The 72,089-nt window shown below is 41.7% G+C and overlaps 1 protein-coding gene across 1 annotated transcript; it reads left to right on the forward strand.

The window, feature by feature from the left end:
* The first annotated feature begins 10,108 nt into the window (after nt 1-10,108).
* On the forward strand, nt 10,109-42,837 carry ajap1 (adherens junctions associated protein 1). The gene is made up of 6 exons (XM_078288038.1): nt 10,109-10,139; nt 10,945-10,975; nt 24,135-24,904; nt 39,917-40,004; nt 40,154-40,396; nt 42,765-42,837. Exons 1-6 carry the CDS (start codon nt 10,109-10,111, stop codon nt 42,835-42,837), a joined length of 1,236 nt encoding a protein of 411 aa, XP_078144164.1.
* The last annotated feature ends 29,252 nt before the right edge of the window (nt 42,838-72,089 follow it).

Genomic DNA, 72,089 nt, shown 5'->3' on the forward strand with positions numbered 1-72,089 from the left:
GGCGATTATTCATACGTGCGTCTAGCTTTTTCATGCCCAGGTGTAATAAACGAGCAGAGCTGCCATACACCGAGCGATGGGAGTGTTGATTTTAATGAACATGTTGATTATACAGTAAGAAAGGTGGCTTAGGTGGATCTCAAGCTTTAAGAGCTCGGCAATTATCTCCTCATATATAGACATGGCAGGTGGTCATGCGTTTAGTATTCTGTGTGTTCTCCCTGAATTTGAATAATATTCTAATTCTGATTAATATCGCAGGCTTAATGAACCAGGGCTCCTGATGTATTATACACAGAGGTATTTTCTTCAGGGAGAAACAAATGCTCTTGCAGAACGTCATAAGTCTATGGCTAGTCGTCGTCCCCTCAACTAGCTTTACCACCGACTCCAGTGCTAAACAAGGCATTACTGTGTTAGGGGCCATCAGATATTCAGATATTCCTGTGATTTAGGTGCCATCTTAATAGCCTCTACGAGGGTTATTAACTGGGCCTCTCTGGAGCGTGATTAACCTAATTTGCAGCGAAATAGGCTGTGTTGCTTCTCTGAGATCCCATCCTCTGGAGATGTGTGAGTGAGTGTGACTGTGTGTGTGCGTGCGTGTGTGTGTGTGTATGTGTAAGCGTGCTGTAAACACCCTGCACTCAGAAGCCTGCTAAATCCAGGAGGAGCGGGGCAGGTTGTCCCTGTGAAACAGCGCAACAGACAATACAGACACGGACGCTGCCTCATCTGACCATTCTATTAGCACCACCGAGGAAGAAATCTCATCTGGCTGACTTGTACATTAAATTTGACCATTTTCATGCCAAAAAATTCCAAACTATGACAAGGATTCAGTATTTCCCCAAGAATTGTATTCTTGTCAGGGTGGAAAAGCATCTGAAACAGCATTTAGACCATCATGGGACACTACAACTCTCCATTGAAAACCAGACTAATGAAATTAGGTGGGTTAGCAACTCCTTAAGGCAGGGTGAGGCAGGTTTCACTGCAGGTTTTACAGACTGACATCTGATTGGTGAGATTGATATCTGATATTTAATAAAAGGCCAATATTGGCAAACCGATACATTGGTCTGACCCTAGTGAGGATAGTTTGAGAATAGAGACCATGGCAAAGACAACAAGATGAATAGTAGATTTACCGACTGAATGGGACATGTCATTATGTCATTCTCCTAGTTCATAGCTTACACAGTTCATCATAGCCTCTGTTTAAAAGCAAGATGAATCAGATGCAAATGCAAGGATTCATTGAATTGATTGATTGAATTGATTTCATACACTTAAAAAAGCTAGTAGCAAGCCTGCAGCATTGTAAACTGTTTTGCATCCAGGTGGCAAAAGATGCTTACTGATGCTCGGCAGCAAATATTACAACAGTATACACAGATGTGAAACAAAATGCATTATCTGCCATAATATAGGGTGAAAAAAACACTTGTTCAACTGCCACAATGTTCCTGCTGCATTTTGCACGGTGTCTTTTCTCTTCAAAACTTCAAATCCCTCCATCGCGGTGTAATGAAATTCATCGTACCCTCAGCCTGATTGGGTTTAATGACCAGCTCGTCCAGTACGGGCTCACACGAGAGAGAGTGTGCGTTCCTATTCCACCGAAGCGCAGCCATCCCACGGAGCGAAAGCAACCGGCAGCACCGAGCTCATACTTGATTCATGTAGTGAGCTTTGGCTGGATCAATACTGCCTCTACAAAGGATCAGATTTATCCGTCACGGCCCTTCCCACTAACTGGCCTGCTCCAGGCACGGAGGGCGCCTCTCAGCGGGCCACTTTTCACCAAAATACTTCATAAATGAACAACAGGATTTTCTTGGAATTGCCAACCCCTCCCCACCCTCCTCACCTCCTCCCCAGCCCCGCCACCTCCTCTCTCGCACGTTTGTTTTGTTCCCAGACGCTCAATGGTAATCGAGGTGGATCGGCCATAGGCCTCAATCAAAACTTTGACAGTGAGGGCCGACCTGATTGGAGCGTCGTCCTGTTGGTCCGATCCAGAGGCTTCCCTTGTTTTTTTTTTTTTTTTTTCATGCTCCTTAGAGCCCCGCTTATCTCTCCGAGCATGTGGGTCATGTACACTGTAGTGGAGGACATTGTGCAGTGGGAGTAATTAATAGGATGATGCAACACCCTTGGCTGTTGCAGTAACCCCCCCCCCCCTTACACACACACACACTCCACCCACCCCACCCTTTTTTCCCTTTTTTGTTTTTCTATGAAATATCTTCCTACAGCAGCGATGCAACCCTGCTGCTTACAGTACAGCCGTAGTAGCAGCAGCTGCTGCCACTTGGCCTTGCAGGCATGGATGGAGTGTGTGTGTGTGTGTGTGTGTGTGTGTGTGTGTGCGCGTCACACGCTACCAAAACACTTGGAAGATTTCATAGAATATTTACCTCCCAGGGGCCTGCTGTGCTGAGGCAATCCATAAATCTCTGGAACCCTTAGGAGAGCCAACAGTGGTATTTATCTCCCTAATACTGGATATCTACTGAGGAGAGCGTAACTCCTACACCTCAGAGTCTGTTGATTTATTTTTTTTCAAAGGCACTCAACCACATGTAGCTGATATTAAGAAAAAAAACACAACATCAGCTTAGAGATAATTCCAAATAGTGCATTTTGATTTATGATGAAATGATGTCGAGATACAATTTATCGTGGAAATCCAGTAGGTACTTCATGACACGCTGGTGTTTCTCCTCCAAAAGGAAAAGGTCAGAACAGAAGATACCGTATCTAAAAAGATGATGGGGATTCTCAGCATCCTGTCTCCACTGGTTTTGACCTCTGGAAAAGTCACTATGAGTTTGTTTACACGCGCCAAGTCTTCTGGACAATAGCTCATATCCCGGTTAAGGTCATATATATGCTAGGATATGCTTGTAAATATGTAGCTTCATATCCTCATCACTCATATCCCTGTATGCATGGAGAAACAGGATTTTTAGTGTGTTGCCATGGAAACTGAGCTTAAAAGTACAACAACAAAAAAAACAGGTGCCTTAGCATCTTGGGTGATACTAGCAAATCCTTAATATTTCATTTTTTCTTTCTCATAATCGGAATGAGAGCTTATCTGGCTATTGTAAATGGGATATTATGAGCCAACTCAGAAACAGAATACCTGAGTGTTATGGCATTTTATGTGCGTTTTGATTGTGCTGTGCTGGTCAGTGGGAAAGAGAGATGTTTGGATAAACCGGTCTTCATCATGAGCATGTGTATCTGGGATTTGTCAACACCTGCCCGGTCTCAATGCTCATCATGATCAGCTGAAATTAGCGGCATGTTGCTTAGCTGGCGCAGGATCCGGCAGGATTTAGCCACCGTAACCAACAAATTAGAAACACGACATAGCGGGAATATGCGATTTGGTTCCTGTGTATCTTGGCAATCGCGCCAAGCAATTTGTGTGTGTGTGTGTGTGTGTGTGTGTGTGTGCGTGTGTGTGTGCGTCCATGCTGGGTTATATTTGCCCTATCGCTTAGTCTAAGAGCTTGAGCACACAGCCCTCTTCAGTTCCAACAAAGGCCTGATTGCATATTCAACAGGCTGCAAATGGAGACTCGGAGGTTGCACAGCCCTTCCTTCTGCTGGACGTGGGATAAACTGTCTGAGCTATAGCCGATACCCCATGAAAAGCAAATACTTCCACCGCTCCATTTCCACACCAAACATATCTGACACATATAGGGGCAGATTCTCGTTCACCTGAGCACCTGTTGCATGCACTTAACCGGCTATGGCGAGAAAAGTATGTAGCACTTTGTGATTATTGAACACTATACGGTCGCTATAAGCCATCATAAGAACGTAATAATGACATAATCATATCAGAAAATGTCATGATGCCTCATAAAGCATTTTGTTTCTAGCAATGAGGTTGTTTAGTCATATATTTACTCCTAAAGACCCTGTTTATATGTGTCACGCCACATCAAATGTGTTATGAAGAAATAATTCTAAGTAATTCAAGAGCTCAATTATTTATTCAAGTCATAACCTCATAACTGTCATGCCAGATGCATAATGTATTATGATGTATTATGGCATTTGCTGATGTGATTATGATTTAATTATTATGGCTGTGATTGTGATTATGATGGCTTATACCTCTTGACCAAAATAAATACATATCCCCATGATAATCATAATGCATTGTTGTTTTATTTTCTGATGTGATCATGAAGTGATTATAAAATGAGGCACCTTTGTGTAAGATACACAATGGCAATACATGGCTGGTCTGTTTTTCTCTAATTCCTAGGTAAAGGAAAAGCTAATTATTGGTTGAACAGTTCAAAGTTTATGATTTTCTAATGAAAGGAAAAATAGACACATAAGATCTGTATCTCTTGCCAGCCATAGAATGTTAACCCACACAATCTCCCATCGCCCTGATATTACTTCAGAAATAAAGGAAGGCTTGGAGCTTTAGTCCATTAAAATTGCTGTGCACAATGGGAGATAATCGAGTGAAAAAAGTGCGAAGACAAGAAAAAAATGAGCACAACTGGATTAAAATAACAATAGAGCCTTTTGCTAATGGCCCATTTTGACTCGCTGCCACAATATGATACTCTGTAGGAATTATGGGAGATAAGAAAGGCGCCAAGTCCTAATGTTTTGCATGCGGCAGGACGTGTTAATGGTAGTATTTGATAGCTTCTTATAATGGAGCGAGGCTGTCTATATCTTGTCTCTCCTCATGTCAGTCTGTCTCCCGCGGCTACAGGGAACACATTAACTCATTGTCTATGCGGCCAATTGTGATGAATAAAGCATTCCTCGCCTTTTGCAAAGAACTGACTTTAAGGAGTTTGAGAGAATGTCGAAAACTATTTTAACGCCGTGTTAAAATGTGCTTCAATGTCATAACAGATTTTATTGTTACCAAACTGTCCGGGACCGTGGGCCAGGTGCCAGATAAAATGAGTTTTAAATGGAATAATGGAAGGAGCCATGTACCCTCATAATTCATAAATATCCATTGCAGCAGCATTCATCAGGCTTGCACAGAATTCCTCTGCGTTTTTTGTATACCTTGTGACATTTTCAATTTGCTTTATCATTAACAGTTTATTGAGTTTATTGGACTGGAAAGGCTGCGCTGCCATATTTTTCATATGAATAACACGTTTCTCCGAGAAGTTCAGCCTTTGTAAGTGGCTGTATATTCTACCCCCCCCCCCCCCCCCCCCCCCAGTAAATGACAGTTGGGTGTTTCTTTCAAATGGCATGCATGATTAGCTCCCTTGTGTGGATTTCATTTCCTTGTGAAAGTGGAAATGATTCCAGTCAATTTAGGTATTATATCTCGAGAGACACTCGGATTACACTCGACTGTGGCTCCTATCGCACTGTCAGCTTTCAGTGATCAATCCATTAGTTTGGGGAAGGGTGACGGGGTGAGAATCAGCGTGACATCCGATGATAGATAGCATCAATAACTATTCTTGACCGCTGTGAAGAATAACAGTTATTTGTGGAAATGTACCATGGATCTTTATAGAAGTGCTAGCGACCCTGATCCTCGCACCTTCTCCAGTGTGAAGCAGATAATTTGCATGTCCCCCCCCCCTTATAATTATTCCACAGATTGGAGTTTTAGTTCTACAAACATTACTCGGAGGCAGAGCTGCTCAGAGATAATCTGATTGGTTGAGTTAAACCTCACTGTGCGGAACCAAAGAAAAACGTGCTGTTTGCTCCTTAATGTTTTACTTGCTAAGCTTTAATAAAATAAAGAAAAATTAGTCTACAGTAGCGTGCGATAAAACTATTTATATATGGACACTTCTCATTCCTGCAATCACCAGGCGCCTCATTTATTAATGTTGCACACATGCAAAACGAATGTGCAAACGTTGTGATTTTCTAAAAAACAAACTCGACGTAAGAATGTGCATACCTCGGTGGAAACTTTGCGTACGCACATTCTGCACGCAGTGAGAAATGGCGACTCCAATTGCAAAGTAGTGGAATAAAATAAAATGTTCTAATGACACTTTCAATCAATTCTTTATGCTCCATATTAAAGTACACAGACTTCTAATAGGCTAAAATCCCAGAGGAACAACCAAGCCTTAATCATCTATTTGTTGCTTTAGTTTAACAGCCCAAAAGCATTTGGGCTGTTAAAAATGTGTTTTTTGATGCATTTGACGGGTAGGTTAGGGTTCAAATTCATAATGATTTTTTTTTACATTTGACTGCAATTCGGATACTGAAATTCGTTCCGACAGCCATAGACTGTATTTCCCACAGAACCCGAATGGATAGAACGGTCTTTCCACTGTTTGCCATGGTAATTTGGCTAGTACAGCATAAAATGGTTATGGAATTTTAAGTGTTAGTTATGGCGACAACACAAGTCTGGACATAAAAGTAAAGTGTGTCACACTTGCTTGAGAACTGTGCAGATGAGTCTGTTAGCAAACTGTCAAAACCCAACTGAAAGCTAACGTTAGCGATGAGGCTAACGTAGCTTTATCAAAGACTGTACTTCTCTCTCTAGCTCTTCTAGTCAACATTAGCATGTTAGCAATCCATGGCAGCAAGGAGACATAGAAGCTGCTTTGGTTCTTGCTGTAAAACCTCTCAGCTCAGTGACTTGCTGCAAGTCAAAATGTCCGCCGCTCCGACCATCCAGGAACGTTGATTTGAATGGGAATGACCATTCTATTCATTTAAGTTCTGTGGTATTTCCATGTTGGCTTTAAGGCTATGAAACCTTTTAAGGTTAAACAAGTAATGAAAAGTGTTGAAAATGAAAACCCTTCCCTACATTAGACCTTTACCATTACTGGTATTTGATCAAGAATTCACTAGGGAAGGGTTGAGGAGAGAGAAATCTGTAGTGCACAGAGCAACTTGTTTACTTCACTGTATATTAGGGATCAATGGGTTTTTGAAGGCCGATACTGATATTTTAGACTGAAATTTGACCTTATTCACGCCGCAAAATTACAAGTGGTCAGTGTTTCCCCTAGAATTTTACTCTTATCAGGGTGGAAAAGCCTCTGAAACAGCACTGAGTATTTTGAAGGTGTGCTGTAAATGTCCTCGTTGTCCCCCTGTATGTTTTTAAAGAGAGCAGTAGTTAAGTTCAATTGTTTGGCGCTCAACTACTTGAGGCTATCTCAGCTTTACAGTACATCTCCGCTGACCTCCTCTTGAAAACAGTGATTATTCTGGGTCAGGCTGTCTTAAAGCTACACGCGCGTATTAATGGAACTGGGAAGGGCAGAGAAGGACTGTTATCATGCCCTCATTTTCTCAATACCCCTCAGTTACGGCGAAGCATTCACCGGATGTGTTTTTTCCCCTCACTTATCTCATCAGAGTCAAAGTCATTTCCATAAGATGTAAGCAAGGCAGAGTGCAATTATCAATACATTAAAAGCATTGCCAGCGAATGATGGCGACGCACTTATTGTGTCTGTCTTCGGCTAATTAACGCCTCATTGATGCGGCGCTTGTGTGTATTTTTAGAGGTCAGTTTGGTCTTTGGGGAGAATCAGTGGTATTTTCAACTCCCTAGGGCAGCGTACACTTATGAACTTACTGTGACGCTAATATGGCACGAACCATCCACTATTACGAACAGCACACTGTTGGAGAACACTCGGCTCTATTATCATGGCATGACGGTGTGTGATGTCATCTGTGTACTGTATGCTCATCAGTGTCAGTTGACCAAGCAGTGATCTCTGGAGCAGAAGATTGATGCTTTTTCCTGGACAGGCTCGTGTGAAGAGCCTGCACTTACACATGGATGTTTTTTTTCCCAGGCTCAGCAATAACATCATGTCAGGTTGTAATACTACCTCATTGAGCCCTCGCTGCAGCAAAACAATAGCAGAAGCCTGCACGGAGCTATGAATAGACTAGTTCTCGCTCTCTCTCTCTCTCTCTCTCTCTCTCTCTCTCTCTCTCTCTCTCTCTCTCTCTCTCTCTCTCTCTCTCTCTCTCTCTCTCTCTCTCTTTCGGTTTCTTCTTAACTACACTCGCGGGGCCATTGTTGTAATTTGATGAAGCAGTCAAATGTAGCCGGCGTTGCCAGTGGGTCCAATCTGCACTCCTGTCTTGCGCTGCCCCCATGGTGAGTCATCTGAAAGGGGAAGTGTCCTTGTTGTATGGCCTGGATGTTATCACAGAGTTTTTACCCCCCCCCCCCCCCCCGCCCCCCCCGAGGGGTAAGACTGCCACGCGGCCGCTTCCCCCCCGTTTCCTCCTCTCTTTCTCCATCTCTGTCGCTCTCTTAAGGTAATGCAAATGCGTCGTCCCTACCAACCCCCATCTATTTTAAGTATCTTCTCCCCAGTGTGAGTGGGCTGTGCTCGGGGCTGGCAGATTCAGGGAAGGAGAGGAGAGGAGAGGAGAGGTGGAATGAATGGAGACACATTGTGCGAGCTCTCACCAGCATACCACCCTCTTTAGTGTATTCTCAATCCATAATCTTTTAGTGGCAGTGATGTAGCTAGCTTCTTAATAGCATGCCTATATGCCTGTATGGTTTTAAAGTAAGAAGTAGTCAAGCCATACTTCCCCTGGAGGCTTTTGGGGAAAGGCATGACAATGCTGTCTTTGTAGGGGAAATAAGGGGAAAGCTTTCAGACAACTCGCCTATAAATAACAGACTTATGCCATAATCCACGCGGGCACAGGATGACAGAGGTCAGAGTCTTCCCAGCCCTCCCTAGCCGACTGGAAACACATCTGATTGCACAAAGATGATCAAAAAAAGATGAACATCATATTCTCACAGAAGAACATCTCCCATAGCATATTTATCCTGCGGTCAGTGAAAAGCTGCTTATAAAATATGAACTACTGACTCATTTAGCTCATCATCATCATTAGACAAGATGTACTGCTTGAGAGTAGATTAGACAACACACTACAATTATACTTTCAAAGTCAGTGTGGCAGCATTGGTATATTCAGAGATGTGCAAATTACAACTAGGTTGATGGATTCTGCTATCAGTGGCTAGAGATATTAATTCTTAACCCGTACTCCAGTAACCTGGTTTTGGCTGAACGCATGTAAGCGTCATAACTGGGTTAGAATAACCTGGTTCAGCTCAGACTCTGATTATGAGAAACCTGGTTCAGATGCCTGGCTTACTCCCATATTAAACAGGTTACTGTGGCATGGAAACATCTGACTGCTTTCAATTTTGGTTTTCACCATCTGCACAAACTCAGACTCGCACAGCATTATGGGAACATTTTGAAGTCAATAAAAAGCATGTTGTCGAGCGGTACTCAACCTCTTCAACCCTGCCGGTCCCACCAGTGGGACCAGCATTACAAATGCATGTTGTGCAGCCAAGCTTTGTTCAAACCCACAGAACTTTATTTTAAATTCTAGTGAAGATCCCAAGGTTTCCAAAGATACCAAACATGTCATGCTGAATTACATGGAAATGTCTATAAAATGATGCAAAGACATATAGATTTTTCCATTGCAGCAAAAATGACATCTTGGGTTTGAATATTTCACTCAATGTAAGTGTGATGCAGCTTCAATGAAGCGTTGGAACAAGCAGATACACAATATGTATGTGACATTGTCAGTATGTAAAAAATGTTTTTTTTGTTCTAACTTTGAAGCTACTTAAGGGGGAATTTAAAAATCAGAGTTCCAGGGGTTAATATTGGGATCATCATTTGTTTTCCCTGTATAAGCAGTAACTATCGCTCAGTCAATGATGGACTGAGAATATTCTATTAATTGCTATTTATGGTAGCAGGGAGACTCCATCACAGGGTATCAAAGGTTCATGTACATAGATTAACCTGAATAAGACCTGAACCAGAGAATGGATAATAGCTTTGTTACTTCTTCTGCTTCACTTACTGAGTATGATGCATGAGTTCAACACAAGAGCGTGAACCACAGGTGGAGAAATCCATTTCCAGTTTGTCCTAGTTCAGGTTGTCTTGAAAAGTCAGTCATGACATCATCACCCCCCTCCCCCTCCGCCTCCTTCACAGACCATGTTCAACACGACCGACGCCAAACTTCCAGACGTGTGCAAATTGAATACCATGTTTCTTTGTATTCGACAATGCATATCCAGATCGACAGCTGCTACCAAAGTACTTCTACTGCAGCACAAACGGAATACCGAATGCTTTGTTTTGCCAAATCATATCTGGATCCACAGCTGTACAGATGTCAATGTAATTTGCTGCTGCAGATGATGCTGGTTTTGGATTTTCACTGAATCATCTTTCTCCATCAGGTTGCCCCAGAAAGCATCTTGATATGTTATTAATATGTTAAGCTATTAATATGTTAATTATGTGGCTCAATCTCAACCTGCAACATTGAAAAATAGATAGTGTTACTAACACCTGTGATAACAGACTTTTCGGACGGATTTGGCAAGTCTTATTGCCTTGTTGAGCTGGTTCTTTGCTGTTGTGTATTCATTTCCATTAGCTTTTATTTTGTTTTTATTGTGAGAAATTTCTCAACTTGGATGTTAAGCGGTGTGGCTGGATTTGAAACAAACTAACAACTCTGAAATACAGTCTAAAGAGTTTAAGAGTTTTAGAGGTTAGGCAGTGAAATTTACAATTTTCCAATATTGCTTGTTTAGTCTTTATTAAAAGGATCCCCATTAGCTGATGCCATTGCAATCAGCTAGTCTTCCTGCGGTCCAAATATAACATCACATTACATAAATGAAAGAAATATAATATTAGTTGTATAATATTAAGTTGAACTGAAAAAGAAAAAAAAAACATGATTTGGTGTTTCCTTGTGTTCTGCTTGTGACCTGCTGTTGTAGAAGCTGGTGAAAAGAAGTTTGTTGTTGAGAAACAAAGTGTAAAGAAATAGACTCCTCCCATACATGCTCAAAAAGTCTCAATTTAACCTCTTGCTGTGTCTGTTTAGGCCCACCAGAGAAAACCACCCACTGCAGAAGGCGAGTTCAGGATCTGTAGCAGGCGAACCTTTTCCCCAGTGAATTTTTTGTTTCTTTCCAAGGTGCCATTTTTAGAAATGTGTGGGAGAGACATGGATACCACGGATCAGTCTGTAAACGCTCTTGTCAATTGCTAGTGCTACCCCGAATATAAAAAAAAAAAAAACATTGGTTATTCTTCATACTCTGAAATTGTTAACATAAGCCCGAACAGCAGCACCTTTCCCGGGGCAGGAAAAACCCCCACCGAGAGAAAAAAATGAGAAACACCGATTCAGTCTAAATCCTGCCTGGCAGATAGCGGCTGCCGAGGCGGAGTCACCTTCAACCGGGTGCCTTTCAATGGCTGTGTCGGGAAGAAAATGATGTGTACTCAGTGGCGGGGACTGTTGAGGCCACACTGATAAAATTTCTATTGATGGCAGCCCAGGGCCGGAGGGCCGGGGGTGAACTAGATTGAATAAGGCTTGCCTTTTTCACCTCCCTCAGGTGGAAAAGCCCTTCTGCCGAGGCGCTCGCTTCTGCAAAAACTCCCAGGAAGTTCTAATTAGTTTGCACAAGTGATCACAGTGTGACGACACAGTGACCGGGCCGGAGATGCGGGAGACAATAATTAGGCGGAATATCTGATTAGCAGATAATGGTTTTGTTTTACTGGGTCTAATGTGGCGCAAAGGCTGAGTTCAAAGAGTCAGATAATCCTTCATTAGTCCCTTGTAATCTCAAGACAATAATTTACATAATATACGGAAGGAAGGAACTTTATTCAAAGTTTAGATTTCTTTAATAGTCCCTACATGTAGCGCCGCTTTCATGTATTCTTAACTGTTTTGCCACTTTTTGTTAAGCTCGACTTCTTATGATTACTAAAACATCTAGGGTTTTACAAACCCTTCACACATAAAGGAGCCTTTATACTTGGCCTCATTCACTGAGACTATATCCTGCCCTTTGTTTCTTTTGCTATCTCTGCCCCACTGGTACTGGTTTTGTAGAATTGCTGCACATAATAGCCGGCGCAGCACTCAACTACTTTGATCTTTTCTGCGGGGAAGAGCGGCGTCAGCAGGCATTTGGTGTTGCTCGCCTGTTTCAAGATGTTTCCTCTAAACCTCTAGGTGCTTGGCATGCTGCGTGTTTTAAGTATGTGTTGAGCGTCCTCTTCTTCAGGATAAAATGGCGACTCTAATTAGCCAAAAGAATATCATCACATATGGCAGGAAAATTGGGGTTGTTCTGTATTTATTGCTATTGGTACTCAAATCTCTCGGTTGACCAGAGAGTGACAAGAAAACTGAAACCAGAAAGCAGCAGAAAATTATACTGACCTCTCACAATTTTTTAACTAAATGAGTTAAAGGCATACTGAGCAAGATTTGAAAAAGCATAAACTCATCCAAAAATTATCCTACTCAATCATTACTTATGGTCTATTGGTAGTGTGTGACAGTGTGTGTCTGCAGATAGCCTGCCTTCCACCTGGATTTTCTTATTTCTGAATGTTCGGGACATTTCTGGGCTAGGGATGTGCGCGATTAGTCGACTAGTCGATTAAACGTTTCTACCCTCGCTACTCGGCACCAGAAATACTAGTTGGTTAAACTAATTATTAATAATGTACAACGCCGGTTAACTTCTAAGATGTTACGCAGCCACCCGCCACTAGCTGGGGCTGCAGCCCCGGCATGCGGTTATACCCGGATGTAAACCAGCGAGGTGGAAAGTGGGACCGGACAGAGATGACATCTCGTAAAACCAGCGCAGTTTGGCAGTATTTTGATCTAGAAAAGGAAAATAAGGTTGTATGTAGGCTGTGTCAGAATAAACTGGCATATAACCACTCGACCGGAGCAATGCGTAACCACATTCAGCACAGGCATGTGGACGTTAACCTGCAAGGAGAGCAGGCTGCTGGTGCTAGCACTGCTAACCAAAACGGCAGAAAACTTGCTTAATGTCATTATTTGGGGATGGCTATGGAGAGTCCGCGGATCAAGATAAGCTGGAGTGCTACTGGATGGAAACCTGTATCCCACCTAACGAAGATTCACTTATGTGGTGGTGCGGGAAGATGCGACGCTTTCCAAAACTATGCTGGCTTGCAAGTCGCTATCTCTGTGTGCCTGCAACATCTGTGCCAGCTGACAGAGTTTTTTCAGCTGCTGGACTTATTGTTAATAGACTGAGGTCTCGCCTTTCACCCGAACATTTGATATGTTGATTTCGCTGAACAAAAATGTTTCGTCAGTCGAGTAAGTAGGCCTACCACGTTGTGTGTGTGTGTGTGTGTGTGTGTGTGTGTGTGTGTGTACCTGCTGTTTGAAGCTGATTGTCAACAGCACGCCGTTATTGAATAGCCTAATAATCTAATGTCACGTCGATCAGTAGGCCTAATTGTTTTTTTTTTGTAGGCCTATTATTGGTAGTTTTTCTGATGACTGATTATTATTTTTTAATATTTTTTATTATTATTTTAAATGTTATTTGTTAACTTTTATTTAGTGAGTTGTCATGTTTTGTAATGTGCAATGTTCATAATAAACGGCGCCAAGTGCCACAGTTATTGAAGAATGTGATTAGCGGTTTCAAATGGCTCTTAAATACACGCAATATTTTTTTGGACGTTTTAACCTTATAGATTAAATTGTGCTCAATTTTGACTGTTTTCTGAGTGTTTTCTTGCTTTTAGACTAGTCGACTAGTCTAAATTTAAATTTTCGTTTAATCGACAGGGAAATTAGTCGTTAGGAACATCCCTATTCTGGGCGTCAACCTTTTGACAGCAGGTGTGTCCAGCTGCAACCAAAACCACTGCTGAATCCTTTTATATCTAAAAGCCTCCCTGGCTGTGGTAGCGGTCCTGAACTCTAATACAGAGTAACTGGAGTTCAGAGCTAGTGTGTGTCGTGAGCTGGCAGCTAGCTACCATTGTTAGCGTAGCTTCGTTGTAGTAGAAAAGCTGATAGCTAAGCTAACCGGCACATACCTGTCCAACAGAAAACAGGCCGACTGCGTTGCGCTTCAGCCCCATCCTCTCCTGCAATACTCGCCAACGGGTGAAAGCCAACCCCAGATTCACTCGTTTTGGAATGAGCGGCGTTGTCTGCTCTGTTTTTTTTTTTTACCGTTCTGGCAACCAGGTTCAGGGGGGCGTGCGCTTCACGTCTTGTTGAGCTAGGGAGGAGGGGTCAACTTTGTGTTTTAAAGCCACAACCGGCAAACTCCTATTCAGTATGCCTTTAAGTACTAATCAAAAAAGCTGGAAAAAAAATATGCACAATCGAAAAACCAATAACTTCTGTTCAATACCCCTGAAATCATGTCGGAAATCAAAATAAAAAAGATGTCTGAAAACATTATGTACATACTGTAGAAAGCACATTAAAACTAAGCAACTAAATTTGCGGCAACAATTCAAAACACAAGTTAGCAAACACATTGATATCTATATTATGGCTAAGCACACCAGCAATATGAAAAGCGAAGGCCAAGACTTCAAATCCAGAGGAAATAGACAGAGACGGTATAGGTCATATATTTACACAAACACATTCACAGTCCAAAACATTCGGACTGACAATGTAGGTACAAATACATTGTCAATATTTTAACAGATATTTTTGACGTATGTGAGCATATTGCAAGTATATTCCTGCAAGCAAAATACTGACTCAGTATTGTCCCGGGACATATTGACAATACCTCTCATGTGCTCAAATATGACCCGGATTCTTCCTAGAATTGAAAAAAAAAGTACCCATCAGTCATATTTCTGGATTCTTGGGATTTTCACCCAGTGATTTTATGCAATTTAAGTGGAGCTGTCAGCTCAGAAATGAAGAGGCAATAAAAGCACAGGGGAGTTTCAGCTACAGACTCAGTAGACCAGGTTTAATCAGTAAACAAAGTCGCGGGTACAGGCAATGCACAAATCTGAGCTCTAGATTGGACAGTTTAAATACTATCCAGTAATAACATCCAAGTATGGTCCATCAAGTAAATGGAGGGTAAAGTGCGTATAGAAGAAAGGAGATAATTTAAACTAAGATGAGACTAATATATGGGGTCGATATTGGGGTTCTATTAAAAATCAGATATCTGGTTCAGTCAGTATTGTCCTCTGATATGATGGATATGATGCAGTTTGCAGTTTGACTGATTACATATTTATTGTAGAATTGATCAATACTACACTGGTTGTCTATGGGAAGACCTTAGCTGAATTGATTCTAATGAGACATTTTTAACCAGATTCCACCCACGAATAAGTTTTTATATATAGTTTTCATGTCCTATGGTCTAAATGCTATTGCAGTGGCTTTTCCACCCAAATTCTAAGGGAAACACTGAATGGATTTTTTTACCAGGAAAATCAGGTATAAAGATACTGAATATCGGCACAAAATATCAGCTATTGGCAGCTTCAGTGCAAAAATATCACCCATATCGGTCTAACCATAGTTTAAACACTGGACATGGTGTGTGTGTGTGTGTGTGTGTGTGTGTTCAACTGTCCTAGTGCGTGGATGTACAATGCCTAGTGAATGTTGGTGCCTATGTGACTATGCTTAAGTTAGGATTTGCATATGTAAAAGGTTATAAGGAAAACAGCCATCAGGACTTATTGCTGCTGTGACTTGATACATACACATGCTATGAGTCATACATACAGTGGAGCTGATACACAGAGAACACTGTGGATTCAGGGTGATGAGTAATTAGTCCAAAGTGATATACAAAAAACAGCGTTGACTCTAAACTATGAGTAAGACGATGAATAAGGCTCGGATCATTATGGGATTTTCATATCAGTGAGCTGCATCCTCACTCTTGAGGAGGCGTGATTCTGTACCCTAAACACGGGTTTCCAAGGCAGTAATTGGACTCTCTTCTCATTACCCCAAAATACGATAACTGATCTGAGCACAGGCGGCGTCACAAATCATCATCACACATCTAAGAATCACATAGATCCACTAACCGCAGACCCGATTACACAATATCGAGCCCCTCGATATCGAGGGCCACCCAGGTGGCACCCGGGTACAAACAAAACCTTCGAGGGTGGCGCCGAAACGTCGTCAGAAGCATCGGCGGCCGTGCTACACGCGAAGCGGAGGGAGGGGAAATGTAATTACTTTGTCACAAGTGTCTTAGTCATTGTTGCCGTTGAGCACAAGCACCCTCAAACCCCCCCCTTTCGCTCTCCGGCTGAATTCAGCGATCGGGAGCGAAAGAGAATAAAACCCAGCGAACATACAACAAGGCGAACCGCAGTAGAGCACTTCACGTCAAAAATCTGACACGCGGCACACAGGCAACATCCTCTTATGCAAAGCAACCTGTATCTTCAAGGCACAACAGTCTGTATGAATGGCCTTTTTTGTGAACCGCCCTCGCCCTTTGCTCAAACATTTGATTCAGTATTATGCCGCGCATCTTTTTCACAGACTTCAAAGGCTACTCGGCATTCATTTTGGTCTTTTGATGGCATTATGTTGGCTATTTCAGGTTTCCAGTTTCAAGGGCATATGAATGGTATTAAGTGCGCGATGGATTACTCATTTGAATGGTTTCGGCAATGCGGATTTTGCAAAAGAAAACGACTGGGAATCAGAAATGTCGTATTAGGTTTCAGCATTGGTCAGGCACTCTGAGTGTTGTAATTGTCACTGGCAAAGTCTTCAGTTACTTTGTAAACCTGATTTTCAAGATTTACTTCATGAGGAGGCAGGCACTTTTTGGACAGCCTCTTTGGCCGTGGGCATGTTTTAAACATAGTTGCGGAGCATTATTTATTTATGACTTACTCTAAAATGCAATTTAGCTGTATAAATCAAGGCTCGAGTCATATGCCAATGATATTTTCATGAAACAGGAAAAACCCTAATTACTGCCGCAGACTGTCATTCTCAAGCATGAAGATCATGTGCTTAATTTGGAGTGCCTGTCAAGGCCTAATCCTAACCCCCCTGACACTGGCATTTGTGGCAAGCTGCAGAATAAGTTGGGAGTAGATTTACTGAATATAGTACAGCTTAAACTGGCACCATAGAGGGGGGTAGAGGAGAGGGGAGGGGGAGGAGGGAGGGGGGATCAAGCTTGGTGAACACTCCTTCACTCCTGCACTTTTTAGTATTTGGGCTGGTCTGTACCCAGAAGCGTAATCCAAATATATTTGCTCAGAAATATCTATCTTGGCTAACTTTTACTGTTACCTCACTGACATTCTGTTAAAATTCTGTTTGATGTAAGACAGCAGAGTTTGGGGTCACACACACACACACGCACACACACACACACACACACACACACACACACACACACACACACACACACACACACACACACACCAAGTGTATATCTCAGGTCTAAGTATCCAGTATCATGGAAAATTGGTGGATAACTAAGTACAAAGAACAAAGAGGGATAGCAGTAAACACGCTGTATGCAAAGACTCTTACTGTTTGTGTGTGGGTGATTGCAGAGGGAGTGTGCGTGTGTAAATGCAATGCACAGACATGAGTGTGTTTGCCTGGTGTGTCTATGTGCAGAAAAGCCAGGCCGCCCACTTCATCTGTTGTCTGACAAGCGCCGGTTAAAACCACCGTTCGGGCAAGTCTTTAGCTGACCTTCAAACCCGAGTCCTCCAGGCCAATGGACACACTAATTAATGGGTCGCTCCGTAACTCCGCAAAGTAATTTCATTCCCTGTATGTCTTCAGCTCCGGAGTGGGCTCGGCATACTGAGATCCAGCACCTAGAAAGTAGCCTTTTGGGTCTCTGAAAGCTGGCTGAATAATGCATATAAAGTAGTTTATAATCAACTTTTAAATTTCCCCTCATTCCTCCAATAAACATGTGCATAGGAATGTGCCCCCGCCCTCCCCATTTTTCCATTTTTCAGCTATCCCCCCCCCCCCCCCCATCTGTTTTGCGTATGAAGATCAATCTGCCCGCATTGCAAAATATGAGATTCACGTCCCTCTGGGGCTTTGGCGCACAATCACAATGCTTTACGGTAATTAGAAGTGGGGAGGGGAGGGGGTTCATGTCAAGCCTGAAGGGCAGCAGCGGCAAATCAGGAGACGTCACAATCTCCACTAAAGGGATTTCCCCTCCAAACCTTGCTATTGTTAAGCCCTAACTTCATATTGAAGTCAGTAATGATGGAGTGTGTGTGTGTGTGTGTGAGATAGAACGCCAGACACACACACTGCCACCAGAAAACAATCTGGTATATTTAAGCCGTTGAATACTGCACTTTATCGACCATCTGTGCAGTATACTTTCAAATTATATTTTGATTATGCGGAGAATATTATAGCCACTTGAAAATGATGACTCCATGTAAACAATACGGATCTTTGGAAAATGCCAGAAAATGCAGTCCATTTTTATCAGTAACCTGTGCTGTTCCTGCTGGTGTTATATCAAAGGTATAGGCTTTTGTAATTAAGCTTAATGTCGGCTTACCACCTCTTATGCAGTAATGACCAAGGCCAGTGTTTAGTAATTAAGTGAATAAAATGACTAGAGGTGCACTGCAGTTTTAAAATATCAGCTTGGGGGTAGAAACAGCATGAGGAACGTATACCATCGAGGTTAACTCTCCATTATCAGTAGGCTCAGTATTGAACAGCCACCCCCGTGGCTGTTCAATACAAAACACAGAGGCCTATATTATTCAAAAGTGCATTTTATTTAATATGACTGAAGTGGAACAATTTGGCGTTGTGCCAGCCAAACATTCTCCAGTAACTTTTCTTACTAAAATCGCCTGCAGCAGACATAAGCGCCATTCACTGCCTGAGATTTTCAACTCCGTTATTTTCTTTGGTGACAGTTGGGAAATTAAAACCTCCAGCAACCAATGTTTGAGGAAAAGAATCATACTATGCTTGTTTCTCCATTGTATTTATCGTTATAGAACAATGCCTTACATTGAATGTTAAATTCTGTTTAAAAAACATAATGAAAAACAATGTGTCTACATACATTCTTGACTCAGGCAGTTTTTAGAAGCTTTGGCAGAGACTTGCTCATGTACACTTAACTAACCCAGTGATTCTCAATGACTGCGTTTCATTTCAGAAACCTGGATAAGCCCTTATCCCGGTTTTGAGAAACCTGATTATGCTAGCTGGAGTACTACGAAAGAAACCTGGACACTGTTGCATGTATACATCTTATCCCGGTTTCTGACCGCTGCCGACTACCTGCGCAGGCGCGGCTTCAGCCAAGTGACAGAAAACACAAACAATGGCGGCAACAAGTGCGTCTCACTTCTGGAGCGATGAGGAAACGGAGCTTTGTCTTTCGGTGATGAAAGAATTAAATATACTTGGCAGTTTAGATGGGAGAAAGCATCGAAATGCTGACCTATTCAAGTCTGTAGTATACAGACTACAGGACGCCGTTTTCCCAACACGTACAGTGGAGCAAGTCAGCTCACGGTGGAAAATACTAAAGAAACATTACTACGTGGCCAAACATCAAAACAAAACAGTCAAATTAATTTAAGGTTAACAGTTACAGAGGAATATCAGATTAACGATTTCAAAATTGCCGGTTTGTGTTGTAAACGTCACAGGCGCCTGCGCAAATAGCATGCAGTAATCAGTAACTGGGATACTAGTATTTATCATGTATACGGGGATATGAATAACCAGATTGCTCTGTGTTCCATGTAAACTTCATATCCCGAATATGATCAAAACCGGGATAAGCCTCATAACCGGGATACTCAAGTCCATGTAAATGCAGTCAATGTGGGGTCCGGGGACCACCAGGGGTCCTTGAGGGGGTTCCAGGGGGTCCCCAGCAAACTGATGAATTGTTCAACTTCAATTAGACACAATTAGAGAATGTAGAAGAATGACTGTTTTGATCACAGTTTCACTGTTATCTCACTACCTACAATACAGATAGTCATGGAATTCTGGACAAAATCATATCTAGCAATAAAAATATTCTCAGATTTGGGTCAGAGAGACAAAATGTTATCAAATGGGGGTCTGTGGCTCTAATGTGGACTAAATTAGGGGGTCCTTGATATGAAAAAGGTTGAGAATCACTGAACTAACCTATCTGAGATCACAGGAATAACATATGGCTTATCCTGTATTTCTCTCCTGCATTACTATGGGCTTTCTCTCTGGTTAGATAATCGGTATAATTTTTGTTGCTGTTTGTCCTCAGGCTGTTCTTAAACTCTTCCTTATTGCTGCGGCCACTTCTGAACCCGGCAGAGTTGAAAGCGGGGTTCTCAACAAAGCCGGTCATTAAACATTCCATGACACTTTTTTCAAGGGCCAAGGTGTCGTCCCGCTATCTCCCCGCTCCAAACCATATTATTCATGATGGGTAACAACCGCTTTTCCTTATCAGAGATTGCATTAATTTGGTCTCGAGTGAAAATTGAGTCACCTCAAGTGTGCCATTTGGGGAAGTGCCAATATCTCAGTCTGAGGCCAGGACCAACACTCACAGGACAAATTATTACCCATATTTTTAACTGTCAATAATACTCTGACCTTGTCAGTGCTTTTTCATGACCGCATCAATCACCATTTATGGCTCAATTAAAATGACATTCTAAATGATTATTTATTATTCAGTGGTTTGTTGGTCCTTCACAACTAATATCAAATGAGGGGTTAGGTGAATAATGAAGTGTAGGTCAGAACCCCTCTTCCCTTCTTAGTGACTCGTGGGACAATGTTTGCATCTACAAAAAGGTTGACTGAACATGACTGCCGTAATGCCTGAGTCTAAAGCCCCCTTCTTATTTAAATACTATTACGTGTAGACCTCCTTCTGAGCGCTGAGAATTACTCCTGAACTTAGATTTGGCCATGATAATCCGTCACTGATGCAGGAAGGCACAATTCAACATGTTGTAATATGTCTAATATGCTTAAATGTCAAATGAAATCTTGGAACAGAGTCAATTCTGGGAAGACAGAATAACAGGATAAAAATGGTACTGTGTGTGTGCAGTATTTTTAACAGGAACTAAAATCACCACCATAATCTTGCAAACCATATTTCATCAAGTAGGAAAGTAAACAAGGACATAATTTGTGATAAGCTGAGACCTATTTGGTTCTATGAAACCAAATACAAAAGCCTAACAGCAAAGCTTTCTATTTTTCTGCTGGTTTGTTCAATGACAAAAACTATATTTGCTGAGTTTAGCATTTTTTGGTGAGCAATGGATACGTTTTTATTATTATTACTTTTTTTTATCATTTCGATTATTCACGTATAAGTGATCCTGCAAATCTTGCAAAAGAGTTGATCTACCTAAAGTACTCTTTAAGTCTAGCTGTTCGTCTCAATTGACTGACCATCTCACAAATCCTGTCATTTTACGTTGTGTAGACTAAATGTGCTTAGTACAAAATGAGATTATTGCATCATAACGTTTTATATAGATCAGCGCTCCGCACACAATATCAAAACGCAAGAACGGTGGTTTACAAGCCCAAATTCACAAACACTCCCTGAACTGAACTGAACACACACACACACACACATGCACACACACCGCTGCATTCTACATATATGGGTACACGCCAAGCATATTCATGGTCCAAAACATATGTGCAATATTGTACTAAATATGAATCAAAGCTGTCCAATGGACCCAAATACTCTGTATATACTGTGGTGTGGCATGCTGTTGATTTGTTGTTGAGTTATATATAAAGTATAAAGGGTGATGGGTGTCATTCTAGCTGAGTTTAGAAATCATATTATACTGAGAGGTTTGGATTGGTTTGGATTACAAAAAATGTGGATTTAATTAAAAAAAATTTTTATACCTGATAACATTTGATAACATTTGATTGTCAACTTACACACAAAAACACAATCAAATTCATATAACAAAATAAACAACAACACTAAATGATTTATTTTTAGCGTTCATTATCAGGGGGTGAAGTGATCTGATTGGCTGGGCCTGGCACCATCTGACAGGAGAGCAGCTTCCTCCCCCACTGCAAACTGAAAACACACACATACATGTTTATTAATTGATTCTTGTGTATAGAGCTGCACTGTGTGTGAAAATAGACTAATGCAAGGTTTGGATCAATAGAAATAGAGAATCAATAGGAAACTTGTCTCCTAGGTCTGATGAGCCAGCACTCTTGTCAGTGCAACTTTAGGATTAAAAGATATAGACAATAAAAAAACATCCAATTAGGAAAAGGGCAGGGGCATAAATGACATCTAATCAATACGAAACTGTCCTGAGTCCGACAAGCTGTCACTCATGCCAGTGCAACTTTGGGGTCAACAGATGTAAACGATGAAACATCTCAGTGCGGCTTCAGTAGATATAGATGATCAAAATAAAGCCTAGTAAGAAAGGGGAAGGGGGGTTCAATGACATCACCGATTGATAGGAAACCTCACCCGAGTCTGACGAACCATCACTCATGTCAATGTGACTTTGGGATTAATCGGTCTATATGATGAAAAGCAGCACTTTTTTTTTTTTAAAATTTCTGGGACCGACATATGATGAAAAAACAGCCAATTGGGAAAGAGGGAGGGGCTTAAACAACATCACTGATCAAATAGAAACTCTCTCCTGAGTCTGATGAGGTATCACTCAGGTCAATACAACTTTGGGATCAGTAGATATAGATGATCAAAAAACAGCCAATCAGGAAAGGGGGAGGGGCTTAAATGACATCACAAATTGATAGGACACTCTTGAGTCCAACAAGCCATCACACATGTCAGTGTGACTTCAGGATGGCTCTCCTGAGTCCGACGAGGTGTCACTCTGTAAATGTAACTGTAAATGCGATCAACAGATATATAGACCATCACATATCTCAGTGCAACTTCAGGAACAATACAGCCAATGAGGAAAGGGGGAGGGGCTTAAATGGCATAACCAATTGACAGAAGACTCTCTCCGACGAGCCGTCACTCATCATCATGTGAGTTTGGTATCAATAGATATAGATGATAGAAAGCAGCAATTTTTGGGCGGGACCAACAGACAGATGGACTGACAGACCAAACTATAGTAGCTGCTAAAAAATGTGGTGTCAAATCTATTGTGGTGCCATTACAATCCATCACATAATTTAGTATAATCACTAAACCTCTGTCTTTGCCAAGAAATACTGAGGAATTTACTTACTTAATACTTTACATTTGATGAACATACCGTCACCATAGTTAGAATATAGCTAGAGACTTGTAAAAACATAACTCAGGGACGATATGAGCAAAAGTCGTCGTAATGTTATGGTTGCCCCTGAGGGTTAATGAACCCATTCACACCAGTTCATCTTTTGTCACTTCTGTGATCCCCGCGAAATTAGTCCTCAGTGTGGACTGGAATTGGCCAAGGACAGCAAAGATGAGAGATAGCCCATGATGAGGTTTCTCCCTCAGGAATCAATGTTTAGCTTTGTCCCAGGGGCCACTGAAGGTTGTCTGTAAAATCAATCCAGTGCCGGGTCCTAGCCTGGACAGCCTATCACCTTGGCATCTTGTTGGCAAACAGGAGTAAAGTAGGGATATTACCGGGGACACATTTTGGTCATGAATGAATTCATGTAATAGTTGTACAGATGCAGATTTTTGTGATATCGTTTTTGTGTCATGCTGTGTCTACTGCTGGCATTATGTGTCACCTCCCCCATCATCGCGCTGCATAATCAAATTGCCCTTTGGGAATCAAGATGACTTTGTGTCTCGGGAAGATAATGCAGAATATGATGATCAGCTAAACCAGGCCTGACCTTGTGTCTCGCTGTAATCATCCCTGGATTGATATGAATCTGTAACATCAAGGATAAGTCCTCACTGCTTTTGACAGCAGAGAGCAATAGAGGGCAAATCCATAATCTTTCAAATGTTTTACAACATTTACTTTGTGTCTGACCTTTATAATTCAAGAGGCTCTCTGCGAAACTAATTATTATTGAAGCTCAATTGACTGGGAGTTTAAGAGGTTGTGGAGCAGAACTTGGCCGAGAGTGCAAGTTGAGGTTGAATACAGATCTGCACAATAGGCCATTAACATCTTAGGAGACGGAGGAAACCTGATTTGTATGGTTTTGAATATGCAATGGACTATGTCTGAATCTAAAATGTCCCCCCCCACCCTCCCTTTTCTCTCCAGTCCGACGTCGGCTCTGAGGCTGGGCAACTCTGTGAGGCACCGGGTGTGGATCCTGCTGGCCATGACCCACCTCACCCTGGACTTCTCCGTCTGCAGCCCCCTCAGTCAGGGTCTGGGGATCAAACTCACGCCTAAATCGGTGCCTCGCTCCCGGCCTCACTGGCAGCCCCTCTGGGACACTCCCAACATGCTCCACTGGAGGACTGTGAGCCCGTTGGCCCGCCGGCTGCTCAACCCTGTCCCGCCGCCCCAAGACAGCAGGTCAGGGCTAGGGCCAAAAGTCAAGGGTCAAAAGCATAGGAAACCAGCACATAAAGGACAAGCAGCGTGTAAGGAGTGCCAGTCGAGATACTCTCAGACGGAGACTGGTGATTCATCGGCTCTGGTAGCGGAGGCTCCAGCGGCCCTATCCGGCGGGAGCAGAGGGGACGCCGTGAGGTTGTTACTGAGAGCAAGGAGGCAGCTCAAATGGGACAGCTATGACAAGTCTCAGGATGGCCGGACTACCACCGTGGCCGGATTTATCGACTGGGGACCCACAGGGACGGAGGACAGCATAGATGAGGATGGCAAAGCGGTGCCCAATGTTACGCTGTCCACCAAAGCCTTGACTACCACAGTGGCCACAACCACTAGCACTACCACCAAGGTCCCCCAAAGGACGTTCGCTGTGGTGACCACGCCACAGCCCAAGAGGCTAAGCACCACCAGGGCCACTATCAGCTTCGGGGAGACTGTCAAACCACCAAAGCCATATGGGGACACACCAGGTAAGACATGTACAGAGTTTTTAGCCTTTTGTTTTGTGGTTACCTTGAGTGAGCAGGCTGAAGAAGCCATTGTTCCAGTTGCTATTGTTGTGTTTTTGTGTTTCAGCCATGCACTTTACAGGCTTCTAGATGTTTACGATTGGTTGGTATAGCCACACCTCATTTCCTCATTACAAATCAGATAGTGCTTTGAAGATGGATACTGTCTAATGTTCTCTCTAAGCCACTGGTGTCCAGCCCAGTGCCACAGAAGAGTCTGCAGGTCCAAACACTGCAGCAACTCCTCTCACTTGATTAACACCTAGAGAGGAGGAACTAATTAGTGAAATCAGCTTATGTGGTGTTTGGTGTGAACTTCATGACTCTTCATGGCACAGGACTGAACACCATTGGCCTTAGAGGGAACATTAGTCTCCAAGTGTATACTATCTAAGTACATGGGTTGGCTCTTGCCTTGCATAGTGCATGTGACTTCTATTTGTCATGTGATGGGACATCTAAGAGTGTTGGTTCCATGATATGGAGTGCACAGCGTCAAGTGCCAGACACTAAAAGGTATTAGAGTTGCCAGTGGGTTAGCTCTTTTGTTTGACTACAAGAAATCCCAAGCCCCAATTGGATTGTAGACATTTTTCACTTAGTTATTAGGGTTGATCTGAGCCCCTGATTCAGGGGCTGACAGTATGCGACAGCTAAACATGAGTTTAACATTAACTTGGAGACCAAGATTTGATCTGTAATGTCTGAAAACAATAAAAAATATATATTTTATGTACAGTACCAGTCAAACTCTTAGAGAATCTGTGTAATTATGCTTAAAATTTGTATGAACAAATACAGTAAGTTCCGGAATGGGCCTTTAAACTACTGTATGCCAATGGACAATGCGCATCCACAGAGCAATATACTCAGAACAAAAGGACTGGATCAGAAATGCTGGGTGGTGCATTGCACTGTGGGATGAGCTGGGAGGATTAAATGACGTCAATTTATGCCAAAATAGCACAAACTGAATCTGTGCCTATTGTGCTGGCTGGACAGGCAAGAAAGGGCTGTGCAGGCCTAAAATTCAGTGAAGAGTAGATGCAAGGGGAAGCTTGCACTCTGAAATGGAAGAAACAACTTCTCAAACGTCTTTACAAAGTTTCCATCTGACCAATTTTCAAGTTACCCCATACCCGTTTGCCCTGATGGGTAACTCAAAAACTTTACTGTACTTTTTCCCTACAGCACATGTGAGTTCTGATCCACTGTTTTTCATTCATTTGATATTGTAGCATGAGTCGAAGTATGATTCACCTTCACAGAGTATGTCCTTGACCATATTGAGGCTTTCAATGTTATCCCCAAGTGCCCCACCTGCTTGAAATACATTGGCATATGTGATTTTTATGGGCAGTTCCTCTGTGTTATGAACACACACAAACCTCCCAGCCAGGCATATTAGATTTACCATTTCATTAAGTCCATGAGGAAGACAGCTTCTTAAATGGAGCATACAGGTCGCCATAAAACTTAAGTCATGTTTAATGACTTATGAGCAAGCACTATGCTAATTGATTCCTTCCCATTGGGTGCATTAATATAAATGTCATACAATTAGGCACCGAGCACTGAGGGCGATCAAGTCCTTGGTCATTGGCCACTCAGCCAGTACAGCGAAAAATGTCTCAAGACACTGAGGTATTTGAACTTTCACCAGATATCTGAAAATATACCCATAACTCCTATGCCCCTGCTGCTGCGGAAAATAGTCCTCACTGCTACAAAAATGTAAAAACAGAATTGTATAATCTGCCTCTATTACCCAGTCAAAACAAATAAATACAAGACAATTAATTCATTGATGGTAAAGGAATAGTTCACCCCAAAATGAAAATTCAGTCAGTAACTATTCACCCCTATGTCAGTCAAAACTTCGTAGGAAGTTTGTAGGACCACCAAACACATAGTGAGTTCCTGTAGTTCCGTCTCAGCCTTTTCCCAAACTATTGAAGTCAACGCGGCCATCTTTTTACAGCTCCAAAAAAAGCCTAAAACACCCATCAAATTTCTCCAAACAGCATAAGTGTTTTGTAGCCAAACGATGGCAAATGATTGCTCTGGTTGTGGGTACAGTAGCAACCAGAGTCTGTAGGGTGCGTCCACGACCAGAGCATTGCCAATAAGGAAACTATAGAAGATAAGAGGTAAAAGGTAAATAATGGACTTTTGGACCCACAGTGCAATGGTTCAGCTACAAAACACTTGGAGAAATTTGAATGGACATTTTATAAAATTTCTTGTGTTTAGTCCAAACGATTGCACTTTGGGTTCAAAAGTCCAATATGTACCTCTTTATCTTAAATAAAGGTAAAACACTTGAATTATGCTATTTGGAGAAATTTGATGCTTTCGACATTTTATGTTTTTTTTGTGTTTTTTTTGGAGCTGTGTAAAGAAGACTTCTGTGGTGTTTGGACTGACATGGGGGTGAGTAGTTAATAACTGAATTTTCATTTTGGGGTGAACTATTCCATTAATGATTATATGTCATAATACCAATATCTAAATAAAAAATATTAACTGCACCAAGTGCTGGGACTAATACCAGAAGCAAACCCGGATCCCATGGCTCCTAGCCGCCTACCGCCACTACAAAAATCAGAGGGAAATGTCTCAGCGCTTTGAAAATCACCCGTTTTCAATAGGTCTTAATGGTAGTCGGATAAATAACTACTCTAGTATGGTGAGTGAAGTGTATATACTGATTGTGAAACGGTGGTGTATAATTGACTTGTCAATGTTATTGTGATCTCTTCATTTTCTTTTGACTGGGAGCTGACTATGAGGCCACCTAGGATTGAAAATGATCACTTGATATTCCGTCCTGGAGGAAATCAATCATTACCATGAATCACGCCGCTAACTCAAAGCCGATTGAGTAAAAAGGTCCTATTTTTCCGACTAGGTCCTCACTATTGTATCAGTAAGCCGACTGTGTCTCATCAGGCCAGATGAATAGAACCATTTTCCAAAGGCAAGCCCCAGTGTTTAACTGTTATACAAAACTTTCCTTTGCCTTCACAACGCATTAACCCATGTCTCTCTCATATTGGCCCCTAGGCAAGATGTAATTACCACACACAGACAGCGCTGCACTGGATTGTTGATGAAATGAAACCGTTGCTGAAAGGGAGGTGCTTCTCTCTGTCTCCCTCTGTTTATTTCTCCTCCTCTGTTTATTTCTCTTGCTCTGTTTTTGAGTATGTTTACATGCACACTGACATTCAATCTCAACCTGATTAAGGCAGTAAGGTCATAATCAGAAGTAAGCGTAACAGGGTTTTGATTCATTAGGGCATGTAAATGCCTTAGTCAGATGTCTTTTGTTGTTTTTTCTAATTGCGCATGTCATGAAGGCCACTAGACACAAGAAAGGAGAGGAAAGCTTGTTCTTTCCTTGGTTCCTTGAGACCTTTAGGCTGCTTTCACACCATAGGCCTTCATGCTCAATTCTGAATTGCTGCTGATATCTGATCTTTTTTTTTTCTTTCTGTTTTTTGGGATGACTCTTCATATCTACTCTAGGATGTAACCCATACTGACTGAATTGAAGCGTTTCCCCAAATATCAATCAAGTCGTGTATTTGGCTTTCTTTCCATTGTTGTGTCTCAAGTGAATGATGTCAGATTTACTTATTGTCACGGCAACGCTGACAAATTCCAATGTGAACGTTCAAATACAAGTCGCATGTAGGTTGCATGCCTCAGGAGCCGATATCTCACCACGTATCCATGTGGGTCAGATCAGCTTTTTGCTGTTCACACTTAGAAATGAGAAAACATCACATCTGTTTCACATGCGAGGGAAAACAATCAGAATCGGGCCGGTTTCAGCTACAGTGTAAACGCAGCCTAGACCAATTATTCTTACATATGGATCCAGCTAAACCGGGTTATTAGCAAAATCGCGTTACTTCGAACAATGTAAATGTTTTAATTGAAATATCGCTTTAAGCTCTTTACTCCCAGTCATCGGAGTATATGATGTGCATGTAAACGTACTTTCTGTCTCTCTCTATCTCCCCCTGTCTCTCTCTCATCCACCCTCTCCAACAGAAACACATCAGGTCAGCGTAAACCCCCGGGAGAAACCAACCCATCCACCCTTGACATCCCCAGGCACTCGTATCAGCCAATTGTAATCTAAAAGCTACTGATATAGAAATGACAGCCGGTTCATAACATGTCTGCGTTATTTGAGCTGACCTGGGTCCCGTGAGATACTTTTTACTGCATTCTCCAACGTCTCTTCCTCTTTATTCGTAGAGTCAAAATGTAATTAGAAAATGCATTTTAGCAGAAATGCATGCAATATTTCAAAAATAGGAATGATTGCACCCTAAAAATGACAAAAATGTCACTATTATTTAGTAAGCAAATATCTTTTTTGGTGTCTTTTACAGCAATAAGCATCCTTTATTCCTTAAAATATTCTTAGATAGTTTATGTGTATATAAAAGCTACCATTGACATACACAGTGACCACATTAATACCTTTAAAGTCTATTCATACCATTGTTTTGCAGACATGTTTTTGGAAAAGCCCAATTTGAGTCATCACAAGTTTATGTGCAGCCTACTGTATGTTGTGACATTGTATTCTCATACTAATTTCACATAAAAGCTTCGGCCACCGCAGCTCCACAAATCTATTTATCACCGCTACTCAGGCTCCCTTGTAAATGTAAATGTTTGTTTCAGCTTAGTCTGGCATGTTGCGCAACGTGATCATCATCTTAGTGTGTGTGTGGGAGTGTATGCACATCACGGTCTCAAACACGGATAGAAGTGGTTGTTTGTGCAAGGGGGTAGATAGCAGGGGTGGAAAGAATACCAAAATATCCTGCTCAAAAGTGCTGTAAGTTTGCTGGAAGTTGACTTAAAACAGCTTTGGAAACTATTTGTCAAAATGTTTGCGGGTATGAATAGACACAATTCATTCAACATGATTATGATAGGCCAGTTTCTGATGCAATGCTTATGTTGAGCCTAAAACAATTGTGATGCTTTATACCAAAGGAAACCAAAGAGAGAGGAGAAAGATCTAATGTTGGTGAGTCCAGCTTTCTCTGGACGGAGTGCTGCTCACTGCTGTTTAGGAGGCAGGTTTGGATTGTCACTTCCACCAGTGTCCATATCCAGCACCAGAATTTGATTTGGGCAAATAGGGCAGATCTACAGCATCTCAATTAGTGGGGATGGGACACTCTTCTCTATTGCAGCCGCACTTTGTTTGGCTGATAAGACAGGTGGATTTTTTTACTAAAAATCTTGCCCTGATTCCCAAAAAAACACCTCAATTACAGTGATGGTTGATAGGTATTGTTGATCGTGCTCTCACAGTGTTCCTGTGGCCATGGTACAGGAGGTGGGAGGTGGTGGTGTTGGTGGTGGGGGGGTGGGGGTTTTATAGCTGTGGTGCCTCCAGATGCTCACTGATTGTTCCCGGTGATAGTGCTGCTAGTCACTGCGACCCCCCTCTACACCACGCAGATGGAGCTGTCAGCTCCATTATGGATATGAGATGATTAAAACCGCAGTCAGAAGAGTCGCCACCGATAACTCGGGTCTTGTTAGAGCACGTGAAAGTCACGGGCGCGTTTGTGCTGAGTAAGCAAAAAGGCTCGGGCCAGACCGAGCGCACGCAACAATGGAGGCTGAAAAGAACCGTCCAAAAAATGGAGAGGTTAAATAGATATTAGATAAATAGATAGACGCTGTGCATTGAAAATGAATGGATCCATCTGGCGATAATCAAGTTCAGGAGGGGAGCGAGGGGGTTAAGCGAACAGTGGAGTAAATAAGCGAAGCCCTGCATCCACCGCGGAGCAAAGCGAGCGCATGTAAAATGTATGTTAAGTGCTCGAGTATCTCAGGAATCTATTTTTAAAGGAGCGAGTGAGTAGAGTTCAGCGAACATTGTAACACTGCGTTTTGACCTGCGGTGGACCTGTAGAGGCGTACAATGCAGTCTCTTCAACAGTTAGAGAGACACAGAGAGACGGAGAGCAACCACTCTCCCCAGCGGTTACCATGGCAATCCAATAATCTCGCTATTACTCTCTATATTGACTCTCAATAAAGTGGGTAAAAATGAATCTCCTTTTCTCAAGCGTTAAATCTGGACTTAAATGCTGATGCCTGGTGACAGACATGCAGAGTCAAGCCCCCTTTCCCTGATTTACAGAAAACTCAGCCAAGAGGAGATGAAGGGGCCAGACCGAGCAGATGCTGCCTCGCTTTGTGTTTCTCCGCTGCTCAGCTCTTTCTTCGCGCCTTGACATATCCGCCTAAAGGAAGAAGCGCGCAGATGTTGGCTGAGCCACCATTTTGGATACAGGAGATTGTTCTGTCGATCAGAAGGGGCAGGGCAGAATTTTAATGTGACCCCTTTCCGTCTCATTTGTAAGCAACGCTTTGTTCTTTTATTATGTTTATTTATTTATTTTAGATTTTTTTTTTGAGGTTTTCTGTTTTATCGGAATGGCGACAGGGAAGATGTTTGAAAGAGGGGATGGGATGCAGAAGAGTCGGGCGCAAACCCACGACACTGCAAATACATGGTAGAGGAGAGCGGGGTAAGATGAGCCAGTTTTTACTCAAAATCTTGGCAAGGAAAAATGAGACAGAGCTAAAACAAATGTCCCCACCCATATTTCAGGATGTTGACTTTCAAATTAACAGTACAGGTTTCAAGTCGGTTGATGGAAGTTGCCTTAGCAGCGATGTCATTTTACACCCTCGTGAACCGCACACTCATTTCCATTTGTCTGTTGTTAACAAGACAAGCCGGTGCGTCTTCCCCACTGTTCCTAATACAGACAGGCATACAAGACAAGTGTATCCTCCGGTAAGTGATGCCATCATGGAAGCAATATAGTCTGGCCACCTCTCCTCTTCTGTCAGCGCTCACCATCTCCACTGATTGAATTATGCAGCGATGCCTTTGACATTGGGAGAAAAGGCGTGCGGAATAATTGTTTCTGATCTCTCTCTCTCTGACTTTCCCCTTCCCTCTCTCTCTCTCTGCCTCGCTCTCTCACTGCCTCTCTCCCAGCGCCCTCTTCTTCAGTAAGTGTTTTAGATTGCTGGGCGACTCGGTGGAAATCAGCCTAGATTGACACTTTGACACTGCCGTTAATTGGCAATTGCTAACCATCAGCAGGCCGCCTTTGACGGAAAGGCTTCCCCAACCCCTCCTGCTCAGGTGGCTGGGTGTGGGAGAGACAACCTTAGAGGGGTCACGTGTGTGTGTGTGTGTGATGGTGAAGTCTCACTGCCAGTCTCACAAGTGTACATCTCGGTGTGTGTGGGAGTGCAGTTGGCTCGGCCTCTGTAAGCCGCACAACTCAGTTTTACAAATGAGGGGCTGTTCCCACATTTTTCAGGAGCTTTTAAGCCGACACTGCGTGGGCTGTAAGGCACCATTAGCCCTAAACGGCTATTTGCTATGAATGTCTGATAGCGCTTCCCCCTACTTACAGACGGTCCTGCGCGTACACACACACACACACACACACACAACTAAAGACTCTCGTCCTCGAAAATGAGTCGCACATAATTCTCTTTTCCTCATATTCCTCATTTGTCCAGCAGCGCCTGTGTTATTGAGGCTATTTTAAGAGGACACAGTGCCCGATAGTGGTTCTCATACGGCTTCACCATAGGAGCTGCACATCGGCAAATCAGATATCAAGGCTACGAAATTGACCATGTCCTGTCATTGGGAGCGGACTGAGATGCGAGCAAGGCCAGGAGCTGCGATATGAAGGGTTTGGCTGGAATATCTTCGGCTGCTAAACATCATTGCCAGTGCCCATGGCTTACTATTTTAACAAGGCACAGTGCTTGATGAAAGAAATAGTGGTCAGTCAAACCAGAAATGACTTGCTATGGACGTTGATTGATCCCACATGAGTTTTTTTGTACATTTGCAAAGCCTACTCCAAGCTGGGGATCTATTAAAAGACGGCAGCGAGGGGGATATCATTAAACCGCCATGCTCTTCTACGACATGTTCATCAAACTGTCATGACAGCGGAGGTGAAAAAAGCTCATCTCTTTCTCTCTGGGAGCTTTTGATGGGGCTGAAATCCTGCTGGCACAGAGGTCACAAGCTTTCCATCCCTTGCCCTCCATATCCCTTTCTGTCCCTTTTCGCGCTCTCCTTTTCTCTCTCTATCTCTCTCGCTCTCAGCCTCTGTTTGTTTGGCAGTGATTTGACCAAACAAAAATCTAACCCGATACCTCTAAAGCAAGGTGACTGCCAAAGGTGATTTTTCAGCCCCGACTGCCAGGGCACAATGAGTTTTGGATAGCCAAGCCAAATTTTGCCTCCCTCCAACTGGCAGTTGTGGGTGAAAATAGAACTGGCCTCTGCTCTCAGATTTGTCAGCCTTGTCATTATCTACCCTATTATCTCCCGGCACCCTTAAATGCACTGCCCCGGAAATTAGGTTATAATGGACTTAAAGTTGGCGTGCGCGTGTGTATTGCTGGCCCTCATGTTCTTGTGCTTATTTGTTTCATTTATAGCCGCAGTAGGCAATTTTGCACATTGGAATATGGCAGCGAGAGGTAACTTTGAAAACTATTTGGGCTTAAAGGGACCAGAAACACTAAAACTTGTTTTTTGAGATGTTAACTGATATCTACACTGCCAGTCAAAAGTCAGACACACCTCATTGAATGTACTATGTTTTTCATTCTCTTAAAGCCATTTTGATGTTTCTTAGACAAATATAAATTTGAAAAAATCTCAACAAGTTGATGCCGATGAATTTCTTTCCGAAGCCTTTGCCTTTCCATCAAGGCAAAGGGCGGCTACTTTAAAGAATCTAAAATAGAAGATAGGTTTGATTTGTTTAACACTTTTTTGGTCACTGCATCATTCCATTTTCCAGTTTTGATGCCTTAACTATTATTCTAAAATGTGGAAAATAGTATAAAAAAAAATTAAAATGTGGTGCGTCCAAAGTTTTGACTGGTAGTGTAGGTGTTGTTTGAGATAGAAGACAATAATACTAGGCATTACCTCCACATATAAGTGTATATGTTGAACTGCCGATGTGTCAACAATTCTCTGTTTTCTGAGGTTAAAAATCCAAAGTAGGTGACTGTTATTGGATGTTTTGTAGGGTCTTACTTGATTCGATAGGCACTCCTCCCAACCCTCTCCCCATTCCTTTCCACTGCTGCTCTCCACACCCGGCACATTGCATTTTTCAAACTAGTGGGGTAAGAAGAGAGGAACTGAAACTGGGGGGTACTGTCACCCTTTAAATACCCAGAAAACATGTAACATGGCGTCCGTAAACTGCTCACAGCACGCTCATATTTACCAACCCAGTCAGTCTGTGAACGGAATCACAGACCGTCCAGGTTGGCAAACACAAGCGTGCTGTGTGCAGTTTGCTGATGTCACCTTACAGGATCTCGCCGATCACTTGCCGATTTGACACTACCTATGGGTGGAGAAGCATCCATTACCGACACCAGAATTGCATTTGGCCAAATATGGTAAATCTCAGTTAGTGGTTTTGTGATTTTGGCTGATAAAACAGTGAATTTTTACAAAAAGAATTTGCCTAGTGCAGCTCGCAGGTTGAAATCTGCTCCCTGAGAAGCATCCCCCCCTTTTCACATTGACATAAATGTAAAATGAAACGATTCTCAGCGGAGATCTCAGCTATTGATCAAGGTCAAGGGCAAGCTCTATTATCCCTGAACTTGGACAGATGTTAATTTATAACCGAACACTTTCAACTTCCAGCCTTGATGTCAGCCAGAGAAAGGCAGAGCGGGAGAGAGAGAGGTGACGGAAAAAAAGAGAGAGAGAGAGAGAGGATATGAGGGAAATGCAAATGACTTGCCAGATAAGTTAATGTGCCTTTGTGGTGGCGAGGGACTCTGATTGCGAGGGGGAAGGTACGGCTTCCCTGAGCCAGCCGGAGATATCATTAATCCAAGGTTGACCTGGCTCGCCTTTTTCGCGGGGCCCGGCCCAACAGAAGTTCATTATCCGAGTGCATATGCACAACGAGAGGGAGGAGAGGCTGGCCAGGCGGCAGGCAGGCAGGCGGAGGAGAAGAGGCCATGTACTTTCCAAAATGACGGGAGCAGCAGTTCCTTTTGAGCCGTCCCGAAGACAAATTGGCTTGGATCAGCACCTAGGCAGCTGGCTGATGGAGAGGTGAGATGTATCGGGGCCCACGTGGGCATTTTCATCATGAAGGTTTTTTTTTCCCGCAGCATGTCACCTGCTGCAGTGTCTCATTGTCCCCCAGTCGCTCTCATACTGTATCACTCACCCACACACATACGCAACGCTCCGCACATACAGTACAGTGTGATAGCCGTGCGGTAATCCTCACTTCAGGCATGTACTGCACAGTGAGGCTGTTTGTGGATTACTCTCCTCTGGCAAAAGTGAGAGATCAGCACTCGCAGGAGTCTTGAGAGTTTAAGTAAAAACAATGCAGTGTTTTTGTAGTTTAATCACAGAGGAAGGCAAGCAGGCGGAAAGCATTTGGTCATCTGCATCTGCAAGCAGGGTGCGCTGCAACGCAAAAGCAAGGGCCTGCATAATGCCGCTCATGTAAAGAATTTTCATAATTCATAATTTTATGGCTTGACACTGGCCAATTGATATTCATGACCACGGACAGCTCAACAACACAAAGCTATTAACCAGGTATTTCACCCAAATGCATTGTTTTCATTGGCCTTGCTTTGGCTTGACCTGTGATTAAATAGAATTGGATGCAATGCATCTTCGATCAAACAATCTTTGATCAAAACCAATAACATGCATCAGTCCTGACACTAAGCAGAGCTATGTACACCTGTTAGGGTTATTATTTTCTCAAAAAAATATTTTAGAAGCACCATATTTTTATTTTGTCCTATTAACCACTTTCTAAGAGTGTACAGGTAGATATTTTAAAATAGTAGTCAAGTAGTATAGTACAGTGGTTCTCAACATGGGATCCGGGGACCATCAGGGGTCCTTGAGGGGGTTCCAGGGGGCCCCCAGCAAATTGATGAATTGTTAAACCTTATCATTATTTAATTTACAAGAAGTTAACACAATTATTGAATGTAGAAGAATGACTATTTTGATAGTTTCACTGTTATCTCTCTACCTACAATACAGATGGTCATGGAATTCTGGACAAAATCATATCTAACAATAAAAATATTCTCAGATTTGGGTCCGAGAGACAAAATCTCATCAAATGGGGGTCCGTGGCTCAGACACTAAGAGAAATGGGCTTGTTGCTGGGTTTCCAGTTCAAGTCCTCAGACTGGCTAGAAAAGTCCTGGCAGGGCAAGTGGATGAGTTACACTCTTCCCTCCTTCAACAACTACTGTTAAAGTACTCTTGAGAAAAGCACTTAACTCCCAACAGTGGAGATGTTTAGTGGCCAATAGTACAAGACTGTTGTCTATATGAAGCAGGGCATTGCTGTAAAACAGAAGCAGTCAACTCAGTCAGCCGTCCCGGGATATAAGAACAGTGTATCTGTGGGTCCTTACAAAGTCTGAAAAAGTCTGAAATGATCTAAATGTCACTAGTCAAAGCACAGTTGGAAAGTAAGGTAAATGAAATAAACCAAATGCAATGAATTGTGTAGTTTCACTAAAAGATGTGAATATGGCTGACAGTGACCTTAGTTTTATTTTCTTATGTTGTATTACATTACTACACTTCCAGTTGGTCACATTAAGTTTGCATGTCCACTCTTAGATGAATACAGAACAAGGGTTAATACAATATGACAGATTGAACTTCATGTCCCCAAACATTTAATTTCCTGTTGTCCTTTTTCTAATCCAGCCCATTTATAGTTTCAGAACTTTCATTAGCCATGTCCAATCAGAAATAGGCAGTTCTGACAGATTTTTATTTCTTTCATTTTGGTAGTTAAATTGGTTTTAAATTTAATTCTGGGTAGCACTATAAAGGTTTTACAAACTTTTAAATTTGGAAACCTGCAGATACACTGAAGAAGGTTAAAGAAAAGTAGATAGGAACTGCACCAAAATAGAGACTGGTTTCTCTCCATCTTTCCAGTCTAGATGCTTGTGTCTGTGTGTATCCTTACTCTACTCTGCATGCCTTCTATTTTCACTGAGCTCAGACAGTATGTTTGGATCACCTTTTGATCAAATATTTTATTTGATATACCATATGTTGCATCAATAGATTGTTCAAAGACTTGTGATGTTTAATTCAAAGCCTCAGGCAAAAGGTACAGAGAAACTGAGGTTAGGAAAGGCTAGAAAAGAACATAATATGATAATAATAATAACCTTTATTTGTATAGCACCTTTCATACACAACATGCAGCTCAAAGTGCTTTACATCAATAAAAGGCAGATAAAAGACAGATAAAAAGATAAAATTAAAAAAAAAAGCAAAATGCATTGCATTAAAAGAATCAAATCAAGTAAAATAGAAAGATAAAAGAACACAACAAATACTCCCACTTTTAGATGCACATTGTGAGTGAACCCATATGTTTTTCTTTAATTTTCTTTTCCCCTGTCCTTCGTGATTCTACTTTTGATCTGATATTTACGTCAGATCTCACTGCCTAAGGCAGACGAGAATCATAGATTCTCCTCTTGGTCAAAAACCTCACCATCCACAGATGGATGAGAATCATACAGGGTAAAGCTCTGTCCCCCCCACATATAGTGTTCACTCGTGCAAGTAAGCATTACCCGAGACCAATGAAAATTCGTACTTGCCCATATCAGCTCTGTTGGGATCCTGAACAGAAACAGTTAAAATGAAGGCTATTTAAAAGCTAAGCTGAAAAGATAAGTTTTTAGCAGTTGTTTGAAAATGCTTACAGAGCCCGCCTCTCTAATATTCTTTGGGAGGGTGTTCCACAGTTTAGGAGCATAGTTAAAAAAGGCTGCATCCCCAATCTTCTTTTGAGTGGGGTTTTGTACTTCTAACAAACCAGCAGTAGAAGACCTGAGACATAAGTCCAGAGAGCGTGAGGATGGTGTTATTCAGACTTAAAGTGATAATCTGCACGTTCTATTTCATTCTTCCTGACACCAGTGTTTAACACTGGATAATATTGCCCTGTGCATGCATAGGTCAAGAAACTATACCAACAAAGTCAAATGTGACCACTGATCTCGCCACTCTGGCTCCTGGTCCCCCATACCTAGCACCTAGGATGTTACCCATGCTTGGGTGGCCCTTCTCTGAGTGGGCTAACTTGGCTACCTATCCAGTAAGCTAGAGCTAATTTTCTCTGCCAGTTCTTTGGTGACGAGTGTTAGCCTACTTAGGGGACTGCTCTTAGTCTCACACCTATGTTGGTTGGCTGCCCAACTCGACTGGCTATCTACTGTATCTACCTGGTTTGCTAGGATAAACTCCCATTCCGGGCTTGTTGTGTGGGTGCGTTTATAGCTATATGAACTATAGCTAGCTAGCTAGCTGGCTAGCTAGTCTGCTGTCTGTGGCTCAGAGTGTCCTCGCTCCTCTTCCTCCTTGTTTTTACCTTGTAGCCTGAGCATTCCCGCTCGTTGTGGTTTTCCAACTATTTGCCCCCGTCGCTGTTTTCCTTTTAGCTATTTACCATGCTGGGCTCCCAATTGTGTAGCTCCTGCATGGCTCCCCTCCAGGCAGGATGGCCATGAGTTCTGCCCCTCATGTCTACAGGTAGAGCATTTCAGTGCACCGAGTGCTTTTTTCAGGTGTGTTCCAGTGCCCGCGGTCTCTCAGTACCTTATAAGGACTACACTGTGGAGTTGTAAAAGTGCTGGGGGGACCACAAGGCCCTGTCCCCCCACACCAGCGATAGTAGGGCTTTAGTGACTGTGTAGGATGCCAGCTCTTATGGTTTGGACCACATGTCCGCAGTGGACTCTTCCACCTCCCACTGGTTCTATTTCATTCTTCATGAATGCCTCTCGATTCTTTGCTTTTCTTGATTTTGGTGACACCTTGGTGATAAACGGTCATTGCCTTGGTGCCTTGCTCTCAATGTAGGCACTGGCCCAACATACTGTAATAATACAGACAACAAACTGCAGTCTACTGCACCTATTTCTTTTACCGTCTTATATTCTAAACGAAATGCTGTTGCTGCTTCCATAAACATAAAACGCATCACTTCTTGTGCAGCAGAGGAGGAGAAGGTGTAGGTGTTTAGAATAGGAAATGTAAAAGCTTTCATGAACTGGGTATAGGTTGAATCTCTATTTTATGGTATCAATCAGCAACAGAGAGTAGCAAAATGGACATGTATTATATGAAAAATTTGCAGATTATTACTGTAAAGAAAAAAAACCCTCCAAAAATTAATTAGCCTGAATTTCTTTGACAACAATATAACAAAGCTGTAGGATTCATCTGGTTTGAAATATATCAGTTTTATATTTGGGTACCAACAGGTAAGATCTCGTATTCAAATAACACTAATGTCACTTTATCTTCCTTTCACAGTAGATATTCTGCCATAGATTTCAATTTGAACTGTAGTTTTGTCCAAAGACTACAATCACAGCGTCAAAAAAGACCTTCATCTCTCATCAAACATCTAGAAATAAAAATCTCAATCTGAGTTTGGGTTTATTTTCTCCTTTTAATGACATGGGAATGAGGATAAGTTTTAAAAGTACTTGAGAGAAAACTTGGACATGAACTTAGATATCCATTACAGTCGGCTGTACTGTAATGGAATAATTCATGTCACTCTTGAATTATGAATTGCAGTGGGTGATAGCATCATCAATACTGACAGTAGAGCAAAATTGCCTGGGTTACCATCCTCTATGTGGGCGCTGTTTCAGTGAGCCGCCCTCGGTGCTTTGTAGACTGCAGCGGATTTGTGCAGTACAGAAAAAATGGAACCGTTTATTCCCTAGTCTTCCCTAGGAGTGGAACTCTTTCTTCCATAAATGAGTGTAATTCTCTTCTCTTCTGTCTCTTTGCAGGTTTGGCAGTTCACCAGATAATCACAATCACTGTGTCTCTCATTATGGTTATCGCAGCCTTGATCACAACACTTGTCCTTAAAAACTGGTAGGAAAGATTCCTTTACTTCATGCTATGGCATATTATCACAATTGCTCATAAAGACAATATAGAAGCTCACACTTAAATGGAAGTTCACCCGAGGTACAAGGTATGATTTTATGTTTGTTTCTTGTCTTTGGTGCGTGTTTTTGTAGCTGTGCACAGTCGGGAAATGGCCGCCACAATAGCCATCAGCGCAAGATCCACCAGCAGGAGGAAAGCTGCCAGAACCTGACGGACTTCACCCCAGCCCGGGTGCCCAGCAAGGTGGACATCTTCACTGCCTACAATGACAGCCTGCAGTGCTCGCACGAGTGCGTTCGGACTGCCGTGCCCATCTACACCGACGAGATGATCCAACAGACGCCTGTCTACAAGACCGCTTACAACGGAAATAGGTACGCCACCTCAGGCTACTCATTTTTTAGAGCTAAAGTTGGTGCACAGTGAAAGACCTCTTGAATCAGTCAGCACTAGAAAGTCCAAGCTGTTGAACCCGTCTCTGCAGCCAAATGACGTCCAGAGGCATCAGGCATCGATGTCTCTATCCACTGCAGCTTCATGGCCTAAATGTCATGGAAGGAGAGCAAAAAGATGTCTGCGCCCTAAATGTAATCCTTGAATATTTTTACTCCAGGTGTGCCAGTTCCAAAAACAGATAAGGGGTGAAGCAACAGAAACTCGTGCACTAGTCAAAAATGGAAAAAAATCCAAAAGACTCAATCCAACTGATGCAAAAAAGACTGAAATTGACTTACAAAAATTGCTGAATAAGGTGGAGTGCACAAACAACTGTGCAAGTTCCTGTGGCTTCACCCTAGATGTTATGGAACCATATGCTGAACGGCAAGTGAGTCAAATCAAATTCAACATTTTATATTCCTAAACTATGTTGGATTTATAAAGAAATAAATGTTCCAGTAATTTGTGCGTATGCCAGTCATTAGGACAAAAGCGATAAAGCATGCAAAGAGGGCAAAATACAAACAGGCAATAACAAGTAAAATGATATCTAAATGTTAAACAAGAACAATCATAGTGAATCCACTGCTTCCTTCATGGAATGCTTGGAACAAGCTTTTATGCGCACACTCTTCTCCTGTCTCATGTTATTTCTCTAAACCAGACTCAATACACAGCTTCAGAGGTTTGTGGGAGCAAATCCACACAAATTGGTCACAAAAATGCCGCTGTCCATCTTCCTGACACTGTCTTCTCCCCTGGAGTGCTGGCTGAGCAATCTGTCTTAACATGTCCAAGTTGCATAGACAAAAAAAAAAAAAACGCTGAATCGACTGGTGGTTTTGACTGACAGGACAGGTGTATTTTTACATAAAAATCTTGCCTAGTGCAGCTTTAAGCTTTTCATCTCACTATTTTTCTGAAGCTACATGAGTAATCGCATGTGTGAAAATAGTTTTGATAGTTCAATAGTTTCGATGCCGTTCACTGTCCCAGAGGATAACAGCAACATTCATCTAATTGCTGATTAGCAGCTGGAGGAGGAGAAAAGAAAGACAATCACATTTGGATACCAAAAACCCTGCAGCCCATTCATTATTCTGGCGCCATTGAGGGTATTTTGTGTGGAGAAAATTGTCAAAACTGTCTGGAATTATTTTCCAAGTTGATGTTTTTTTTGTTGTAGAGTTCTAAAAATACACACAGTTACAGCCAGAATATTGAGGAAAAGTCATGGAAGGATGAGTATATTGTGTTTTCAGTGCTGGAGAAATGAATTTTCTCAATTATCTCAATGCACAGCAGCCTCAGACTGTCATTGGATTTCCTGCAGGGTGCAATCAACCTTAGTGATGTTCAAACACTTTAATATGTGAATTTCCCAATTTGACTATGATATTATGGTACGTTAAATACAATTGGAAACTGACCCACTTGGAATTTCCTACTTCCCATTTCAGAGTGTTGAAGTGGTTGAGGTTATGTTTGTTTGGCTAAAGGGCTACTGTGCAGTTTTGACATTAATGTTACATAGAACAACTTAACCATGAAATTTTGCAAGTATCCAACTGTGTTAATTGGTCTTGAAGTATGCCATGCACAAAACAGGAACTTAAAAGCCTGTTTAAAATCTTAAACAGGCTTTTAAGCCTGTCCCAGGTTTCCAGCTAGGAATTACTAGTTTGGAGGGCCATTCAAATGGATTTTTCCTATTCAGAGGGAAGTTCCCCAGTTAACCCTCACCCTACCATTAGTTAACAAAGATTCAAGTTGAAACACTTGTGCTTGGATATGGAATCTAACTGTTTTAGTGTTTTACAGCTGTTAGATATACATTGACTCTGGAGATAGATCTCTCTATGGACACAAGGATAGCATAGGATACATAGGATAGCATTATGTACTTGTTTCTGTGCTACTTTGTAGGGTTCGACTGATATGGGTGATACACTGATAAGCTTGTGATACCTGACATTTTGTACTGACATCCAATATTTGTAAATGTGACCATGCAAAAAAAATCCAAAAATAGTTAAGTTAAATTTTACCCCCAGAATTTTATTCTTGTCTGAAAAGCCTCTGGAAACTTTCTGAAAACTCTCCACCAAAACCCAAGACGATAATAATAATAATAAAAATAAATATAAATAATAATACAAACTACATCATATCCATCACATCAGAGGTGGACAACACTGACCGGACCATATCCCATTTTTAATAAAAGGCCAATATTGGCCCCATATATCAGTCTAAGTGTACTACCTAGTTCCTTGTTCTTACTCCTTGCACTTGACCCCGCAGGCCCTCTCCCACTGAAAGGCAACTGATTCCTGTGGCCTTTGTGTCAGAGAAATGGTTCGAGATCTCCTGCTGACCGGCTGAAGGCCTTGTTCACTTCCTGTGGGCGGACCAGACTTCCTGAATTCACGCTCTGGTGGGTACTGTGCCACTTTGTCCCGCTGCAAAAATCATCGCCCTCAGCCGTAGCCACCTAGATCCCCGCGGTGACGCTGCCCCAGTTTGGGAATAGAAGGGGAACTTGGCATATGTTTGTTATTTCTGACATGATTATGGTCTTCTGTGCAGTGCTGCGAACTGATTGAGATCATTTAGATCCAGTTCATTGCAATATGAGAGAAGGTCATTACTCAAGATTAGATACTCAACATTTATTGTAAACACAGCATTTATAAGATGTATGCTAGCAGTTAATATGGTTGCTTGGCCCATGCCATCCTACATATATGAAATATTTTATGTTCATGTTCATATCTATGAGTAAAAGGGCACTTTCACTTGACACACTTTTGACATATATTTGTGCATTGGCGATATATATGCCACAACGGCCTGCATTTGAAATTCAAAGCGTGAAATTTAAACACATGCTTCGGCCCCACAGTGTGGCTGGAAGCCCGGGGGGAGGCGGAACGTCTGTTATTGACCCAGATTTGAAAAGGAATAGATTGCCCGCAGGTAGTGTACTGAGAGGACAGCGCCAAGTCGTTGTCTGGACACACATTAGTCTCAGTCAGCTCAGCTCTCCACAGTCTGCTCTCTGTGCTGCTGTCTTAAAAGACATGAAATCCCTTTTTATGACTGCAAACTTAATATATTACTTAGGCCATAACAATATGGATTTAGACACAGCATTGCCTTTTCATCTGGTTTGAGAGAGGCACTGGGTTGCATATGCTCTTCAGTAGGGATGGGACGATATGCTTATCTATATACAATTCAATACGCGATATGGGGTTCACGATTCAATACAACCACGATATGATGTCATAAATAAAAGTTCAATGACAAAGTATGACTGTGCATAATTATGTTTATTTCTGAGACACAAATCTTTCTAGCGATGGCATTGGCTCGCTAGAATGTAAACAATTTAAAAATGTCATTACAAAGTGCAGATAATATAATTTGGAGGGAGAGCTTGTGAACTTGTGATGGACAAACCATCTGATTTGCGATTACTACAGTAGAATAAAATATCGTGATTCATTTTTCTGCCCTACGATACATATTGGCACATTTTTGTATCACAATATATTGAATTTCGATATATCATCCCATCCCTACTCTTCAGTCTAGAGCTAGATACCATTTCACATAAGAAATTGGTCAAAATTGAGGTAGCATTGAAAGCCCAGACTTTATTACAGCAATCATTCATCTTGTACTCAGTTGATCATGAGCGGTAATGGTGATTTTCTTCTCCACATCTCCACAGGATCCAGTTGGAAAACAAGAAACACAAAAACAAAACAGCTTCTCTTTTGTAAAATAGCGGGATCACTCTTTGGACACTTGGTGAAGATATTTATTTTTCTAGAGATGATTACAAGCAGAGCAGCCACAACGCTGCCACTCCATATTTCCAGGGACGTACAGTCATTTAGATATAGATTATATATATATATATATAGGTATATTTACAGGACGTGTAGGACAAGACTGTGGACGTCACGGATGTCTCAAGAGAGGAAAACATGGGAATATAATTGACATTTGACAAAGGAATCCAAGGAGCACCTGTGGGTGGAAGATGAACTGTATTTCTGAACAATGTGCCAATAATGCCACTATGTGCCACAACCTGGATAGAAGGAACTTTCGACAACAAGTGATGGACAAAAGACCGAGCGCTATATTAACCCTGTATCGACTCCAACTCCATTGTTTTGTTTTTTAAAAAGAAACGCGAAAGATAAAAAAATGCTACAAAAGTATTTGTTTTGAAATAGTTTTAAGAACTGTGTTGCAAAAGAGTCCAAAAGATATTTATATGGAGCACTATTCATTCAGGGTGGGGAAAAGAGAAGATGGGAAAAAAAGAAACGGTATATGCTTTATTGAACACCCGATTTTAAGACATTGTTTCTATAGGTCCCATTTTAAAAGCAGAGTAGTTACGTCTATTTTTTTATACGGAAAAGTCTGCCACAGCCCTAACAGTGTAGAGACTGAGGTTACAGCAAAGGAAACAATCTGGAAACAAACCGATCTAAGACTCAATCCAAACCGTCATTACTTACGCAGAAATCTGTGGTGAAGCCTGACATCTAATGGTGAAAAGTAGGGTACTGAACTGGCCATCTGCTATTGGCTGGTCTTTGTTGCCAGGTGATTTCACCACCTGTTGTACTCTATAGAAGGTGACGTCACCTGGCACAAAGACTAGCCTATAGCAGATGGCCAGTTCAGCACCCTACTTTTAACCATTAGATGTCAGGCTTCACCACAGATTTGAGTTTGGGGTTTAGTCTTTAATGTAAAAATAAAATAAAAAAAAATTCTATGATGCAGGCTCAGCACTGCGCCAAATCCCATGGCAGCCAGTTCATATATGGATTGTGTGAGGACAGCCAAGACGAAAGGCATGGATTTCAACCGGACGTTCGTACTGCCTCAGGTCTGTCTAGCTTCCTCTCACACACACACACACACACACACTTTCGTTTTTTGTCTCACTCTCGGCAGCCGTTTCGAATAAGTTACAATGATCGGTTATGATTCAGATCTGAGCTGCATTGCTAAAAGGGTGGAACAGATCCAATTTGAAGTTCACATTCAAAGAACTCATGTGATAATTTACAAATGGGAAAGAGAGCGAAAAATTAATCTCTCCACCCAACTCACACGTTGGAAGTGAATATCCCCCACCCGACGCCCAGATTGCTGTATTTCTGACAAATTATGTTTTCAAACCGAATTTAGAATTATAGAATCAGGAAGTCAGGAAGAATGTGAACCAATTAGCTGACAACAGAATATAAATGTCCCTCTCTATTATTCAAATGAAAATGAAGAAGAACGTATGAGGGAAGCGCTGCAAAGAGTGTCCTTCAGGATCCAAATGATCTGCATCATGTGTGTTTTCAACGCAGGATGTGTATGCGATTCATACCAGTTCTCCAAATCCACTAGAGGCTATGAGGACGATATCTGTAGCATATCAAAATTTCAGCTAACACCGCCAGGATGTTAGAGGTTGTGCACAAATTAGATTGTTTCCCGTTTTGTGCCAAGAGAAGCATAGTAAAAAGTTGGCATCCTTTTCCCCGGCAGAAAGAAGCCTCTTTCATTTTTGCTCTCTAAAATACTCGATCAATGTAACGTGGAAGCTAAGGGGATTAGGACAAGCCAATCACGAAGCGGCCAAATTGGTTTAAACTATCTCTAAAAGTCAAGGTGAGGGAACTCCATCCTTAGGAAGGACAGAAAAAAAGACTCCGGAGAGCTTCCTAGCACCGAGTCATTTTAATATCAACCTCAAGCGCTGAAAGACAAGATTACCTTTGTGCTATGAAGCTTTTGAGGAAGCCGCCTATTAATCTACCTTTTGTTGTGCTGTGGGTCGGTACAAAGCACAAACACAACTCTAATTGTAAATGTTTTCGGGTGCAGACAGCAATATGTACAGATAAAAAGACGGATTTTATTGCCTGTTGAGGGCGGGTAACTGCACTTAGGACTCCAATAATTCACTTTTAGGCTTGTACTCCACTGTTCCTTAGGATTAAAAGAAAAAAAAAAGTTGTCCCAGTGTGCAGTTCTAAGATCAGTATCCGTACATATGAGCCATTCAGGAGGTGCCAAGCTGACCTGGGACAAACACTGTGGTGCAAAACACCTGCTTTTGCCCATTTTCCACGACAACCACCCCTCATGAATGACCCATGCCAATTCAGCCTACGTGTGTCGGGCTCCGGAGTTGCTTGTTTGACATATATATTTTTTTGAACGAAGAGTGTTATCTTACTAGTCAAGAGGGTTATGAAAACTACTGTATATTATACACGTGTAAATGTATTTTCTATATATTTACTTCTATTTGTGTACAGGTGTGTTCTATTTTTCAAGGCCTCTCCCATTTTTGGGAAAGGTTTTCAGCTAGGTCGGGGATAGTGTCTTTGTTTACATGTGTAACTACAGTATTTCTTTCAAAACACAAAAACTAACCTTGTGCCAAGCTTCCTACCTGCACTTTCAAGCAGTACTTGTATTATATCTTTAGCTAACCAGTATAATACTTTAGTAGACGCTGCAATAGTTCAGAGACTGAAGAGGGATTTCCAAGCGGAATGTACGGAAGTAGCGGTCCTGAGTGCTATGAAGAGGTCTTTTGATTATATCCCGGGTTCAGTTCTGATTTGACTGCTGTATTTATGGTTGGCTGGGAAACCAACGACATGCTTTTCTCAAACATCGACATCATTTTTCCACGTGAATTCTACTATAACGATTCATCACATTAATAAAAATAATGTAAATCCAACAGTAGCTGCCAAGAAACTAAGTTCAATCGATCGAGACTGGGTTGCATTTGTTTGTCATACGTCTCCTTTAATATTTGTAGTCACATATGGCTACAACCACTACAATGTGTGTTTTTTCATAGTCTTTAATGACCGGGGAAACTTTTAGGAGCATATTAAATGATGAGGGAAAAACTTATAGAGGACAAATTGTATTGGGCATATTTGCCTGTATTTGATGCAATGGCTAAATTGACATGATTAAAAAGTCTGTGAGACGCTAAGATGAGATACACACAAGGATGTGGAAAGAGATTAGCATTTTTTCCCCCCCATTTGTCAGATTTTTTATGCGGACGTACCTAAATTGCAAGTGATATGTATTTATTAATGAGCTGAGGTGATGCTCTATCATAAAGCACTTCCTTATCACACACATAACTTTCGGAAAAGTGGGCTGTTAGCGGTTTGCGCCGGCAGTCGGGACGTCATCCAAAGTTTCTAAACACAGATGACTGACTTGATTTAATGAATTGCTGTGAACTGTTATGAAAGCAAGTACTTGTGGTTGCCAAATTTCTGTACTTCTGATGGCTTACACTCTACCTGATAACTGTAAAATGTCAATGTGACCCTAGTGAAAATCCTTTAAAGTTTTAGACCAAATCAACAAGGATTAAATGTGACTATTTCCTGACTCAAGAAATAAGAACATTGAACTCTTAACACTCTATGCCTAAAGTTTTTCCAAAATACAAAAGACTCCGATGGGATTGTTGAAGGGAAACCTTGACATTTTGAATTTTAGTCTGTCATTTTTCCTCAAAAGACACTTTTCATATTGTGGGGGGAAAAGGTTTCTACATTTTGACTTCAGTTTCCCAGAAATACATTGTTCGCACCCCTCATTAAAACCAAGGGGCACCGCTAGCTGAGAGCAATTCACTTTGCATTCCTAAAGGACTTTTTGACAAGGGAAACTATAATTCAGCGCTCTGATGTTTATTTTAAACAGGCATGAATATCTGCGGTCCATCGGCATACATCATCCTTCCTCCTTTTATCTCTGCCTGGAGACAAAATAATATGTAAGGAAATGCCTTGCTGTTTTCTTGCCTTTTCAGTTTATATTTTAATTGATGAGTGTGGTGTGGAGGGGGGGGGGGGATTAATCCACTCCAGGTTTGATTCAGGAAATGGTGGTGGTGTTTTTGAGAGCGAGCAGGCAAGGACAGAAGGTATGGAGGTTGTAGAGAAGTCTGACACAGACACCAAAGACTTGACATGCCTTTTTCACAACGAATGAATATCTTACGGCTTAGCCCCCCCTTTGCTGTTTCCAGCAACCCCCCCAAAAACCTACGTCCCCTTCAGCACAAACAAGCTATCAATTAACAAGGGTTTTCTTGCCAATGTCAAGATGAAGATTCTGTGATTCTTGTTTGCACGTCTGACATACAGATTGAAACGTATTGACATATTTGTCGTGTGAATTCCATGTTGACTGGCCGTCTCCGAGGCCAAGGTCTGTTTTTCCCGAATCGTCAGACGCAGCCAGACCAGAGGAGAGGGATCAATGTGTCTTGGTGCTGTTTGATAATGGCTTTTGGCTATCTCGCTATTCTGGAAGCATGTTCCAGAAGAGTCCAACTGGTATTGATGGTGAGGCTTATTATTATAATGAACACTGGATGTAGCCCAGCCCAGTTACAGAGCGCCGTGTAAACCCGGGAGAAGCAACTAGTTGGTTTGACAATGAAAAATGCGAGTTAAACTCAGCCGAAGGGATGAGGTTTATCTTCACGACATGTAGACCGATGCTATCTTGCTGAATCCATTTTTTAGCGGTCAGAAAACTGTGTAGCTATCCACTCTGCTTCTCCTCATCGTCTCAGAATTCACGCACTGTGCGCTTACTGTATCTAAAGCGGAGGGCTCCGACTCTCCTCTTGGGTCATGTTTTTACTTTTCTATTCACAAGAGCTAAGGCACTTGTCTGTGCTTATCAATACAGTCGAAGACTTGAAAAAGCAACACTTTCACAACATCACAATCCCCCCCCCCCCCATAATCCCTCCGGAGAGCAGCTGCGTGACCCAAATCTGCCTACGCGGCATATCATTTGCCACCGCACAGAGGGCATCAGACACTATAAGATGCCTTCAGAACAATGTGTAGGCCTGGAATGATTGACACCGCATGGATATTTGGGATAATGGGACAACATCTATCTGCGGTTGCTTATTCCCTGACAGGTCGTCAGAATCAGATTGGACAGAGAAGCGTAGCCGGTCTTGCCCGTCCGATAAAGGGTGTCAAATCATAAATATCACGCGTACAATTTCAATTTGTAGGCAGGAGAGTAAGTTCTATAGGGTTATTCTCAAAGCGAATAGAATCAACAATCAATTTTTTGCGTTGTTTTTTTGTCGTTTCACACGGGGGCACACAATGGTTCGTTCACTGAAGTTGACTTACAATCACAATCCATTACCTATCACGCAGGAACCTGACTCGAGTTGTGTTGTCGCCATAAAAATGAAGAATTTGTACTTTGTGACTCTTAAACTTTTTATATTTGTGTTTAATATATCAATAAGTACCTCTGTTACTTTTGTATAAGACCTATGAATATAGTATACACACACACACACACGCACACACACACATCCACAAAGGGATTCCAGTCGGTCTCTGTGACGGCTAAATGTTGTACAATTTTTATTTTGTGTCTTATGAACCACATTTCTCTTCCTTTTGTAGTTATTGGTAAACGTTTCGATTTCCAGGTGACTTTTATTTGGTTACTCTTGTACTACTAAGCTCTGTATTTGCAAGCACTGTAAATGCGATTCTCATCGGATTCGTCCTCTGTACATTTAGTACTCTGATGTTGCTATTAATAAAATGTAAAACAACATGGGCTTGTGCTGGGGAGTTTGTTGAAATGATTATGGGGGGCGATGATTGGGGCAAACAGCACAAAATAAAGTATTTCAATATGAATTTAAGCTGGGTTCTGAATGCTTATTTTAAAGGTGTTATGTGTAGCATGTGTATCAATTAATCATCACCACATTCATTTTAAGACATTAGTATAATTACTGCAAACAAATGAGATTTTGAAATTGGCAGCCATGCAAATGGGAAGCAATAGGGTTTATGGGAAATGTGGCCTTAAAGCAATATTCCAGAGTTTGTAGCGTTCAGATTTTTAGCACGAAAATAGACTGAAAACTTACATCTAACACTGTGAACAGATTAAAAATAATAATAATAAAAAAAAAAAATTAGATCCGATCTCCCAAACGGGAGACTATGTTCTCTTCTATCAATAAAAATGCTATTTGGCGAAATGATGTTCTAAAACGTTGGACCCACAGTCAGTTGAAAATCACAGCAGCAGGATCTGTTGTTGAATCTGTTCACCAACGTGTTAAATGTCAGTTTTCAGTCTATTTTCATGGCCTCATTCAAATGAATGGGAAGTAAAAATCTGAACACTACAAACTCGTCCAGTTGCATCTGATCTTGAGTAGTTTATATTCTGGTTTTCATGGTGGTCAGGTGACAAATAACCCCCATGTTAAAACTACGTGGAATACTGCTTTAATTTTGTGAACAATAGCACTAACAATACTGATGGTGTGAGACAGAGGCTACCAATCCTCTCCACCATGGTCTCATTAGTTTATGGTAATTACAAGGTAATGGAGCATCACGTTAGTTCAGGCAAAACACTGAAGTCGTGCACACTATCATCTGATCGGCTATCAGCTGTCCCATCCAACAGCACATCAGCTGATCAGTATCAGCAGGCTCTTACAATCACCAATCACTTTCAAACAAGTCAGCGGGGGCCAGTCTTTATAATCTGACTTCATGCCACTGCTGTTGTCGACCCAAGTCGCTGCAAAAAAATTCCCTCCATGTCCCCACAAGTTCACAGGGACGATTGTGCAAGCTATCTCTGAATTATGTCTGGTTTTGTGTTATGGTTTTCATATTATTGAATTATATGTCTACTATGCCTTGGAGGTTTTATTGCGCTCCCCGCAGAATCTCTCGCATGCTGCTTGGATTCATCTGGGGAGCGTCCTCAAGGGCAGAGACTTTAATGGTATAAGCATTTCTTGCTATAAATAGTCCAAAATTTTGACGCAAATGTCTCTGAATCTGAAATTATCCCAATTTGAGAATGTATTAGATTGACTATTGTAATCCTAGATTTCACTCTCAACAGTATTATCTCCCATATGGGTCTCTGGTCCCATATGGTAAATCTGATCAAATTGGGGGTTATGGTCAAATTTGGGGTCTGTGACATGAAGCATTTGATGACCCCTGCTGTTGAGAATGGTTTTAAATGCAAAACAGGTGATCATAGAAATTATGTTTATGTATTAGGTTGTTATGTTATGTGTATTAAGTTTTTAGTTCCAGTACATTGCACTTTGTTTACTGACAAAAACAAGATTGACAACATGGCCCCTCTGGATGAAATGCCTAAAAATGAACAGTGACATACTTGTAGGAAGAGCTATAAGTGGTGCAATAGCTTTTTTTTTCTCGAATTGATTAATGAGAAGACATTTCACGTCTTCTAAGCTGACTTTTTTCCCCATCTAAAGCAGTCAACCATTAATAATAGCATTGTTTAAAGCTTTTTGAGCGCTGCCTACGGTTGTTTTAGTATTCATTTCACAATCGTTTTGCAGGTTGACTGGAAAATCCTTTTTAACATTCGCCAAAACGTGCAAACCAATCATGATAGCTCCCCTCACTCCTACTGGGTGACGGTGCCACTGAGATCAGTAGCACTTAGTTGTAATTATAAGGTTGTATTGTTGGTGGGAGCAAAGATGGAAGAGTTTGGCAGCAGTGTAGTAGTTTTGTGCTTTGAGGAATTAATATTTCGTAGAAGTCAACAATAATTGGCATCTCTGACAAATGATACAGTTCCACTTTGGGCCAATCAGTACCAAATATGTCACCAATTTTGAAAATGCTGGAACACAGTGGTACAATGCATCCTTTCCCCGAGTTCCATCAAGATTTTATAAGTGGTGTCTGTCATATCATGTGTTACACATGGACGAACAAACAAATGATCAAAGAAACGCAGGGAGACCAACCCTTATATTCCCATTCCATCTTAAAACTTCTCATTTACATGCCATCTTTTGATCAAAGGCCTCGCATTCTCTCATGTCTTTCTTTCTCTGTCTCTAGGTCCCTATTTTTTCCTGTCGTTTTCTCTCTGTCTTCCTCTCTCTCTGCTGCTCTCGGTTTCTCTATCGCACTGTCGGGGTATTTTTGGGATCACCTGGAGATACAGTTCTCCTCTCCTGCTTGACGAATCGGCGTGGGCAGAACGAGTCCTCCGCTCTGCTCCCTGAAGCCGGGGTCTGTCCTCGGGGGGGCCTGCCAGGCCGCATTAGCGCGAGGCCCGGTCGGATCAGTTCTTACCGGCTGTGACAGGCCTCGAGCCCCCCCCCCGCTCCTCATACATTAAACAGAATTATGCAGCCCCGCACAGACGGGCCCGATCAATGGGGGTGGACGGCACATGCCAACAGCTGCCAGGGAGACACTTTATAGTGTGGCGAGATAAAGTACCCGCCGCGAAACCTGCACCCGTCAAAGGTGCTGCCACCGCCAAGGCCAGACAGCGCAGTCAAAGTTGATTAGCTCCTTGGCTGTCTGGTGTGGAGTGGAAGGTCCACGCCTCTTCTGACTGGCAGCTGGGACAGGTAAAGGGAGGATGGGGAGGGGGCACAGCTGGAAAGACAAAACATCCTACTCAAGTACAAGTACTATTTCTTTACTGAGATTTTACTTAAACCTGCAATAAGCGATATCAGACCTTATAACCAATCCTGAAACTAACGTGTGCTATGTGGAGATTTCCTTGAGACATAATGATATAAACCAATATCCACACAGCAGCAGCTGTGTTGCTGTTTTCACCTTTTTTCTAAAGCTTGTTGTCAAATTTCGCGCCGGAACGAAGCTTCTCTTTCAGTAGCTTTTCATGTTTTTAAAAACTAGCTTGGCTCCTCCCTCACTGTTTAAAAGCGGCGCTCTCCCCCTCCCATTCCTGAGAAAAATATTCGTAATGGCGGAATCGATGAAGCGAGCGAGTAAACTTGTTAAACTAGTAAACTTGTTAAACTAGTAAACTTGCTTCCTGCCTCTTCACTTGTCATTGTGGGACATGTAACCTTCCGCGGGAGAAAGTTCTGGCAAAGTGAGACTGGTAACCAGCAACACTTCTCCTCAGGTACGGTTAGCTTAGCTGTTAGCTTTTATGCACGGTGCTTCACTGGGTTTGTTTGTCTTTAGTCCAGTAGCTTTGCTGTGCTTTATTTACAAATGTGTTGCAGTTTCTGTCACCCTCTAGTGGTCGGAAAATCGCTTATTGCAGCTTTAAAGATGCTATGTTTAGCATTATTAACATCAATATATCATTGTCAAATTAATTGTGATAGCTTGGTATAATTACCGTAAACAAATTAGACCATGGACAGGTAGACTCTGTCACACACAAGTGGTATCGTTATTGCTAGTGTTTCTCAAAATGAAGACCGCAACGCTGTTGCTTCCTGTCACAAAGAGAAGCTTTAACTGCAAAATATGCAAGTTTCAGGCAATGGCTAATCAGAAAATCAGATGTAGGCAGGTGTCATTGCAGTGTGAGTGTTATGGTGTTGAAAGGACACGTTTTAATCGCTTTTTAATAGCTTTTTTTAATCGGTTTGACTGTGAGAGTTTGCGTTGGCCCTGTGTGTGTGTGTGTGTGTGTGTGTGTATTAGAGAGCAGCACTCCCAGTTAACACGAGGTGCGTGAAGCTCTCCAGTGAAGTGAAGTGATTGAACACAATCGTCAAAAATAGTCACAAAAGTAAAATTACTGGCATCAAAAAACACCCAAAAAAGTACACAAAAAAGCTAAAGATTTCCTGTGGAAAGGTGGTTGGCGTGGACATGCTCTATCTGTCTATTAGACACACACACACACACACACACACACACACACACAGAGGCAACGGAATGACTAACTGCAGCTTGAGTGGATGAATATGGAGGTGTGCATGGCAGTATCTTGTCCAAATACAGGGGTTCGTGGACCTGAATAACACATTGGAGGTTGTAGGCAGAGAAACATTGATACTGAGAACTGAGGCTCTTCAGCAATAAAACTCCATTAATGTGTTTCCTGGATATTTTGATCAGCAGAATCATGATTAAATTGGACATAACACAACAGACGGCCTGTTGGTGTTTTAAATCTTTGAAGTCTCAATACCATGTAGAGTTTGACCGATGTAGGTTTTTGAAGGCCAGTATTTTCTGGGATTGCAGCTGCCAATATCTTTAAATTTGACCGTATTCAAGCCAAAAGATTATAAACATTCAGTGTTTCCTCTGGAATTTTGTTCTCGTCAGGGTGGAAAAGCCTCTGAAACAGCATTTAAACCATCATGGGACACTAAAACTCTACCAGACTAATGAAATTCTTTTAGGTGGGTCAGCAGCTCCTTAAAGCAGGGTGAGGCAGGTTTCACTGCAGGTTTTACAGACTGACACCCTGAAGCTGTTGAGTAAAGAATGAAAGAAACTCCATTATATCATTATGGCTGATTTTTACCATTTTTGTTGACCATTATCAGCCCAATATACTGCAAACCCATATATCGGTCTAACCCTACTACCACATACTGTTTAGAACTTTACCTTTAACTGAGAGCAAGAACATGTAATAGACCTGGCAATGACCTAAAAGGGGACAAGGAGCACCTGAATATTAAGCAACGCTTATGGTGAAACGCTGTGGCTGACCTGCCGTAAAAATACACTGATGCTGAACGCCTCCAGTTATGCACACGGTCTGCAAGTGGTAAAACATTTCCGGGCGACAGACTAATGTCTGTCACTAAGGGGAGCTGTGAGATGCTAAAGGGTGTGAGAGAGAGAGAGACAGAGAGAGAGAGAGAGAGAGAGAGGGAGAGAGACTAGCACACCTTTGTGAGTTGAAACTTTTACGGTTTCTTTAAGCGAACTTGAAACCAGAGTAAGTCCCACGAAAGCAAAGCCAAGAAATGACAACAATTTCATTTCTCTCGCAACCGAAAGAAATACTGCAAAACAGGATAACTTGGAGCCAGTAGTCGCCAGTGGTGATTTGTGGTGATGTCACCTAGTTAAAATAGCTCCTCATTAGCACCTTTGAAGCAAGTCATATGATTAATTGTCGCCGAAGATTTACTATCCAATTAGAGAATGTCTGGGTGTGGAACAAATGACTCACCTTTGAGAGAAACACATCAATGAAAGCCCAAATGGGCTTTTTTTGGACAATTTTTGCTCCTCAGGCTGATTGATGCTAAAGTGGATGGCTGATGTCTGCGGGACCGGGGCTGTTTGTCAGATCCGGAGGCCATCATTCACCGTGCTTGGTCATTTGTCACCGAAACATGGTAAGTCTGTAGATTCACAGTTTATTCTTGACATCAAACACTTTGTTAAAGTGCTATTACATTACATTCTGTCAGAGACCGGTGCCGAAAAAATTGGCCTCGCTGTGCACACGCATGCAAGCGTGTGTGTGTGTGTGTATTTGTGTGTTTGTGCGCGCGCATGCACGCCCATATGCGCCCGCAAATGCATTTCTCCGGGAATGACTAATTTAGCAGCGAGCGCTTTGCCGCTCTCCAACCTAGCCTGAAGTTTTAATCCCCACATTTGCATGGCTAAACATAGATCAGCCTCCCACATCCGCGCTGGATATCGAGTCTAGGAATATAAATTGTTGTTATGACTGCATGTTGAAAATGTTGATTAAACATTCATGAGCTCGCTCCTCCTCTGTCTCTGCGGCAGCCTCTCAAACGCTACCTGTATATGACAGAGCAAGGCGGTATATATGCAAAAGTTCCCGACTGAAGTGAAACAACTTCAGATTTTTTCGCTGGGTGCCGGGCCACTCTGCGTTCCAGAGAGGGATTCAATTCCTTGCAAATGGGCTTCTCCGAGAGCTTCTTTGCTGAATTTAAGGAGGGGGTTCACAGATGCGGAACGGATGCAATAAACCCCTGACTGGCTTGCTGATAGGATAGCTTTATCACACACTACTTGCACTGCTGGGCTGTTGCATTCCATCTTGCTAGTATTTTCACACACGCGGACACACACAAACACACACACAAAAAACAGAAATAAAATCAGAGAGATATTTAACGATGAAGGTGCCGTCAATATTGCTGCGCCCGTCTTTCACATACAGTCAAAGTAGATTGAATTCAATTTGATTAAACACAAATAAAGCGGTCTCTCCTCAGTGCTTTGTAGCTGGTAATATTAGCTGACATTGAACAGCATCTCACCAGCTGCTCGGCCCTCCTGTTTGGCAGAACCCTCCTCTGAAGGTGCCTCATTACTTGGCTACGAACACGGCCAATGCCACCCAATATATAAACCTAGCTGTGAACTAACCTTAGTCAGTTGTTGATACAAGTGAATGGATGTATAAATGAGTGAATGTAAATGAGAATGAAAATCCACCCATTATATTCTCACGCTCATGTCAGTGGAAACACTGGTGAAGTTTGTATGTCCACATAACACACAGCGAGTTTGCTAGCGCAGCTCCATGTCAGCCAAAACAACTAAAGTGGCCGGGTCCTGGTTGAAAATGACCATCAAGTTACTCCAAACAGCTCATGCAGCATAATCCAAGCGTTCTGAAGCCAAACAATTGCACTGTGGGTCCAAAAGTCCAACATTTACCTCATTATCTCCTAGATTTTCCCCTCTCAAAAAGCTCTGGTCGCCCAAAAAGTAGCTTTTTTGGTGACTATTTTAGAAACCGAGTGGTACAGAGCTACCTTGTGCTGCAATGGCAGAATGAAGAGGAGAATGTTCACATCAGTTATGTAATTGATATTTTAATACATTTAGTGGCTTGTTGTGTATGCATGACATCTAAAGTGAGAATGTCACATCTTGGCATCTTGGGTATGTAAAATTGAACTTTCCTATTTGTACTTAGTACTTTATTGGGTTGTTCAAGTGTGCTCTTCCTGTAATTACAATATTTCCTATAACATTTGAAGGCAACATCTAGCCTACTTGCTACTCCAGGGTGACTGTTGGCACATCATTAAACAAATCATTGTCAGTGAGGAAAATGTAGGAGATAATGAGGGAAATGAGGAGAGTCGGACCAGGCTGATATGGATCTGTGCTAGCTAACTTGCTGCGTGTTTTGTGGCTACAAACTTCCGATGTCTTGACTGACATGAGGGTGAGTAGATATTGACCAAATTTTCACTTTTGGGTGAACTATTCCTTTAATGTACATGTAACCATAAAGATGAGCCATGGGTAAGGCTCAGCAGGAGAGGAAATTAGGCTGTTACCAGTATTATTTTGACTGAAGCTACCAATATCTTATATTCTGTGCCAATATTCAGTCTCAATGAAATGAAAAATGACTTTTTCACCAGGTAAGCAAATTTTCTATAACATTAAACACTTTAACAATAAATGCCAAAATTGCCAAAAAAATTTAACAATTTTTATCCTACAGGCTTTGCAGTTGCATCAGAAAACATCTTAAGGTTCATTGGAGAATTAGCTGTGTGCATCTATAGGCTAGAAAACGAGATATACCTGAAAAAGATTGTTGTGGTGTCGGATAAGGTAGATTTGTTTCCACATTGTGACACAGTCTTGTCTTTAGTCAGTCTCTACTCCAAAACACTCAATTCAACTCAGCTAACCTGAACAAACCGGCAAGAAAGCTAATTTAGCAAAACAACTTAATGTTAACATGTCACTACTAAGGCTAACAGCTACAGAATGTTAGCTACTGTGCAAATCAGATTTATTAGCCAGTGATGACTCACTGACTAGATACCCTGGTTAGCTAGCTAACTAATAGCCTATGCCATCTAAACACACAATTGATCAAATGTATCAGTGGTGAAATTATCAGTCATCAACGAAAAAACAGCACAAAAGCACAACCACAATGTTGAGACGGTCGAGGTGTAAGTTTAGACTCAGCTGTTCAGCCCACTCAGCTGTTCTCTGTTCTCTTCAGCTGTTGTTGCCCAAGAGCTGTGGACCTCCAATATGGCTGCCATATTGAAAGTCCTCAGTGTCTGACGTTGTAATGGAAGCAAACCGTGTGTCACGCGACCTGCTTTTCCACAATATCAGCAGAAAATGCAGTTGAGGCGGCACTTTTTCTACAAATTGTTGGAATGGTGTGAATACGCCCTAATGTTTTTTTATGGTGCAATCTGTGTGCAATTTGGAGCTGTTTTTTTTTTTTCATGGGAGGATCACATTGAGCAATTGAGTCTAACATTACTACCTGTACACAGAAACTGTCAAACATTTGTCTACCTTTGCGTTCAGCAACTCATCCTAGTCAGGGAAGTCACCTCCTGTGGGTATTGATTTCCCCCCCCTGTGAATGTTAAATGTTTATTAAAACAGTTATCAGCAAACTGCAGTAGAGGCGGAGTGCCTCGAGGCTATATCCTCTTCCCTCACTGAGAAAAGTCCCCCCCTCCCCCCTCCACCACCACCATTCTCTCCCCTTGAGCGAACCCAGATTGACTTCAGAACAGCTGAGATCCGCCTATTTCCGTCTATCTCCGGGGTATGGCCTGCTTTCCTCATCCCCCTCATGTTCCTTTTTTCCTCTGTCCGCGCAAGACTTTGATTACCTTCTCTCACCCCACTGGCTCTGAATGGCCCGAGCACCAGGTCAGGAGTCCCACTAACAATACCGAGACTGGGGGAGGAATAACGCCGGCCGCTAGATTTACTGTCCTCCGTCTGCGTCTCGCTTTCTTTCGGCTGATGGAAGATGACTTCTTTCTCTCTGGCTGAGTTCTCTTTCGAGCAGGCGGTGGAAGATCAAAGAGGCAGAAGTGACAGTGAGAGTGAAACTCGTATTTGTGTTTGACTTAAAAGAGTTGACAATCGAGTACCTATCGTGTAGGTCTTTTTTGTTTTTCTTTTAGCCATTATTTAACCAGGCAGGTTGCTTAAGAACAAATTCTTATTTACCAGCGCAGCAGATCTACCAATTTTGCTGCCTCTTTTTTCTTTATATTAATCCATAAATTGAGAAGGGATCTGCTTATTCCATTGTAGTGCATGTGGGTTGCTTGAACATATTTCTATGAAAATATTATAGGAGGGTTTAAGACATGTTTTTTTTTTTTTGCAGAATTGTAAATGCGCTCGCTAAGGGATTGGCTTTTAAAATCCACAAAACCCTTTTTCAAACTAACAAACTCACTGAATATACAGGTCATTTTTTTTTTTTTTTTTTTTACACTACATAGTTGACCCCGGTTTCAACTGGGGAGGGTTAAATGAGATCAAAGCTAGTTCAGATGTAAATATTTTACAGAGAGCGGGGAAAGAGAAATTTCACTTTGATATGAGCCAAAGGCTTTCCTGTCTGTTTTGCTCATTGTAACTTTTGCTCCTGACAAGAAACACAGCCAACGGGGGTTATGAGAATTAAACAAACTGAACTTATGCACTTTGATGTAATGAATCCTTAGCACTGCAAGGGTGTAAGCCTTTTGCGAGGGGAGTATGCAGGGCATTGCAGTGTAAATGGACCATTGGAGCCCAAATCTATTACAGTGAAGGCAAGGCTAAGAGACAGTAATGTAAAGAACGGAATAACAGTTTTCAGGCAATCAGTTCGAATACAACATTACAGCTCACTATGGAAATTTTATCAACATGAGATCATTAATACTGATGTTTTCATACAACTTGCCATAGATGGGAATTTCATGCAGTGAATATGCAGAACAAGATACACAATTTTCTCTGTCTGAATTCCTATTTATACTCACATAGATAAGCAGGCAAACTATGTCTGCCACTGGAAATGTACAATTCCACCATGCATCGTGTTCCATAATGAAATGAATTTGCTCTCCCTGACATATTCCCATCCAGATGCTAATTGCCTGCAGGCAAAACATGAAGGTGGCGCATTGTGATTATAATCACAGATAACTTGGAGATTTTCATATTTTGCAGACAGCGCCCCGCCGGCTTGACCTTTCAGCTGTTTTCATGGGACTGCCCTGTTTATGATCAATACAGCCGTTGCCCTGCTGAGGATCGGGTCCTGTGCTCCGAATCCTTTATTTCCTCCAAGTTCTGCTATCATGACAGCATAATCATCACAGTGAGCAATCAGTTAGAAAGGAATTGAATTAATATTTGCTACAGTACTGTATCCAATGCATATGCAATTTTTTGTTATGTGTATGCTATTGGCTTGCAAAACTCTAAATGCTTATTAAAGCAATATTCCACTTAGTTTTAACATGGGGGTTATTTGGCACTTGACCGCCATGAAAACCAGAATATAAACTACGAGTTTGTAGTGCTTGTAGTGTTTGAATGAGGCCACGAAATAGCCTGAAAACTTACATTTAACACATTTGTGAACAGATTCAACAACATATTCCACTTTTAAGACAATAAAGCAGTAATTGGTCGGTCGTCATTTTGCATTTCTATTCTTGGTTTACACTAAGCATAGATCCGGTCTCCCAAACAGGAACTATCTCTACTAAATGGTATCCCTCCACTATGTTCTCTTCTATCAATAAAAATCCTATTTGGTGAAATTATGTTCTAAAACGTTGGACCCACAGTCAGTTGAAAATCACAGCAGCAGGATCTGCTGTTGAATCTGTTCTACAACGTGTTAAATGTCAGTTTTCAGTCTATTTTCAGGCCTCATTCAAATGAATGGGAAGTAAAAATCTGAACGCTACAAACTCGTCCAGCTGCATCTGATCTTGGTGATTAGTTTATATTCTGGTTTTCATGGTTGTCAAGAGCCGAATAACCCCCATGGTAAAACTAAGTGGCATATTGCTTTAAGCCTAGACACTATCACAAAGACCTATCAGTCAGTTCTTTTTGGCATCCTTTCTTCCTCCCCACACTAGAAGTACTGAAAGCTACAGTAATCCTATTGTTGGAAAGTTTGAGCTTTCAAAGTCATTCCAGTAGGTTTCATCAGTGGCAGCTGGTGAGAACATTAATTGCCAATCAGTTGATCCTAGCAGTTTGCAGGGGTTAAGACCATCTCATCTACTTAATGTCATCCAATGCCTCTCCCTCCTCACATTGATCGAATGTTGTTTAATTACCAGCCAACTGTAGAGACTCAATGAACTATTAAATAACTTAATGATTTGGCACTTTCCCCCCAATAGCTTGAATCCAGTGAAGCGGCTCCCTGCACATATTATACAAACGACTGTAGGCAGAGGTGTGTCAGCCTTATGCTCCCACATTCACACCAAACGCAAGGACGTGGGAATTTAACCGAGGCCGCGAAAGCCCCTCGGAGATCATAAACACTACAAAGAATATTGTTTTTTCTCAAATAGCTCTTTAAAGAGCTTTAAAAAAACACATACAAGTCATTTATTTCTCCCGCGTCTTCTCCATCCCCTGAGCTTGTAAGACTAAGGGCCTTTTAAATTCACCTGCATTGCTCTGTGATTCCCCCGGAGGTGCTGAAACATGAACGTCGGGGCTTTATGGATTGATGATGAGATGACTGCCGCCAAGCCCGCGGTGGCCCGCTGTGTCAACACTAAAGAACGGGAGTCACATCTACTGTTTCTTGCCTCCGCCACCTGCTTTTTCCACCAGCTAAAGTGGAAAATTGAAAGCCGTGGATTATTAAAGGCAGCTAAAAGGCAGCTGTCCTAAGTCAGCGCCACCGGAGAGATTCGTCCCAATCCGCATGGTCGCTAAAGGCGGCTTTCATCTTACTAAAGATTAATTTTACCGCCTATCAGGCCGCTAATAATCCGGAAAGCTCATACTGTATATAGTACAATCAGCTGTCCTGTGTTCCTGTGTCACCGCTGTCCACTCACCCAAGGCAAATGCCTTGGACATCCTACCATAAATCATTCAAACGTCTCCGGAATGAAAGGGGAACGTACGCAGTCGCCAAAAGAAGTTCGGTCTGCTACTGTCGTTCATTTCTCTCTCTCTGTGTCTGCTGCTTTTTCATGAGCGCAGGCATTCCTTTTGTTCCTGAGAACATCGACTCCAAAAAACCTTGCCTATGGCCTCAGCAAAGTTTGAAAGTTGAACATGCCATTCCTTTGTTCTGTTTGTAACTGAAGAGCGCTTTCTTTTCTGCTGTTCCTCTCTCTTTTTTCCCCTTGTCTCTCATATAACATCCCATATTGTGATTTCTTTATGTCTCTTTGTTTTTGTCAAATTCTCATGTCATTTTTTGGCTCATACTATGCTTATATTTGTTGTTAGAAATGACATGATTTGGTGAGGATAGCACGTCATTTTCGAGCGGGCGACTTGGCAACAGAGTGTGAAAGATGCAAGACCCCTACTGATTACAAAGCATGGTTTAAAATAGTCGTTGCACCTTATTTCTATACATCCAAAGGCAATTGACGCCACTATTTTTGGACGGTATCCAAATATGTTCGTCCTGTCCGTCCTAAAGTCTACAAGGACAGAGAAGGTGAGTCATCCATCCTCAGCCCTTTCATTGTTGCTGTGGCACACGATATGACCATCCATCCCTCCTCTCCGCACGGCAGAAAAACCATTCTTTTCATCTTCGCTATGCTTCAGCATGGCCATCAATCCATCTTCAGTGGGTTGCAACAAACCATTAATATCAATACACCATACATCTTCAGTGGATATAGAATACAGAACAGGATGCATTGTTTCAAAGCTCACACAGAATTAAGGCGCGAAAGAATGCCACATTTGGAAATTGTCCGGTTATTTGTAAAACATGTCATTGAAACTTGACTGGTGCGTACTATTTGGAGCCGTAGTGTTTGTAGCCTAATGGTTAGGCTACAAAGATTATTTTTTTGGCATTTTTGCCTTTATTAGACAGTTCAAAGTAGAGAGAGACAGGAAAGTTCGGGAGGGAGAGGGATGACATGCGCCAAAGGTCCTGGGCCGGATTGGAATTCAGGTACCCAACTGTTTGAATTTTTGAAAGTTTGGGACTTTGGGGCAAAGTTTGGGACCAGAAATACTGTAAGGTGACATGCACCAGTCACTAAGAAGTAGAAATTGGTGGTAAAGAGGTTCAGCCATCGTTGGTGAGTCCAGCTTTCTCTCGCTCGCTGCTGTTTGAGACAATGTTGTCCATACCTTAAGCCACAATTTAATTTGGGTAAATCTACAGTGTCTCATTTAGTGGGAATGGGAGACCAATTTGTGATGTAAGCTGATAAGATGGGCGTAATTCTACATAAAAATCTTGCCTAGCGCAGCTTTAAAGTGTCCCAGCGCAAGGCAATTAACCCACTGCTGCTCCAGTGGAGCTGCTCAGTGGCCAGTATAGTCCAAGATTGTGCTTGCACTGGGCAGTTCCCAGACATAAATGTATGTTTGTTTGTATGAATATATTCAGCATTTATGCATGCATTTATGTATCCAAACCATCCCTCCCCCTGCAACTACTCCCCAAGGCTAATGCTGTGTCTAAATGTCTTCTTAGTAAAGTTGCCATGTTATTTCTTCAGCGTCTTCTCCATCCCCTGAGTCTGTAATACTCTGCATCAGCAATGCAAGAAAGAGAGTACTCAATGTACAGCAATGATCTGTTACCTAGAGATTCAGTTTGGGGATTATGGTAATCTCTGTGCAAGTGTAGTTATTACATACTCCAGAGATATAGCCCAGAGAATATTAGGTAGTATGACTTTTACCAGTTGAAACTTGAAAACTCAAAAAGGTAATCTATTACTCATTGCTTATTATTGATTTCAAAAGTAATATTACTTATTACTCCCTAGTAGCAGTAATTTGTTACACTATACTCGTTATATTACTTTTCCATTCTACCCCCAAAATTGGTGATTCCATCCTCTCTTACTGTGAAAGGAACCATCAGTTTCCTCTCCTGTGAACGATCAGGAAACCAAACAATGTTGATATTCAATGTTCCTGTCGTCCTTTTGCTGGATCAAATCGAAGTAGTGGCAGTGTAAGGATGACAACTAAATATGAAGAAAACAAATAAGAGGATGATGGTGAGAGTCAAATATGTGTACGTTATATGTGATATTTCAACTTTAACCTGATATTTAGATGGAGGGATGACAAAAACAACAGCATTTTGACTGTAATATTACTACTGAGATTATTTGTTCCTGGCAAAAGTAAAACTATAGGGATTTACCTTATAAATCTAACTATTTTAGGGATTTACCTTACTTGCCTTACCCTGAGGAACATTTGCCAATTGTTTTTTCACTTTTGAATCTATTTTGGTATTGGGGCTCAAAATGACAGTTTTAGGGATTTCTGTATGTCATATCGAAGCACCATTTCTTGTCCTAAAACCTAAAACCCCAATATATCAATATGTTATAAAGGGCTTTCTCAATCAAACATCTGGACTCGTAGATTACGTTGGATTATGCATAAAAGGGTCCGGTCATAAAAAGTTCAGAAACGGTCAAAAAGAAGAACTGACAGAAACTAATGAAGACATCATCAAAGACGTTCCCAGAACTTGGAAATCGCCACACAGATTTCAATGGACTTTAGGGCCCCTCTGCAATATTTCTGGAGGATTTGGGCTTATCGAAACTTCTAAGGTACGTGGGGGCCCCGGCTAAGATATTGGTCCACGGCCAACTACAGTGTTGAATGAAAGTGTTAAGTCTCTACTTTTTCTCTGAAGTGAAATATTTGAGCTAGGTCACGCAGAGTTCAGAGCGGGCAAAACCATGACCGTGCAACTCGATCAGGTAATAATTTCCAGGCCTTTCCAGGACACTTGAAGTCAGATGGATGGGGATAGGTGCATTAAAAAGAGCCGTCCGGTGTTTCTACTGAGGATTTACCCTAGGGTTTAGTTTACTAGCTTATGGAACAATAGGCAAAGAGCCAAGAAAATGCAGCTTTGTGCAAAGAAGCCAAGAAAACCACCTTTGTCTTTCTCCCAGGTGGTTGAAATTTGCCTCTTCTGAATCGGCTCAGCTTTCTTCTTAGATGTCGTGTGTATATAGAGTAATAGGGCTACTAATTTGTTAGACACAACCAAGACTTCTGCCTCGTGATAACACAGGTACAAGTAAGTCAAAACTTGCATCAGGCACCTCGGCGCCCAAAAGTTTCGCAGTACAAAAGCAGCATTTTCTTCCCAACATCATTCCCTAAAGAGGTCCTGGTAGTTCCTCAGTACCCTCCCTCATCCCCCTCCCCTCCCCCCCGCCTCCCCCGCCCCTCGACTCCCAGCCTTTTGCTATTGTAATGCAGGGAGGGAGAGTAGAAAGTATTGAGAGCCTTGTTTTCAGCAGCTGCTGTGTGTGTCTCTGTTGAGTTTTTCCTAATTACCTCCCAAAGGAGCCCTACTGCTGTCAGACAGAAAGAGAGAGAAGGAGGGTGAGAGAGAGAGAGAGACAGAGAGAGAGAGAGAGAGAGAGAGAGAGAGAGAGAGAAGATGTAGGAGATAGATGGGAAGAAAGACAGAATGGCAGGGGGGAAACAGGGAAGATGGAGAGAGAAGGAGAAGAAAGTAGAGAGGGGGGGAAAGGAGAGACTTGCATTCAGCCTCGCTCTGTTGACTGTCACTTCTGCTCTGGAAAACAGGTATAATGCTTCCTTCTCCAGTATGGGCTTTTGAAAAATGCATGGCGCCTCTGTCTCTGCAGAGGCGCTCCATCTAATGGGTTATAACACAAGCAGAGAATAATTGTTCCATCATATCTTGCTCCGGCAGTTCATGACATTCCAGTGTGAAATGGGTGTATATATATATACGGTGGCGAGACTAATCGCGTGTGAATAGCATCACTACCCGGCGCTACGTTGGAGGTCACACTGAAGCAGACGAATCCACAGCCTAACCACTAGGGCGGCTTTCAGAAAGGGCTTAATGAAGCATTTATCTGAGCGCTGCTTTGAGATATGGCATGCTATTTACATTGACTTTATGCTGACAGATTAGACATGCTACGTTCAGTTTGACCCTTTGAGAGTCTTTGAGCAAAACTAATTAAAGGGCAATTCCAGAAATAGTATGGTGTTGCTATGATCTTGAACTGTTCAAGATTTGTGACTAAGCCGCAACAGGAAGACCAACTCGAAGGCCCAAGTAACCCGGTTATTGCCAATACTCTGGTTCAGGTCTTATTCAGGTTAATCTATTTATATGAACCTTTGATACCCTGTGATTGAGTCTCCCTGTTACCATAAATACACCAATTAATAGAATATTCTTAGTCCATCTTTGACTGAGCAATAGTAGATTACTTCTATTGCAGTGGAAAGAAATGATGATCTCAAAAGTAATAGTCACAGTAAATCAAAATGTAGGGGAGAGAGGGGCAAGTTGTCACGTGGGTAAGTTGTCTCAGTGGCTTTATTTCTGAAACTAAATATTTTAGAGCCAAAAGTCCAATTACAATTTTTTTTACTTTCTTAATAAGAGGTTACCTATGTTGAATACGACAGTCTAAGTCAAAACACTGTAACATAAAAGCAATTTGTATACCTGAAAGTAAATAATGAAAATCTTAGTATTGGTATTTCATCAGTAATAACTTTTTCTTCCAGTAAATTATTCAAAATGTAAAAATGACATTTTTTAGAGAAGACCTTAACCTTAATGGGAAATACACCAATGAGTAAAAAGAGTGACAACATGCCCTGGTCTCCCCTACTCATAATGCTGTGCGAGTCTGAGTTTGACAGACGGTGAAAACCCAAAGTGAAAGCAGTCAGATGTTTCCATGCCACAGTAACCTGTTTAACATGGGAGTGTCTCATAATCAGTAATTCATAATAAATATGAGCTGAACCAGGTTATTCTAACCCAGTTATGACGTTTACATGCGCTCACCCAAAACCAGGTTAACAGAGCGAGTGGTGTAAGAAAAGAATTCTCTGTGCGTGGAAATGAGGCCACCGAATGGGAGACGCGACACTGTGGACAAAGAGGCTATTTAGGGTGATTTTATGGTAATACAGCCATTTTACATTCAACTTCAATTAATTGCCGTTGGAGCAGTTCCAGGTTTTGTCTCTTAATGGTATTACAACTTGGAGCCTCGGCTCTCTGGTGTGTACAGGAGAAAAGCTTTGCATGTTCCCAAATTGATTGAAGTGTTCAATAGCACAGAGAGCGGCCATTAGGGCAGCAGGGAAGCCTGGTGGTTAGGGACACCGTTCTGTAATTGGAAAGTCACAGGTTCTACCTCGGCCACAGCCAACATGCCCTGCTGCTCTTTTCTTAAGCAAGACACTGATTCATCATCCGAACCCCCATGGTGAAATGTGTGTGTGTGTGTGTTTGTGTGTCTCCTAGTGTTATGTGGGGACCTCATGTAATTAATGAATTACCCCATTACCCTACAACACATTTGCATGGGATAATAATAGTTTGCTGAAATCATTGGACACTAGGGATGGGACGATATATCGAAATTCAATATATCGCAATACGAAAATGTGACAATACGTATCGTGGGGCAGAAAAATGAATGGTGATATTAGCTCCATGTTATTCTGCTGTAGTAATCACAAATGAGACACTTGACCATCACAATTTCACAAGCTCTCCATCCAAATTATATTATTTGCACTTTGTAATGACATTTTTAAATTGTTGTTTACATTCTAGCAGCCAATGCCATCACTAGAAAGATCTGTGTCTCAGAAATAAACATAATTCTGCACAGTCAGACTTTGTTGTCATTGAATTTTTATTTATTACATCGTATCATGGTTGTTTTGAATCATGAACCTCATATCACGTATTGAATCGTATCGGGAGATAAGCATATCGATACAATTGTACAAAGATTTTGCCATTCATCACTTCCTGATTTAGCAAAGCAAAACTTGGAAGTTTGCGCTGAAAATGCATTCAAAACTCTATAGATTCCACTACTGCCTCCATTTTTCATGACAGGAAAAAGAAATTGCGTGACTAGAAGAAGAGGAAGAAAAAGAAATCATGCACCAAAAACAAATTACAGCTGAAGTGACTTGTACTGGAATTTTTACTTTACAAATCACAGACATGGCAGATTCACACAGCATTAAAATCACCAACAATCTCTGCAGTTATTCCAAATCACTGGACGTCCCCAGGTGATATTAGTCCTGTGTGAATAGGGCTTCAGAGGGATTTACAAACACACATTCCCACAATGGCAGTTTTAATATGATGATTGAAGTGCTCTTAGTAAAAGGACATGGGCATTTTATTTCGGAGGGGGATTTTTGATATCATTTTAGCTGACTGAACAAAGCAGAAGCCAGAATCCTTTCAGTTAATGTCACTTGCAGGCTCCAGAGATTTATCTAATGCTCTGAATGTGTCAAAAAGTCTATAGTGAGCACTTGAATCTTATTGACATGCAGCAGAGTTGATATACTGGGAATGCAAAATAAATGTCAAGATTCAATAATGTATTGCCTTGTCAACAAAGTTGATAGGAATTAGCCTCAGTGCAACTCTTAAGACGATAGAGCAGTGGTTCTCAACATGGGGTCCAGGGACCACCAGGGGTCCTTGAGGGGGTTCCAGGGGGTCCAAAGCAAATTGATAAAGTGTTAAACTTCAATGTTATTTCATTTACAAGAAGTTAACACAATTAGAGAATGTAGAAGAATGACTGTTTTGATCATAGTTTCACTGTTATCTCTCTACCTACAATACAGATAGTTATGGAATTCTGGACAAAATCATATCTAACAATAAAAATATTCTCAGATTTGGGTTCGAGAGACAAAATCTCATCAAATGGGGGTCCTACTGTGGCTCTAATGTGGACTAAATTAGGGGTCCTTGATATGAAAAAGGTTGAGAATCACTGCGATAGACCATACACATAGAATACATAAAATACAAGGAAATCAGAGAGAAAGAGAAAAGAATAATCAAGAAAAGAGAGATCAGTTTAAAGTTATTTTACGTGGATTTATCATCTACTCACCTTGCAATAATATTTTTCTGTGGGGTTATAAACTGCCACCATGCACTCCCCAAGAACAATTACAATTTCCACCCCTGAAGCGGCAACTGCATGTGACATGACAAGGAAATAAAAAAAAATATATATATATCTATATATATATATAGATATATATATATATATATCAGTTACTGTATGAACAAATCCAAGGTAGATTTCCCCCTTTTGTAAATCCACTCATGGAAATGAGATGGGATGGGGCAGCGGGGGGCATTACCTTCGGTGGCATATTATTTTCTCTTCTCTCGATGCCCCCCCACCCCCCCACCCCCCCTTTCCCCCCTCCCCTTGGCAGCTGGCATTAGTAAATGTGTGCTGACAGCAGAGGTTACCTTGAGCGGGCCGCTGGACCTGGGGGCTGTATGTCTTCATTTACCCCAGTATCTGCAGATGCCAGGGAAAAGGGAAAGTTATTTTCTGTGTCTGGCCCGCGGGGAAAACTGAGGCTAACGATCTTGGCCACGTTGATTGTTACCTTGCTCCTAGAATAGCACTTTGCTTTTAGGGAACAAGCGCCGGGGAGGGATGCAGCAAGGAAGGGATGAGGAGGTGTGGGTGGGTGAGGTGTGTGTGTGTGTGTGTGTGTGTGGCAGGGGGGTGGGGGGGTGGAGGTGTTGGGGGTCACTGACTGGACACACACACACACAGGGAGAGCCTTGAACCCACACAGAAGTCGGCGATGTGGTGTGATTATACCGAAGCGGCGTGTCCAGCTATTAATCATCTGGCCTTGTGGAGGTGGATTATTTAGGTCAACCTTGATGCGAACACCTTGCATCAAGTTACTGTACAAGGCCCCGTAATGTGTGATCGCATGTGTGGCTGCAGAGCGTGATGGAAGCTACAGGCCAGTGATATTTCCATATTTTATTTTTTTTTCGTAAAAATCCAGCCTGTCATATCAGGCTAAATCACAAAGTGGGGCTGCAACAGAGAAGAGCGTCCCATCCCCACTAATACGACGCTGTAGATTCAACCTGTTGGTCAAAATTAAATGTTGGTGTCAGATGTGGTCATTTCTCCACCCACGAGAAGTGACGAATCAAAATTTCAGAGCAAAATTCAAACTGTCTCCTAAACAGCAGTGAGCAAAGGCCCGGGGATTCCTTTTAAAAATGAAATTTAAATCAAATAAACTGATCAACTGATCTATGAATAGGCAGACACTAAGCACAACAGATAGAGAGAAAGACAGACAGATAGAGAGTAGGGATGGAACGATATATTGAAATTCAATATATCGCAATACAGAAACGTGACAATACGTATCGTGGATCAGAAAAATGAATGGTGATATTAGCTCCATGTTATTCTGCTGTAGTATCACAAATGAGATGCTTGACCATCACAATTTCACAAGCTCTCCATCCAAATTATATTATTGTCACTTTGTAAATACATTTTTAAATTGTTGTTTACATTCTAGCAGCCAATGGCATCGCTAGAAAGATTTGTGCCTCTGACATAAGTCAGACTTTGTTGTCATTGATATTTTATTTATCACACTGTATCGTGGTTGTATTAAATCATGAACTCCATATCGCGTATTGAGATAAGCATATCATCCATCCCTAATAGGTAGACAGTGTAAATGCAGCATCAAGCAGCAAGCTCTGAAGCAAATCCTTGTCCCTCATTTGATGTTTACACATCGTCCTCAGCGGCTGCACAGAGCGCTGTGCCCACCAGCCCTTTCTCTTTCATTACACTGGAACAGATAAGGACAGTATGTAGACGCATCGGAGCAGGGGTCTGAGCCGCAGAGCACAAATGAAGGGTTATTATAGCTAAATACAGGCTGACACACTGTCATCTAATCCTTGGGGTGGCCATTATGGAGAAAACTAATAGGCACATTGGTAATCAGGACCAAATTAATTGTCTTATCTCACTCCTAAAAGCACTACTAAATAGCACTAAAACAATCCTTGCAAGAAGATCTCTCAATTTGTAGCAAGGGATTCATATGCTGTAATTAATTTCATGATCTTACACTGTAAAGCATGATTAACTCATCACCTTTAAAAGAAAGTCAAGTATCTCTGCTGTATTGAATAGAGGCAAAAAAGCAGCAAAAAATAATAATAATAACAAAAAATAAAGTCAAGTATCTCTACTGTACTATCTAACAGAGGCAGAAAAAAGCCACAAAAAAAAAAATAATAATAATAAAAAAAGAAAGTCAAGTATTTCTACTGTACTATCCACAATAGAGGCAAAAAATCCACAAAAAATAATAATAATATAAGAAAGTGAAATATCTCTACTATCAAATAGAGGCAAAAAATAATAAAAAAAAGAAAAAAAAAAGAAAAGAAAGAAAGACAAGTTACGGCAATTCACGTTTCACATTCCTTTGTGCACATGCTTGATATATCTTACTATATTCCGGATGACATACTAACTTGAATGAACTCTACATAAAGAATAAGCAATATTAGTCTATATTAACTGATATTAAAAAGGATCATTTTGTCAATCGCACTCCTTTGAAAGGACAACATAGCAACAGAGCGACAGTAATTGTATTGACATCTGAATGATGTCTGGAAAATGTCAAGGGAGTAAACACTAAGCGATGGGGATTTTATTTTATTATAAGGCCCGAAGATTGCAGAAATACACGCAAAACGCATGGAAATCCAACGTAACCGCTTCCGTTCGTCGGCTCAGTTTATTGAATTAAGTCGACTTTAATCTGCATCTTAATTTGACCCTGGCACCTCTGCGCTCGTTTATCGCTCTCTGCTTTGTAATCAGTCATCATTTCAATCATTCAAATATACTCTCAT

The sequence above is a fragment of the Centroberyx gerrardi genome, chromosome 14, assembly GCF_048128805.1.
Source record: "Centroberyx gerrardi isolate f3 chromosome 14, fCenGer3.hap1.cur.20231027, whole genome shotgun sequence".
Taxonomy (NCBI): Eukaryota; Metazoa; Chordata; class Actinopteri; order Beryciformes; family Berycidae; genus Centroberyx; species Centroberyx gerrardi.

What these genes read in the sequence shown, in the direction of transcription:
- ajap1 (XM_078288038.1), top strand. Translation starts at nt 10,109, where the DNA reads ATGCATATCCAGATCGACAGCTGCTACCAAA. An exon ending in GATCGACAGCTGCTACCAAA is followed by an intron (nt 10,140 to 10,944) that starts GTACTTCTACTG and finishes GTGTCTGTTTAG; the next exon opens with GCCCACCAGAGAAAACCACC. An exon ending in GCCATATGGGGACACACCAG is followed by an intron (nt 24,905 to 39,916) that starts GTAAGACATGTA and finishes GTCTCTTTGCAG; the next exon opens with GTTTGGCAGTTCACCAGATA.